Source organism: Stegostoma tigrinum, unplaced genomic scaffold, assembly GCF_030684315.1.
Source record: "Stegostoma tigrinum isolate sSteTig4 unplaced genomic scaffold, sSteTig4.hap1 scaffold_143, whole genome shotgun sequence".
NCBI classification, from domain to species: Eukaryota; Metazoa; Chordata; class Chondrichthyes; order Orectolobiformes; family Stegostomatidae; genus Stegostoma; species Stegostoma tigrinum.
In genome coordinates, this window is record NW_026728088.1 from 1 (window position 1) to 56731 (window position 56731).

At 40.4% G+C, this 56731-nt stretch overlaps 1 protein-coding gene across 2 annotated transcripts; it reads left to right on the plus strand.

The window, feature by feature from the left end:
* The first annotated feature begins 9429 nt into the window (after positions 1-9429).
* LOC132207741 (ral guanine nucleotide dissociation stimulator-like 1) lies at positions 9430-36698 on the plus strand. Of its 2 annotated transcripts, XM_059643624.1 has the most exons (14): positions 9430-10697; positions 12979-13056; positions 13889-13969; positions 15010-15102; positions 15760-15837; positions 20954-21147; positions 21774-21901; positions 24045-24260; positions 26258-26361; positions 27149-27227; positions 29682-29768; positions 30330-30362; positions 34090-34149; positions 36633-36698. In XM_059643624.1, the coding sequence occupies exons 1-13, from the start codon at positions 10600-10602 to the stop codon at positions 34096-34098; spliced, it is 1278 nt and encodes a 425-aa protein (XP_059499607.1). In that variant the 5' UTR covers positions 9430-10599; the 3' UTR covers positions 34099-34149; positions 36633-36698. The 2 variants fall into 2 exon arrangements, with proteins under 2 accessions (XP_059499607.1, XP_059499609.1); XM_059643626.1 differs by lacking the exon at positions 13889-13969.
* Positions 36699-56731: the final 20033 nt, after the last annotated feature.

Sequence of the window (56731 nt, forward strand, 5' to 3'; positions counted from 1 at the left end):
AGGGTTTTGGTTCAGTTTAGGATGGAGTTTAGAAGGATGGGAGGGAATTTTATTGGCACTTACAGAATACTGAGAGGCCTGGAAGGATTGTACATGGAACAGAGAAGATGTTTCCACTAGGAGGAGAGATTAGGACATGCGGGCACAGTCGCGGAGTGAAGAGGCCAACCTTTAGAACTAAGGTAAGAAAGAATTTCTTCAGACAGGGAGTGGTTAATCTGAGGAAAACATTGCAGGAAGCCGACGTCATTCGGACTATTTAAGATAGAGAGAGAGATGGGTTCTTGATTAATAAGGGGATCAAGGCTTTCAGAAGAAGGCTGGCGATTGGGCTTCAGAAACATCACAGCCAGAATTGAATGGCAAAGCAGACTGAGGAGGTTGAATGAGCTAATTCTGCCCCTATATCTTATGGTCTTATGGATTTGACACTAAATATTTCATTGGTCCTTTTGTGATGAAGCCACTTCTGGGTGCAAGTGTTTTTTTAAAATGTCTTTAGTTTTTGCCTTATATAGTCAGGAAGGCAAATGTAATGTTGGCATTTATTGTGAAAAGATATGAATCTAAAAACAGGGCTGTACCTCTGAGGCTTTATAAGGCTCTGGTCTGGCCGTACTTGGAGTACTGCGTGCAGACTTGGGCCCATATCTCAGGAAGGATGTACTGTCCCTGGAACGTGTTCAGAGGAGGTTCACGAGAATGGTCCAGGGAATGGAAACCTTAAAATATGAGGAACGGTTGATGACTCTGAGACTATACTCATTTGGAGTTTAGAAGGATGAGGGGTGATCTAATTGAAACTTTCAGAACACTGAATGGCCTCGACAGAATGGTTGTTGGGAAGATGCTTCCATTGGTAGGAGAGACGAGGCCCCGAGGGCACAGCCTTAGAATGAAGACAAGACCTTTTAAATTGGAGATTTGCAGAAACTTCTTCAGCCAGAGAGTTTTAAATCTGTGAAATTCACTGCCACAGAATGCTGTGGAGGCCAGGAAATTTAAAACTGAGACAGATAGGTGCCTGATTATCAAGGGGATCAAGGGCTATGGGGAGAAAGCAGGAGAATGGGGTTGAGGAACTTATCAGCCATGACTAAATGGCAGAACAGACTCAATGGGCCGAATGGCCTAATTTCTGCACCTATGTCTTACGGTTTTGTGGTCTTAAATAATTGCAGGTCTAAAACCTTTGACAGCCCAAACTCTGAGAAAGATGAAGAACCAAGTTCACCAAAAGAGACAGCAACAATTTCAAAGTAAGTTTCATCCTTCTGTGCTTCATTCATAATACATACCATGAAAAGAAATTGCAGTGAATATAGTAGCTCTTGAAAGATTATATCGCCGTTCGAGACAATAAAAATCACATTAAAGAAACAGCTTTAATCCCTCCGAGGCCATTGCCAGTAATTAAATCAGTGACACATTTCAGCCTTTGATCGATAGAAAACATTTAAAAATGTTCAGTGAAAATTTGATTGGCCCTCAACATCCAGACCTTGTGGTCTAACTTGCAACAATGCTAAACTGCGAAACCTCCCACCTCCCCTCAAATGCACAAGCCGATGTAACTGGAGTGTCCTACATATTTTCTCTGAAAATTTGGAAAGCAAACCATCTAGTGTAGTCATTCATCTGGACTTTGACCAAATGAGGACTTGAAATACAGAGCATTTTGGGATTCAAAATTTATTTTCAATGTTTACAAGTCATTTGTAGATGCAAATCCTTTCCTTAATTTGTGCTTCATGAGCACTTGCAGCTGCAGATATTTTGGCCGTATAGATTGTCGGGTGGGTGGGAATCAAAGTTTGCCAGGCATCTGTGTAACCATGAGGAAGCAAGTTTGATCAGAAGTACTTTTGATGTGTTTTAATTCTGCAATTTGGAATGCAGCAGTGTGAAAAGGGAATGATGGAGTATCATTGATTTCAAAACTTTTTGTGCAATGTCATGAATGCCACTCCAGACTATGGCAGTCACATTAAAGTGTCTGCTGGACTGCTTTCCTAGAAAATTCATGGTAGAGATATTTACCTTAAATGATAGCATCACCATTGAAGCATCCAAAACACTTAGATGGGAAATTGTTCTCAGATCAATATTGAGGTTATATTTCTGGACAATGTGGCTCTGGTAAAATTGCTAAAGAAATGAGTTAATCTCCTCTACCCCACCTCAGCACTTCTCTGTGTTCCTCCTTCCTGCTTCAGCTGCACCCTCCCCACAAACTTCCTCCAAGTTCATTGAAGTGTCCTTCAAACGTCTGTGACATTTGTAGAAATATGTTATCAATTAAGAATGTGACCTGCTCCCCGTGTCCGAGCCTTGGTATTTCTCCCATACAATATTGCCATTGAATAATTTGCATTTTGAATTATCTAAGTTGGCCATTTGCCATGTGTATCCATGGAGTCAGGCAGAGACCTGGAATTAATCCTGAGTTTATTCAGTCCAGGTCTTTAAGGAAACTCAGAACTGTTAAAAGAGCAGGAAAGAAAAATGATTTTTTTTCAGCAAAACAGCCACTGGTGACTAATCTGACCTTAAGCTTCAGTGAATTTGAGCAATGACAAATTCCTACATCAGTGCTCCGAATCAAACTATGAGTTACAAGCTGTGCTTGTGAGGGTTGAATTGTCAATAGTCTGTAAAGAGCTTGAGTTTCTTTGCCAGAGATGAGGAAGTTAAACTTAAATCCTCTCTTTTGGGATGTTTATTGTCTGTCCCAGTGTAGAGGTTCTTTATTTGACCTCTTTACTCCTCATCTACCCACTGGCTCCCCCTCACAGCCAAAATAAGATAAGAGTGCCAGAAATTAAAAATGTGATCATGTGCACAAGTAAAATGATTTATTTGGTGTTTTGTGACCAGTTGCAGCTGTGAAAATGTTGACATGTCACACTGTGTAGTGGGTGGAAACCTAAGTTTGTCAGAAACTGAAGGAGTAATTGACAAGTAAATTTGATGTGATGACAGATTAAACCTGTTGTTCAGTATTTGGGATCTAATACTGTGAAAGGGAACTGTTGGGATTTGCTGTAGGATTATGTCAGGGTTGCCTCAGGAAGATACCCCAACTGGCAGTGCAGTGAGCACCAATCCAGACAACAGCAATCACATGAAGCAACTGCTTCACTGCTTCTGCAATGTTTGGCTTATTTTAAGAGATGGAATAATGTTGAATTAGCATAAAGCATTCAAAGCTTTTCAATGGTAGACTGAAATTTGCTTGTCTTTCAGTATCAAGTTCTTGCACAGCGCAGGAACGGCTTTCAACAAGGGTGAAATACTGAAGAAATGGTTTTCTCTCCTTATTGCCCTGCTCTGTCTCTTCCAACCCACACCCCAGCACTGCCTCAGTATGAAGGCCTGTGGGCATCCTGTGGAAGTCAAAAGGACCCCTCTCTCAACACTGTGATTTTTTGTTGTTGAATTGGGTTGGATTTAATTCTGGACGTGTTTGCCTGTTCTAAATGACTTAATTTGTTCTCTTCGATCAATTGCAGTTCTGGAAATGTTGACAGTGCAAATGGTGAGGAAAATGGAAGTTGTGTTTCTTCAGGATCCAGCGAAATAATTGCTGAGTAAGTTTAATTGCATGCATGACAAAGTGAATCATTATTCAGAATATGACAAAGCGGTAGGAAATAGCTGGGGAGCTAGCAGTTTGTGCAATGTTATACAGCCATCAAATGGTAATAGCCCAGAGACAATGATTTGATGTTTGTACCAGCTCTCAAAGAGGGACTTGCCTACGTTCACTCCTAAGTCCTTTTACTGTGTAATACTGCGAAACCTCTCCTTTCGAAAATTGTAGTTCACTTTTGAAGACCGCAATTGAAGCTGCATCCACCACACTATTCGGCAGAGCTTTCCAGTTCCTGAATAGGCTATTGAAAAAAAAAATTCCTTGTCACCATTGGTTCTTTTTGCTGATCATCTTAAATCAGTGTCCTTTTCTCCTTAAGCCTTCTGTCACAAGGCACCGATTGTTCTTATCCATTCTAACCAAATCCCTTATGATTTTGAACACTTTTACAATCACTTCTTAGTTTTCTCCAAGAGCAGCCTGAGCTTCTTCAGGCTCTCCACAGGGCTGTCTAGTTTGTCATCTCTGGTAATATTTTTTGGGAATGTTTTGTGCACCCTGTCAAATCCCTTCCTGAAGTGTGGTTGGTAAATACCAGAGTTGAGGGCATATCAGGAGTTTTTTTTTATAATGATTAGTCAGAACATATTTGTTTTTCATACAATGCTCCAATTTTTAAAGTTCAGAATCCTGATGATATCTTCAACCTGCACTACCACTTCTATAATTATTGTGCACACACATACACACACACTATCGATCAAATATCAGGCATGGATCATTTCAGGAAGCACCATATCATAAGATATTTATTTTGGCTACAGAAGAGAAGAAGGAACAATCCAGAATAATTTTGATTTGGAGGAGGTCCAACTTCAAAAGGAGCAAGAAGGCGTTTGCAGCAAGTAAATTTCAACACAAGTTTAGGCAAAACTGCAATGAAACAGCAGTCTGTCTTACAGCAGGAGGTTGTTTAGTGACAATCTCAGAATGTTCCCACAAGCAGGAGAGAGTGGCAAATGGTACAAATGATGAGGATTATTGATGACCCCAATGTGTACAGAGTGAAATATAGGTACTTCAGAAGGGAAGTGTAGAAGGAAAGGAGACTGGCAAACATTTTCAGGTGCCTTGCAGCATTCAGTAATCTCTTGCTAAATGTGGATTTGCATGCATAAGAGATTTAAAGGACCCACAAAATATTGTGCCATATTAATGCAGTCAGAATGATTTCACGGGCAATACACACATGTTCTAATTTTCAAAATGAAAAGAAAAGAGATGTGGAAATCCAGTGTGTGATGTTCATTCTGCTTCCCCGACATTTACATTAGATTTTCTTTTCTCAAAGATGAACTTGTAACTATTTTGGGCTCTCCTATTTCCTGCAGGAATCCTTGACAACATCCTGTGATGAACTTGTTTGTTTACAACAAGGCAAAGCAGTCCTTCAGTTCTCCTGTTCTGTGCCCCTATCCCCTTCCAATATCCCTGATCCCAAATGGTGGCACAAATCATGATTAAGCACCCCGCTAGTGGTTTGGGACAAAAGTGAATAAAACATACTCACAAAACATAATACAGAGACAGGTGGCAAAGTATTTTTGATTAATTTTTCGCAATAATGAAGTGATTTTGACCCAGTACAACACAAAGTTTAATAAGTGCGGTGAATGTGTTAGGACAATGACTAGAACTTGAGATTAAGGATAAAATGTAACATTGACTTCCTTCAATGCTTTTTATGTAGTTTGGAGCTTCCTGAAACAATGTTTGGGATGTCTAAGTTTCTGCATGTAGTGAATGGAAGAGTGCTATTTTAATTGAACAAAATCTATCAATTTCTGTAAGTCTGTGTTGGGCATAACAATAAAAGTTTGGAAGCTGAATGCAGTATGAGGAGCCTTTTTGCAAAACTGAAATGTTGGTCAAATGGTGGTCTGTTTACCACTGAAATATGCAGGAGTACCGCAATTCTGTCATAATGGGTTGCATATTTTTCAAATGACATCAGTGATGGTTTCTCTTGTCACCTCAGTTTTTTTTAATACATTAGTTTTCTGAATGTCGGTGAGTATTTAACAGTTTATGCAATTCACAAATGGTTTTTTGGGGTAACTGATCAAAACTCAGTTCAGAGACAAAGCGATTCTCACCACTGCTGACCTTCAATTGATGTGCCTCTGACATTATAGGGACACCCCGGGGATGAAAAGTTTCACAAATGTGCTATGCTTATAAAATTTGAGAAGATCAGCAAATAACCAGAGGTGATTAGATTTTTCTTCAAAGCAGTAAGCTAATGAGCTGGCTTTCATGAACCCAATGGATTGCAGAAATGATCCAGCTGGTCCTTTCAAAAGGGAATTTGGGTTTCTCTTTTTTCCTGTGGCCAAAATATTCTCTTTCTTTGCCCAAGTAAATAAATGTTCCAGCAGAATAATTCCAGCAATAAGCTTTTGAGTTTTAAAGAAAAAGATGACCTATACTTGCCCTCAAATTTTAAACATGACAGCTCACTCATGTGTCTCACATTATCTCTCAGAGGTTCAATAGTGCATAAAGATTCTTCGCAGGTTATTACTTTCTTATTTGCTTTTGTATTGTGCCTGTAGTCATCTTAGATGATGGTATTCTTTTAAAGGTCAAGCGAAAAATTTGTAAAACGAAGGAATCTCAGCAAAATGTGGTTTGTTGAAATTTGAGGAGGTTGGTTCTCATTAAGCTCTGAGATCGTTCTGGTTAAGACAATCATCTGTTATATTTACTATCTCCTCCTTTCACAGTGTAACTGTTTATTACATTGGCTGCTTAGATCACTGACTTGTCTATTGTCTTTTGGTGAATGTTTCCATTTGCAGGGAGATGCTTGCGAGATTTTAAAAAGTCAACAACAAAATGGCTTCCATGCCATTCGAAAGTTCAAATCCATTTTACTAATTGGACAGATGTTGTGTTTAAGATTCGTGTTTGAGTCAACCATTTGAATTCAGCTAAAAGATCATCATAATTCAATGGATGCTAATAGTATCCATTCACCTTACACACATCCTACATTTCAAGATTTTCCTATATCCATAGTGAAAGGGAGAAACAGGCTGACTAGATGCTACAGTTATTTTGGTTTTCTGTAATTAGATCCAAGGAATTCATCCCTTTTTGCATGAGTGTTCTCATTTACTTAGGTGTTTATTTGAGACAGAGAATTAACTGGAGCTCAAAATTGTTCGGATCACATAATTCCAATATAATTTTAATAATCTGTTTCTGGCCAAGTTTTCGAAGTATTGACGAACAGTCGATGACTTACGAAGGAATGAATTTATGGCTGACAGATGTGCTGAAGAGACAAAAATGCATTAAAAATTAACCTCAGAGGACATTGGAATACTGCAGAGAAAGAGAGGTTGAGCAAGTCGTCAAAGATCTGACAAAGACAGTTGTACATGGGTAAATTTGAAGTCCATTTTGGCAGGAAGCATAGCAGTTTTTTTGTTGAAGGAGATTGCATAGCTCTGAGATACAGTGGATTCTGGGTATCCTCGTGCATGAATCACAAATTGCTTATGTACAGATACATTAAGTAATTAGGAAAGCAAATAAATGTTTTCATTTTATCATGAAGGAACTTAAACACAAAATTAGGGATCACTGGTGAGCCCATATCTTGAATGTTTTTCTTTGTGGTGGTCAGCCTTATTTAAAGATGGAAGTAAATATATGAGAGGCAGTTCAGAACAGGTTTACCAGAATAATACCGAGCCTAAGTGACTTGCCTCACAAGGAAAATTTGTACAGACAAGGCTTGCATCAGTCGGTGTTTAGGGCGGAAGGCGCAATGTGATTGAAAGAAAAAAACCTGAGCATTTGTACAGGGTAGATATGCAGACGGTGTTTCCTCTTACAGAAGAGACTAGAATGAAGGGCGAGTGTCTAAAATTCAGTGGTTGTCAACTTAAAACAGTGGTTTTTTAAATATCTCAAAATGTGGGTATTCTTTTAAGTTTTCTTCCTGAAAAGATGGTAAAAGCAGAGCGCTGGAATACTGTAAATGGAAAGATAAATAGATACTTGTTGAGAGCAAGGGAGTGAAAGGTCACTCAGATAGGCAGGAATGTAGATTTGAAGTTACGATCAGATGAGACAGAACCACATTGAATGTTTTACTCTTCTCTGTTGTATGGGATGTGGCAGGTATGCTGTAAAATGCCAAATTGGAGTTTCAGTGTAATGTTTTAACAAACTCGGTAATCAAGGCTTCAAATGCCGAAATCCCGAACCTTCAGATGTTTTTCAGTGGCTGAATGCAAATTGTAGATTCAAGCTTGTTTAAAATCACTTAGTTTGTGCTGTCTGACCAATTGCAGATATGGAAGCTTTGACACCTCAGAGGCAGAAGAGATTCCAGTAATCGATTCAGTGAACACAGAGTAAGCTTTAGTCTAATGTGTGACTTAATTTAGTTTCATCCAAAATACAACAATGTTAAAAAACCTGCTGGCACTTCCTGTAAGATCTGTGGAGGGCCTTCCTCCCACAGCAATGCAGCAAACACTAGACAGCAGCAGTCACATTAACAAAGTTGCTTGATTGTATCAAAAATCTACACAGATTTTGTTTGTTTAAAAAGAAAAGCTGTATTAACAGAAAAGATCCAAAAGTGTTCAGTGAAAAAAATTGCTCATCCATTCACTATTCAGATCTTCATTTGTCGCCAAACATTTAGATAGCTGAGCTCTGAATTAAGGATACCACATGTTGAAGAATTGAGGTTCCTACCTCATCCCCTCCCCTCAGTCTGCCTGTGGTGTCTTTCAAATCTCCTGTGAAGGTTTTGAAGAAAAACCTGCTGCTGTCCATGAACACACTAAATCTGGAGGGTGATCTTTTTTCATAAAAACAGTTGACAAAAGGATGAAATAGGGGCAGAGCTGCAATCTTTACAATTGTCATTGCCGAGCTTATAGAAAAGAGATTTGCAGGCCAATGTCCACTGCGGGAGTTGAGGAACTCTAATATTTACCAGAGAGACAGACAGACACAAGTGGCTGTCAGCTGGTGACGTGATTCATGCCCAGTGAGTCATTAAACCACCTACTTTGCCCACCTCTGACAATACAGTATAATGGTGCAGAAGAGAGTTCAGCTTTCCTCCTGAACTCCCCTCCACTTTGCCAAGAATTTCATGTCTCAGGCCGAGGCCAGTTGACTTGGGACATTCAGCCCTGAATGTAGAGACGCTATCTGAAGTTCTTCACTGGAAAGTTGGTTGCCTTTCTGTATTTGGGCCTGGAGCTCTTTGTTTGAGATATTTTTAGACTTTGCAACAAATATAAAATGTTGAAGAAATGGATTTGTTGCATCCTTCTCCCTCTCTCTCTCTCTCTCTTTACTTCCACACTCCAGTCTCATGGTCTTATCTTGCAAACTACCGTTGGGGGTTTCGGGGAGACCAATGACCATATTCTGTAGTTGCGTCTTGACCCGTTGGTAGAAAATAAGCTGTCAATGGCACAAAATGCCGACTCAATGTCTTTCAGGTGTATGGAGATAATTTTCTTGTGGATGTGGATGTTTCCTCAAATTTACTTGATAACACTTTTAGGACCATTTGCAGATCACCTGAAAGTGCAAACTACAAGGTAGATGGGAAACCTTGCACTCTAAAATCTGTCATGAAAGAGTAAGTTTGAATACAATAAGTGGTTAAGGTTTTGCTTTATTCAGAGTACAAGGAATACAAAGGAAACTGCCGATGAGCTAAGAATTACTGGGTGCAAGTATTTGTTTAAAATGACATTCTTCACAACTAATTTCAGCATCGGGAACAATGATAACATTCTGAGTTGTGAGGAGCTTGAAAATCCAATTCCTCCAAAGACAGTTGCTGAGATCAGAAAGTAAGTATTGATCCAATATGTGAGGAAATGATGCTTTAATCGGAATACAAAAATATGAAGGGCAGCTGCTGGAGGTCTGGCATTTTCAGGAGCATTACATAGAGGCTATCTCCCGAAACTTAGCAGCATCTGTGGAGAGAAAGCAGAGTGGGCGCTTTGAGTTAAGGTTCCCCTGTTTAGAACTTCACACCTCTGAAGAAATGTCACCTGGCTTCACTTGAACTCTGTTTTCTGTCTGTAGATGCTGCAAAACCTGTAGAGTTTCTCCAGAAACATCTGCCTTTCTTTCAGATTGCCGGTGTCCATAGTTTGTTTGTTTTTACATTAAAGAAACAGTTGGCTGTTGTTCTAATATTTGCTCTGTTCTTAGTGTTGTAAAAAGAAATTTTAGATGGAAGCTTGTGGTTCATGCTGCAGGCCTTCTGCTGGATCTGAAACCTGGAGGCCTTGGCCGATTCCAGCGGTGACCAATACAGAGATTGCTGCCGGCGTTACTCACCAGTTGACGGTTTGGATCAGTTTTGACAGCTGCTGGTCCAGTGAAAGGGATGGCAGATCAGCATCCTTCTCAGCCCAACTGTTAATGCTGATTGTCACTGAGGTTGTGTATGCACTGTCCCTGGAACGGGTTCAGAGGAGGTTCATGAGAATGGTCCAGGGAATGGAAAGCTTAAAATATGAGGAACGTTTGAGGACTCTGAGACTATACTCATTGGAGATTAGATGGATGAGGGGTGATCTAATTGAAACTTTTAGAATACTGAATGGCCTGGACAGAGTGGATGTTGGGAAGATGCTTTCATTGATAGGAGAGACTAGGACCCGAGGGCCCACTTTTAGAATAAAGAGGAGATCTTTTCAATTGGAGATTTGGAGAAACCTCTTCAGCCAGAGAGTGTTGAATCTGTGAAATTCACTGCCACAGAAGGCTGTAGGGGCCAGGTCATTGAGTACATTTAAAACTGAGACAGATTATCAAGGGGATTAAGGGTTATGGGGAGAAAGCAGGAGAATGGTGTTGAGGAACTTATCATCCTGACTGAATGGCAGAACTGACTCAATGGGCCGAATGGCCTAATTTCTGCTCCTCTGTCTTATGGTCTTATGGTCTTAATGAATTGCAGGTCTAAAACCTTTGACAGCCCAAACTCTGAGAAAGATGAAGAACCAAGTTCACCAAAAGCGACTGCAGACATTTCAAAGTAAGTTTCATCCTTCTGTGCTTCATTCATAATACATACCATGAAAAGAAATTGCTGTGAATATAGTAGCTCTTGAAAGATTATGTCACCATTCGAGACGATAAAAATCACATTAAAGAAACAGCTTTATTCCCTCCGAGGCCATTGCCAGTAATTAAATCAATGACACATTTCAGCCTTTGATCCATAGAAAACATTTTAAAATGTTCAGTGAAAATTTGATTGGCCCTCAACATCCAGACCTTGGTGGTCTAACTTGCAACAATGCTAAACTGCGAAACCTCCCACCTCCCCTCAAATGCACCAGCCGATGTAACTGGAGTGTCCTACATATTTTCTCTGAAAATTTGGAAAGCAAGCCATCTAGTGTAGTCATTCATGTGGACTTTGACCTAATGGGGACTTGAAATACAGAGCATTTTGGGATTCAGTATTTATTTTCAATGTTTACAAGTCAGTTGTAGATGCAAATCCTTTTCTTAATTTGTGCTTCATGTGCACTTAACAGCTGCAGATATTTTGGCTGTATAGATTGTCGGGTGGGTAGGAATCAAAGTTTGCCAGGCATCTGTGTAACCATGAGGAAGCAAGGTTGATCGGAAATAATTTTGATATGTTTTAATTCTGCTTCATTTGGAATGCAGCAGTGTGAAAAGGGAATGATGGGGAACCATTGATTTCTTCAAAATTTTTGTTGCAATGTAATGAGTGCCACTCCAGACTATAGCAGTCACATTAAAGTGTCTGCTGGGCTGCCTCCCTCAAAAATTTATAACAGAGACAGTTGTCTGAAATAATAGCATCACCATTGAAGCATCCAAAACACTTAGATGGGAAATTGTTCTCAGATCAATATTGAGGTTATATTTCTGGACAATGTGGCTCTGGTAAAATTGCTAAAGAAATGAGTTAATCTCCTCTACCCCACCTCAGCACTTCTCTGTGTTCCTCCTTCCTGCTCAGCTGCACCCTCCCTACAAACTTCCTCCAAGTTCATTGAAGTGTCCTCCAAATGTCCGTAACATTTGAAGAAATATGTTATCAATTAAGAATGTGACCTGCTCCCCATGTCCGAGCCTTGGTATTTCTCCTATACAATATTGCCATTGAATAATTTGCATTTTGAATTATCTAATTTGGTCATTTGCCATGTGTATTCATGGAGTCAGGCACTTTCACAAGTCAGAGACCTTGAATTAATCCTGAGCTTATTCTGTCCAGATCTTTAACGAAACTCAGAACTGTTAAAGGAGCAGGATAGAAAAATGATTTTTTTTTCAGCAAAACAGCCAATGGTGACTAATCTGACCTTAAGCTTCAGTGAATTTGAGCAAAGACAAATTCCTACATCAGTGCTCTGAATCAAACTTTGAGTTACAAGCTGTGCTTGTGAGGGTTGAATTGTCAATAGTCTGTAAAGAGCTTGAGTTTCTTTTTCAGATATGAGGAAGTTAAACTTAAATCCTCTCTTTTGGGATGTTTGTTGTCTGTCCCAGTGCAGAGGTTCTTTATTTGACATCTTTACACCTCATCTACCCACTGGCTCCCCCTCACAGCCACAAATCCCAATGTTGATAACAGTGCCAGAAATTAAAAATGTGATCATATGCACAAGTAAAATGATTTATTTGGTGTTTTGTGACCAGTTGCAGCTGTGAAAATATTGACATGTCACACTGTGTGGTGGGTGGAAACCTAAGTTTGTCAGAAACTGAAGGAGTAATTGACAAGTAAATTTGATGTGACGACAGATTAAACCTGTTGTATGGTATTTGGGATCTAATACTGTGAAAGGAAACTGTTGGGATTTGCTGTAGGATTATGTCAGGGTTGCCTCAGGAAGATACCCCAAATGGCAGTGCAGTGAGCACCAATCCAGACAATAGCAATCACATGAAGCAACTGCTTCACTGCTTCTGCAATGTTTGGCTTATTTTGAGAGATGGGATAATGTTGAATTAGCATAAAGCTTTCAAAGCTTTTCAGTGGTAGATTAAATTTTGCTTGTCTTTCAGTATCAAGTTATTGCATAGCCCAGAAACGGCTTTCAACAAGGGTGAAATACTGAAGAAATGGTTTTCTCTCCTTATTGCCCTGCTCTGTCTCTTCCAACCCACACCCCAGCACTGCCTCAATATGAAGGCCTGTGGGCATCCTGTGGAAGTCAAAACAATCCATCTCTCAAGGCTGTGATTTTTTGTTGTTGAATTGGGTTGGATTTAATTCTGGACGAGTTTGCCTGTTCTAAATGACTTAATTTGTCCTCTTTGATCAATTGCAGTTCTGGAAATGTTGACAGTGCAAATGGTGAGGAAAATGGAAGTTGTGTTTCTTCAGGATCCAGCGAAATAATTGCTGAGTAAGTTTAATTGCATGCATGACAAAATGAATCATTATTCAGAATATGACAAAGCGGTAGGATATAGCTGGGGAGCTAGCAGTTTGTGCAATGTTGTATAGCCATCGAATGGTAATAGCCCAGAGACAATGATTTAATAATGTTTGTACCAGCTCTCAAAGAGGGACTTGCCTACGTTCACTCCTAAGTCCTTTTACTGTGTAATACTGCGAAACCTCTCCTTTCGAAAATTGTAGTTCACTTTTGAAGACCGCAATTGAAGCTGCATCCACCACACTATTCGGCAGAGCTTTCCAGTTCCTGAATAGGCTATTGAAAAAAAAAATTCCTTGTCACCATTGGTTCTTTTTGCTGATCATCTTAAATCAGTGTCCTTTTCTCCTTAAGCCTTCTGTCACAAGGCACCGATTGTTCTTATCCATTCTAACCAAATCCCTTATGATTTTGAACACTTTTAAAATCACTTCTTAGTTTTCTCCAAGAACAGCCTGAGCTTCTTCAGGCTCTCCACAGGGCTGTCTAGTTTGTCATCTCTGGTAATATTTTTTGGGAATGTTTTGTGCACCCTGTCAAATCCCTTCCTGAAGTGTGATTGGTAAATACCAGAGTTGAGGGCATATCAGGAGTTTTTTTTTATAATGATTAGTCAGAACATATTTGTTTTTCATACAATGCTCCAATTTTTAAAGTTCAGAATCCTGATGATATCTTCAACCTGCACTACCACTTCTATAATTATTGTGCACACACATACACACACACTATATATCGAATATCAGACATGGATCATTTCAGGAAGCACCATATCATAAGATATTTATTTTGGCTCCAGAAGAGAAGAAGGAACAATCCAGAATAATTTTGATTTGGAGGAGGTCCAACTTCAAAAGGAGCAAGAAGGCGTTTGCAGCAAGTAAGTTTGAACACAAGTTTAGGCAAAACTGCAATTAGCCTGTCTTACAGCAGGAGGTTGTTTAGTGACAGTGTCAGAATGTTCCCACAAGCGGGAGAGTGTGGCAAATGGTACAAATGATGAGGATTATTGATGACCCCAGTGTGTACCGAGTTAATTATAAGTAGTTCAGAAGGGAAGTGTTGAACTAAATGATGCTGGCAGCTAATGTTAAAAGGGAATCCGAATGTCGTCCTCCATTGTGAGCAGTGAAAGGGTAGCGAAAGTGGGGCTAATGGTCATAAATCCACTGTTTAATCTTCACAGAGGTAAGGGCCTGGCTGCGATACTATTCAGAAGAAGTTGCTGTCCAATTCATGATGAAAAGTAAATAGTTGAGACAAGGATGAGCTGAGGTTGGACAGCATTTTAGAAATGTGAAAATAAAACAACTGCAGATGCTGGAAAACTGAAACGAAAATGGAAATTGCTGGAAAAGCTAAGCAGGTCTGGCAGCATCTGTGGCGAGAAAGCAGAGTTAATATTTTTGAGTAATTTGAGCCACTGAGCTTTTACAGCAATTTCTGCTTTGATTAGAACGGCTGGTTGTCCCTGGTGTTGGTAACTCAGAAGGAAGTGAATTGTAGACAACTGAGGATACTGAGATAGAGAAAAATAGCTTGAGGCTGCAGTGGCACTTTGCACAACAACCTAATGCTGTTTGAATGCAGGGGTGGTATCAGAGGAGTGGAGGATTACAACATGTACTATGTTTATATTCAAAAGTGTGTGGATAAATCCAGCAACTAGATTCATCTTATTGGTGGGACAGCATCACAGGAACTGTAATCCCAGTCTCAAGCAAGAATACTTGGGGAGCATATGGGCTAACATTTTATGCTGACTCAGAAATCTTCACCATCTGGTGTGTAACCTGTTTAATAAAACCATCTGATGGAGGCTTGTAATTCTGAATCTTCAATTTTCATGGGTATTTTAATGGATTTAACTGAAGATAAAAGGGTTTGCTTGAGGTGTTTTAAATTGTTCTTCATGTTCAGTTGCAGCTGTGAAAGCGTCGAGTCTGAACACGGTCCGAATTCTGATGAAATTCAGAATTTAAGTTCACCAGAAAAGGGAGCGACAGTCAAGAAGTGAGTTTGATCCAAAATGTGACCATGTTATGCTTCATTTGCAATACAGTAGTGTATAAAGGGAATGGCTGGAGAGCTGGTGGCCATAGGCTGGATAATCAGAAATCTCTTCATGAAGGCAGCGATGTTTCCATGCTGTATGACTCTGTAACACATACCACAGAAACAAATACACGGATATCATTCCAGATCATGGCACATTGATGAAGAAACAGCTTCTGAGTTTTTTTCCTATTCTCTCCCTAATTCTGAGGAACAAGCAATACAAAGCACAAGCAGCAGTTGCGTGTGAAGGTGTTGAGTTTATCTCAGACTGAAATTTCTGGACTAGTAGCAAATGTAAGCTATTGAAGAAGTGGCTTCACTCCTTGCACCTGCTCCTTTCCCCTGTTACCACCAGCCGCCACCACTGCTGGCGAGCTGCTTTGGCCCTCAAGGGCATTTCTGGTAAACTTCCTGAGGAAATTTAAAGAACGTATTCACTATTTTATGCAGTTTTACATTTAGAGTGTGACCTTGTTTCATAAAGTTAGCTGATCACAGCTTGGGATGCTGAATTTTGAGACTTCATTTTTTTATTTTACGGCTGGCAACCAATTGTAGACCTAAACACCATTTCAATTTGCTTTTTCTTTTGTGGTTTATGATAAATCGCAGAAGCATAGACTTCAACAGATCAAGCTTTCTAGAAGAATATAATTTCAGTCCTGCAGAAAAGGAAACACTAATGAAAATGTAAGTTTGATTTGACATGCAGTGAAATTGTATTTTCAATGTGAAATTTAAGAATGTGAGAAGAATTGCTGGAGAGCCAGAAAGACCTGTAAAATAATGTAGAGCCTTTGTCATGAATATATAAGGCACCCAAAACAGGATGGCAAACGGCACTCCAACCCATAACAATCACATTCAAGAAGCTAAATAATAACTGAAAGAATCACGGACACTGCAACTCAGGGACAAAAACAAAGTTGTTGGAAAAGCTCAGCATTTCTGGCAACATCTGTGACGGTAAGAACAGAGTTAATGTTTCAGGTCTGGGTGACCCTTCCAGTTCTGAGGGAGGGTCGCTGGACCCAAAATGTTAACTCTGTTTTTGCATTAAAGAAGCTGCTTGCCTTGCATGTCCAATGATTGCATTATTCCTAGAGATTGGCTTGTTAATATTTTTCAGTGTAAATCATCCAAAATTCTTTGTCTTTTGGAATTGTTTGTCCTACATGATCACGCTTTTGGGGTTGTTTATCTCAGATTGTCATTAATCTAGTTTGTGATAATGATGCATTATTGCAGGAATGGTTTTCCTCTTCACACCACTTTATTAGAAGTTATCCTGCAAACTTCCTGTGAATAGTTGAAACCGAATTATACCGCTATCTAGAGCAGTCAGATACTTGGCAAGTGGTTTGTTTGTGGTGTCCTGACTTTGGTAGCCCTCCGACTCCATGCTGCTGTTGTACGTTTTGCACATAATCGATCTTGAATTAATACTTCCTGAATCTATGAAATCCAAATAATCTCATGAAATCATTTTTCATGTTTGAAGTTTGCCAACGAAGTGCTTTCAAAGATATTTGACTGTAGAAAGCATCGCACAAATGCATCTCCAGCTGGAATTCTAGTTATTTTTGAGCTATACCAGATAGCTGAGGTTGTTTTACTGCTCTGAATAAGATTAGATTACCTACAGTGTGTAAACAGGCCCTTCGGCCCAACAGGTCCACACTGTTCCTTGAAGCATCCCACTCAGACCCATTCCCCGAACACGAAGGGCAATTTAGCACACGGCTGATCCACCCAGCCTGCACATCTTTGGACTGTGGGAGGAAACTGGATCACTTGGAGGAAACTCACTCAGACATGGGGAGAATGTGCAAACTCCTCACAGACAGTCGCCCAAGGCTGGAATCAAACCCGGGACCCTGGAGCTGTGAGGTGGCAGTGCTAACCACTGAGCCACCATGCTGCCCTGCATGTCACTTTGGCAGCATGGGGTTAAAGATGGGATTATTCTGGTTTGTCTGGCCGTTCGATTAAACTCTGTGTTTTTTGATTAAGACAAAAGAACACTTATCCAATAGATTTGAGTGCTGGACTGGACTTGGGGACTTTAAAGTTTGAAATTCTTATCTTTATATATACAGTGATTTATTTTCTTTTGTACATGGTTTGTTTATTCATTTATTTTGTTTTCTTGAGTTGATATTGTTTGTCATTTTTATAATCAAGAAAGCCAATGCCTGAAGGGCCCAGCACAGATAAATTACTTGTGAGCAAATACAAAGGCAAATTTTTGCAGTATTGCATTGAGAAAAATGGTCAATTTGAGGGAGTGAGGATTTTCAGGGAATATTTTTACTTCAGATGCAATAGCAAGCGTTCACAACTGGGCTGCACTGAAGTTTGAAAGAAAGCTCAAACAATTTATGAAAAATGCAGCAAAGGAAAAATCCCTCTTGTTAATCAAACAAATAGGACACAGTTGGCCAGGCAGCATCAGAGGAGCAGGAAAACTGATGTTTCGGGTCTGGGCCCTCCACCAGAAATTTTCTGAAGAATGGTCCAGACCTGAAATGCCAGCTTTCCTGAGCCCCTAGCCTGCTGTGTTCATCCAGTTCCACACCTTGTTATCTCAGACTCCAGCATCAGCAGTACCTACTAACTCAGAACACAGTTGGGATGCCTTGTGCATTGCTATTCACTCTAACCCACCCAGTTGGCTTTTTGGGTAAATGAAACAAAGTTTTAGAAATCTAAGCCACAGGGCTTGGTGGTTATCTGGACATTTTTCTCCAACACCTAGCTATTCATGTCTGGATGAACACAGCTAATTGTGGATACCAAATTGGTCCTGATTAATTTCACAATATTCCTGTACTAATGTCTCAAGAGACATATAGGGATGAAGTGTATGAAGGAACCTAAATTATCCTGATCCCCGATTGAGGACAGTGTAATCCTCATGAAAGTAATGTGCTGGTTTGGCATGTTATTTGGTATGTTAATCTCCTTTTGAATTCAAGTTTTTTGGGTTGAGTAATGTAGAAAAATATCATTTTTGTTTTCTACAGAATAGTAGCTTACAACCTGTCAGTTTGACATTGAAGAAAACACAGATATTTTGGGGGTTGAGTAAAAGCATGGTCAAAACATGGTTTTAAAGGAACATCTTGAGTGAGAGCAGAAGTGGCAGGAACATATCCAGTGAAGTTGTCATCGATGAAACAATTAATCTCAGATGCGCAAGTGGCCAGAATTGAAAAGAAAGACAAAAGTGCACCTGTACATAATTATTTCAATTCTGGAAGACTCTAATACTTTAAGAATACACTTCTCTCCAGTGCCATTGCAATCTAAGTTTATGTTGTGCTCGCTTTAGGAAATGATCCTTTTAGATGGTGGAAGGATGATAATGAGTAATTAAATGAAATGATGTTGTACACTGCAGCTGATTAGAGGCTTCAGATTACTCGGTAGGGATGTAGTAACTTGTTAATGAATCTATTGGAAACAGAGACTTTAATTCTAGTGGGACGACAGAAAAGTGTTTTGGGTCAAATTTTGGACTCTGCACAGTACTAATTAAGTTCTACCATATTGTCAGCAGGGTAGAGGCTCTTTAGCTCAGCAACCTATTTCCCAGCCACGAAGGCTTTCAGTAGGATATGGAATTTTTTGGTTTTGTGATCTTTTGAATTGATTTTTCTTTCTATATATTTTTGGAGGGTTACTGTTCGAGTGTTTGTAATGTGATCGAAGCATTTCTGAAAGATTCAGGACCAAATGAGCCCAGGCAACTTCCTTAAGTCACATTTCCAGTGTGTTTCAGTTAGTCACTGTTTCCGAGAGGTAACATAACAAATAACATTTCCACAGCCTTGTCCCTCCATCTCTGCAATTTCCTTGTGTCCACTTCAGACGTTTCTCTTTTTTCCTGTCCAGTTTCACTTTTTTGCCTCTCCCAGATTATGTTTGTCCTGTTGTTACCAGCCATGGCTTCAGCTGTTTAGACTCTAAAATCTGAAATGCACAGTATGCTTTTCTCCATTTTTTAAAAAGCTGATTAAAAACTTCACCTTTTATCAAGCTTTTCATAATTCTTCTGACCTCACTGAAAAACAATCTCTTGACATTTCCAAAAATGAGTCACTTCATTTCATAATTTGCCATGTTCACTAGTTAATATCATTCAGCATCTTAGCAGTGTGGGCCAGCTGTGTTTTTGAATCATTGCAAAAGAGTACGACCTATGCCAACTGACCTGAAAGCAGATGAAGTCAAAATAGTCCCTCCAGTGTAAACTATTTCTAAGTCGTATATCTTTCTCAAACAACAAGAGGCTATTGCTGCATATGGCACTATGGCTGCCTAGCACTTCCTACACCAACCACTGTTTAACAGGAATGGAGCTGTTAAAGTCTGAGTGAAGCCCCAATGTCTGTGTGTAATGTCTCACATCATATAATTTCTGTGCTGTAATGATCTATTATGAACGGACTCAAATAAGTGATCATCTGTTTCAGTGTAGGGCTGCAGATAAGGAAATTCCAAATTAAAAACTAGAACAGCACTTTCAGTGTAAAATATTCCATGTAAATTGGGGATGCCAATCAAACAAATGTTTACTTTTTGGAGTCTTTGGAACATCAAAGGTTTCTTCTGCCTATTGCATCATAGACCATAGCTGCAACTCAGTCCATGCTGGCCCACGTTGTCTCTCGGTTGACCAATGTCTGAACTTTAGATTTTTTTTCGAAAAAAACTTTCAATTCTTGTGTTCACATCCTTTCACGTTCTTATTTTGCTTTTGTCTGGAATTATTTTAAGTCCCAAACTTTGCTTGGTACATTTCTGTTCTGCCACGTCCAGTGTGCTGTGTACTTCTTATTTTTTTCATCAGCCCACCACCGTTAGTGCTTCTTCCTGCAGATGTATAGTTTCTTCCTCTAGACATCACCATCTCTCGCCTTTAAGAAACTCATGAAGAGTCACTATGACCAAATGTTTGGACACCTGTTTGAATATCTCCTCCTTTGTCAGTTTTTGAATGGTTAATCTGCTGTGAAGTGCCCTGGGGAGTTTTTCTGTGCAAAGGGTTCGATTTCAGTGGTGTGATGACTTCTCTGTGCCGCTGACGTCTTGTTGCAAAAAAGTAACCATTGATTTACCTGTGAAATAATGCTACGCGGCCTCTCAGTATTAGCCAGGCAGGCAGTTAAAATAAGTGAATTGAAAGCTGACTATGTTGGAGTATTTCATTATTCATCCTCAGCTGGACCCAATTTATCCATGTTACCGAGGTATCCAACTGCTGGCAATGCAACTCCCAGAACAAAGCCAAACAAATCATCATTATCCTTGTGTTTTTCTTTGTTCATCTGATTTGTCCCATTTGACTTTTATAAAGAAGATTTTTTGTTAAAGCTCACTTTCTCTTTACTAGCAAACTCTAAACACCAAGAGGTCCTGCTGGTGTAATAAGTAACCTCAGACACATGTGAAATCACTTTATACGTGAGCCTTAAGCTTACTTGTGCAATCTACCTAGAAGAAAACTTGGAAACATGGCCAACTTGCAGTTTCCATCCATGGCCAGCGTAATTCGAACTTGGACAGTCATTTCTTCATCATTGGGTCAAAGTGCCACACAGCCCCCCTCTGATGGCACAGCAGGATCACCATTGCCATGTGCACTGCAGCAGCCCAAGATGGCAGCTCATCTCCTGTGTGAGCACGATGACCCCATATTCCAACTTTAATCTATTGCATTTACATTTGTAGAATTAGAAGCTTTTTTCCCACACGTTTTGCTTCCCCGATAAACAGATATAAACTCTGACTTTATTTCCAGTGCTATACCTGAAATTCTTGAAATCTGGCTGGAGGAGTCTGCCGAAGACTTTCGTCAAGTTCCAACTTACTCTTGTCTCCGGAAGGTACTTTGCTACTTGAACCAGACAGTGCCGGGGTCAGATGCTGAACATCGGGCCCAGAAACTCCTGAGTCGGTTTTTGGCGGAGGAAACAGCGGAGAAAGAGATGTTCAGTAAGATTTATAATTATGTTGCAAAAATGTGGTTTTAATTCAGGGTGCCTCCCTACAAGTTTGTGTGCGGCTTGCCCCTCTGTCTCAGGATTTAGTTCATTTTGGTTTCCTTTGACAAGCTTCAAAATTACTTCCAAATTTTTGGGTAAACGAAGTTAATTAAAATTATTGCTGAATGATTACCCCTGTACTACATGATGTACGAGACCAAATTCTGCATAGATTTGATACTCTAATATGGTCCGCTAAGACCCAGCAGCATGTAATACGACTTTCTGGACAATTTCCTTTTGAACTGTTGCCGTCAATGACATTTTATTTTATAATCTGATGTAATAAGTTTGCAAGTTATTGTGAAACAATAGATTGTGATTCGGAAGATTTCCTAAAGCTAGAAATTGGGATGGGAATCTGTCATTAAATACAATTTCTTTTGCAATTGAGATGCTCCCAACAAGAGGATTTCAGTGCAATATCATATTAATTTCACCAAATCTAGATTTCGAAGTATGAATATTAGATAACTATTGTAAACCAATGCATGACTTCTATTCACAAGTTTGTGAGATATTTTAGAGCAATGTGAACTTTGGGCACAAAATAAATGTCTATCTTCACTTGCACAGAAGGCTACCGTAGAAGAGTTAGATTCTATATTGGAGAAGAACACGACCAAACCATCGAACAAGTTGACGAAAAGCTCCTGTCCTACCCATCACGCTTCATTGCAGAGCAGCTGACTTTTATGGATGCTGTGAGTAAACAGGAATCTGGGGCCCAGTCATTCTGAATAAGATATTTCAGTCAGCAGTAGGCATCTGAATCTCTCTGTGTTGTTTAATGCTATTACTGCTCCACCAGTCGTTATAACTGAATTCCCTTCAAAATGCAGTCTTCCAAGATGTTAAAATGTGTTGTTTGACGTGTAACTTCAGTATCTCGCTTGAAATACCTGCCAACTAATACTTCAGCACTTGTCATTTGTTTTGAATGAACGTCATGTGAAATAAGTGACCTGAGAGAGCACTGAAAATCCTTTGTAACTTAGTGTTGAACCTTTACAAAATGAATAGTATTTCAGGGTAAAAGTTTAATTGTTTCATCATAACAGTCACTGTTTCTTCAAGAGTCCAGTGATTTTGTTTGAAGTATCCAGGATGGCAATTTTGTTGTTTTCCCAGAATCTTCTGGAGTGGAATCAGCCACAGGGTATTCCAGTCTCGTCTGCAAGGTGGCTTGATGTCTACCTCTAAAAAATGAGACTCGTAGTTGCTGAATCAAAATTTGAGTTATGTCAAAGTCTGGTCATAGGCTTAGGCTTGAAGTGGAAGTTCAGTGGTCTGTATGTCAGCATTGGGTGTGACTCTAGAATGTAAGTAGTCCTCTAGGTCTCAAAAATCCCAAGCATATGTTAGTGTTCAGAACAGGGGTGCAGCGATCTCATCTGGAAGTGACCACTTTGTCAAAAGTTGGTTTTGGTTATGGGATAAGAGATAATGGGAACTGCAGATGCTGAAGAACCCGAGATAACAAAGTGCAGAGCTGGGTGAGCACAGTTGCTCCTAAGATGCTGCTTGGCCTGCTGTGTTCCTCCAACTCCACACTTTGTTATCTCAGTTTGTTAAGGGGCAGCTGCTTTTCTGCACAGAGTTCCAAAGGTAACTGTCTGTTTTCACTGCAGTTTCTGTTGCATATGTGTATGTATATACCGACTGGCATTTAGAGTCTAATCATGTGACATAATGATGACAGCAGCCATTTTTGGTGGGCAACAACCTCGTTGGGTGTCTGTCGAGGAATGTAGCTGCTTTTCTTTTGTTGAATCATAGAGATCTGCAGTGAGGGCTGAGAGTCTTTTTTCAAATCAGTGGTTTGACCTGATGAATCTCAAAGCGGTTTTTTTTGATCCTCATTGCCAGTTCTTTTTTTTTTCCTTTACTGCACAGGTGCAGGGGGCTGAAGCATTAAACAGCAGGAGTTTTATTATGTAGTTTGCTGTCGAGACAGCAGGGTTACCCTAAGCTATTCCTTGCCAGAAATGATCGATGACATCATTGTGACGTGATCAGACTGTTAAAAGTGAGAGCCCACCATGCTTGCATAAACATGCAACAGTTTCCCACTCGATGGTTTCTGAGCATTCCATTCTATTCCAACCTGTCACAGCCAACTCTGGCTTTGAAAGTGACGAGACTGACAAATTTCTCCATTCTGAATGAGTTTACGGGGATCTGAAGGAACTATTTGCCAGCTGTGTTAACTTTCACTGTTGGGGCATAATTGTTGATGGGAGTTGCTCATCTTGAAGACGGAGACAGAAGGACACAATGTAATCTGAATGGCCAGTTGACAAGCTTGGACGTTTGGCAATATTCGTGTTCAGCATGAAACCAACAGTGGGGAAGTGTTGACATTGAGATCTGTTGAACCAACAGAGGGCCAGGCTGCCATTGTGTTCTGTCAACCTGCCTTGGTGCGAGAAGTAGACATGATGCAGGGCTGCTATACTGATGCCCAGCCTGTCTAGCCTGTGGGCCACCAGGGCTGAGCATCTGTAGCAGTGACTATTGCCAGCAGAGCCATGCATGATGGTGTGCGTGGAGCCCAGTCGGAGTTGGGTGGAGATAACCAGTGATTTTAAATCTAACCTACAAATAGGAAGCAGATGACTGAAAATTCGAGGGTTTTGATCTGTCTGAATAGCCAATGTGCGCTTGTGCATCAATGTGAGTATTATGTAGCCAGTCGTTGACAATATAGCACGCAGTTTTAATGTACAATTGCAAACTAGCAGGACGAATGTACCCATGGACGGACAAATCTTGTTTGTTGTTCATTGCTAAAAACATGGCACGACTGATACCTTTACCCTTTGTTTCCTTTTTATTTTTGATCAGGATCTTTTTCGGAAACTTGTGCCCAGCCAATGTTTAGGGTCCATCTGGTCTCAACGAGGGAAGGAAGAAAAACAGCATCTGGTATCAACCGTCCAGGCCACCATTACACAGTTCAATAATGTTACAAAATGTGTCACCAGCACCATATTAAGACCTCAACAGCTGAAACCACGGCAGAGGGCTAAAATCATTGAGAAATGGATTGATGTTGCCCAGGTACACTATTCTTTATTGGTTTTTAGCCTTTGTGACATGTTAAAGTCCACAGTGCATGAAACAACCATGGTGGAAGAGAGCAAGCCATTAACACTATGTGTTGATATGTCCAAGGTTTGAAAGCCTCTTGAACTGGCAAGCAGAATACTTTTCTGAATAAGAGTTGAATGCTTCATGGAAAATCCTAGCATTCATAATTTCTGTCGTGCTGGCTGCTCATAGTTCTTGCCTCAGTTTACAGTTGCATTGAAGTATTAATGTATTTTTTTCTCATCAAAAATATTTATGTGGATAAAAAAGGCAAACTGATTTCAGATTTTTACTGGCCCTTCAAAAATGAAGTTAGTTATTGGGCATTACATAGTGTTATTTGCCTCCCTTCCAAGCTGTAATCAGTCTACGAAATAGTGTACATTTTATTCCCAATGTTCTGCATTCTGTATGCCTACATGACGGCACTTCAGTAACTTGCCTGGTTGTCTGTTTCTTATGTGTTTGCCAAAGGAATTTGTCTCAGCATGTTAGTCAGCAATCGGTAAAAGAGTGAGGAAGGGCTGTCAGATCTGATACCAGGTTTGTACTTGTCGCCAACATGTGGCATTCCCACTCGTACATTTGGAAAGGATCAGGATAGGAACCGAGTAATTAACTAATTAAGTAAAGGAAGTAATTGATTCTTACTGATTTTGTAATCCTAAATTGCACTGGATTTTGCAACAAAACTGTACTTTCAATGTATTTTCCCGTATACACGTGACAACAAAATATTCATTGATTACTAAGGTTTGGAATGAAAGTTCACAATAATTCTGTTGCCAGCTAATTTAGAGAAGTCTGGTTTGGGTCTTGGCAACACTGCCTGCATCAGTTTTGACTCGTTAACAGTCTTGAGGCATTAATGGGACCTTGATGGGGATTTGAAAGTCTGTCTCCAGTTTTACAATATGGAGCAGTTCAACCGAATGTAGGCTGACACCCAGTTGTAGACATGGATGAAAGGCTATTCTGAAGAGGAATCACCACCTTACTTTGATCACTTGGCTGACTTTTCTAGTTCTGATTTTGAGTTTTTACAACAGTTGACAAGGAGTGGCTTCCATGTTGAAGTGCCCTCCATTACTTCCATTTTACTGCAGCAGCTTTATTTCCCTGAAGCCAGAAGACTCTGGGCTTGAGAACCTACCTGCTGGCCTTAATCAGATAAGGCTCTTATGATTATGCCAATTGACGCACCTTCAAAGAAATCCCAAATGGTGTGATTACCCTGCACCTCCCTGGCCTTCCTCCCCAAGCAGAAGTGGCTTTGAGACCTGATAACAAACACTCGCAGGCTTCCTCCTCATCTCCACCACACCCCAAAGTACACATTTGGGAGGTTTGATTTGATCCAGTTTTGTCCCTACCTCCAACAGGTTGGGGGGGGGGGGGTTGGTGGTGGAAACAGATGAAGGACATTCAGCTGCTAATCTAGGTAAGATTAGTTAACTCAGTATCAATAACGTAGTGACTCATAAAAGTAGACCCAATTTCCTGATTCGTCTGTTTTCCCTCGAATGAGTATCTCACGTGACTGGTCCTGCCCTCCTATTCTGTCAGATAATACAACCTATCATTCATTTATGAGCTAAATGTGATGGATATAACAAAGATGATTACCCCGCCTCCACCCCCCTACCTTTGCCACTTCTACCACTCAGATGTCCCTGTCTCAATCCTACTCATTTTAAGCTCTCCTTTGGTGTCAGTAATCATATCTAATCAGTCACAGGCTGGCAGCAAGTGAACTGAAAAGGTTGTCTCAGAGGGATACAAAACTAATATCAAGGTTTGAGTTGCCAAGAATCATGGAATTCTTTCCCTCAAAAAGTTTGTTTGTTAATGCTGTTATTTTCTCAGCTAACATTTTTCTGATAGAACCTTTTTAAAAAGTCTGAGGTGTTGGGTAATGGGGAGTCACTGATTTTTCCACAGAACTCACGGCTTTTTTTCTCTGACAGGAATGTATGATTTTGCAGAATTTCTCGTCAGTGCATGCAATTTCTACGGCATTGCAATTGAATAGTGTGTTCAATTTGAAGAAGACTTGGGCAGCCGTGTCAAAGTAAGTCATTGTTCAGAAAGAGCCATGTAATTTTTATTTAATAAATATGAGGTAGGAAATTGCAGGTTTGACCTCCAGGTTTACTTGCCCAAGTGATCTTCACACGCTCGGTGCATTCACAGGATTACCAGAGGCGCTACAGTGCAATCGTAACAATTGGCTAATTGGCAGAATCTTTCATTCTTTCACGAAGGAGCGAAGAGTTAATTTGTTTAAGTGGAAAAAGAAAACTGTTTGGCAACTCGAAATATTTAACTATCGTGTTCAAAAACTGATCTGCTGTTGGATGGAACGTAACACAGTTTCCTGTGGATATGCTGTGATGGGGTGATATAAGCCAGAGGTTTGTGTGGGATACGAAAATACAAAGACAACAATTATTTTAATCTCCCAAGAAAGCACTCTATAACACTTTGAAGTGCACACCTGTAGTTTATGTTCGTGTGCCTCAGACCATTTGATCATGGTTGTTTTTTGTAGGCAGCTTGGGAATGAAATCTCTCTTGCTACAATGAGATTCACCAAAACGACTGCACTCAAGAGCTTTTGCGGCACAATGGCAGTATCCCCATCCCTGGGTTTCAACAATCAGGGTTCAAGTTCTACCTGCCCCAGAGATTGCCAAAACATTTCTGAACAATTTGGCTAAAATAACTGTACTTATTGTAAAAATGCTTCACTGCCATTCACTGTCTGTATTACTTGCTTATTTGTCAGGTTCCTTATCAGCTGTTTGTTATCTTGACTCTATTCTGTCAAGAGTAATGTGTCTCATTCTCTTGACTAGGAGCAGTAAGACAACATTTGAAGACCTTTCAAATAATGAAGAAGATAACTTTATAGCAAGTAGAGAGCTGCTAATGGAGGTAAGGTGTTGCACTTGGCGCAGTGTGACTATATTCAGGGCATGATCAATAGTTTCCAGTAAAATATCTGCAATGAACTCAGTTGGTGACTGAATGCTTACAGATTCTGTCAATCAGTACTGCAACAGGAATATATGTATTGCGGTCCAGGTGGTCTGGCTTGGCTCAAGTCATCCAAGATTGTTTTGCCATGATTCTTACAATTGCTGATGATATTGCAGTTAACGTTTTAATCAACATCTAATGTGGTTATGCTGCAGTGATGCAGCCTTCATAGATTATCTTTCTCTGTGTTCATTATCTTGGAAATTTGAACTGAAGCAATGTCTAAAGTGCGATATCTGCCAATTTCTTTTTCATTTGCTTTGTACACTTCAAGGGCCTTGTAATTAATAAAAGCCAAGGCAAAACATTAAGAGATTTAACTGGTTCTCATAAGTGTTTTTACTCAATTACCATGTCTTCCTTTTATTGTTCTCCGCAGTAAGAACTATTTGCTGCGTAGGAATGGAGAGATATTCATATCTCTTTGTTCGTTCAGTATTTCAGACATCAACTATCTAGTTTTACTAGCGTGGACGAAAACTGACAAGTTTCTAGCCATTCCTCCTCACTCCTTTTATCATGCTCTTTGTCCACTCATTTTGCTCCTGAATTTGATAAAAGAACAAAATAATTGGTCAGATATAAATATTTTGGTGCCACCATACCAAACTAGTTGTCCAGTTCAGAAAATATTCAAAGTTTTCTTATTCTCTAAATCATTCTTAGATGGAATTGAAGCATTTTTAAGCTGGTATTTGAAGAGGGAGAAATGCAGTAATCATGCTCGCATGTTGTCAGTTTGACAGACACTCCATGTTTCAAACTGCTCAATGTTCCAGTTGCAGTGAACTATCTTTTTACATTGCTTTCCAGATTTTTGCCCCAGAATTTCTACTGCCCTGCTGTCACACTTTGTTTATTGTGTGTTGTGATTGGTGCACTGTGCAGAATTTCAACATATTTTTCTGATCTAGATTGAATCTAAAAGTAGGTTTGCTTTTGTAATCAAAAATGTGTGCTCTGTATGATGATTGTTTTTGTGGTGCAAAATTCTGTAGGTATACAGGGGAAAATGTGAGTTCATGATTGGACAGTTGTATAACTTCCATAAAGCTTTCTCCCAGATTATGCAGTGAATGACAGTGCATGGTTTGCTAATCTTGCAGCATCTTACACAAATGTGCTTTGGCAATGGTGCAGGGCACCGCAATAGTTCTTGCTGTGAGTACATTAATGTTCAAGACACAAAAGCTCCAAGTATGAACAGCAGGTTCACAGATGACACAAGAATTGGAGCGGTAGTCAGTAGCAAAATGCCTTAGTTTCTCTGCACACATTGTTCCAGCTGTGGCTCAACTAATGTTATTTACAGTTCCGTCATTACTTCTTTGCTCTTATATTCAGGCAAGTATCCAATGTTTTCTCAACTTATCCACAGGTCCTCCTGCCTTCAAGAATATGTTTATGCACACACCAAGGTCCTTCTGATCCTCTGTCATCCAGACCCAAAACATCAACTTTCCTGCTCCTCTGATGCTGCCTGGCCTGCTGTGTTCATCCAGCTCCACATCTTATTATCTCATTGAACATATATTGTCCTGACTTATTAGACTCCCAAAATGCTTCACCTCACACTTTTCTGGATTGAATTCTATTTGCCTCTGTACAAGCCTACTAACCAGCCCATATGTGTAACCCGAGAGACTAAGGCTTTTTGCTGTTTACAACCGTCCAATTCTTGTGTCATCTGTGAACCGGCTGTTCATACTTGGAGCTTTCGTGTTTTCAACATTAATGTACGCACAGTAAGAAATATTACTGTACCCTCTGGTATGCTGCTGGATGAAAGCATCAAGTTGCCGAAAAGCCCCTCAAAAATCGCATTTACTTCCTGCCACAAACCCAATATTGGTTCCAATTTGCCAATTCCGATAGATCTCCTAGGCTGTTAGGTTCTTAACCAACCCACCGTCTGAGACCATTAAATTATTTCTTTGGGTAAGAGAGGTGTCTATGAAAAGACATTGAGAAGAATTATATTCTTGAGTTTAGAAAAAAATGACGTTTAAACTTGTTGAGACAAAGTTTTGGAGATCTGGTGAGGTAAATTGTTTTTATCTTCAAGCGAAATTGCACATTACATAGAAAATTTCCAATCTCCAAATGATGAGGTTACACAAGTTTGGTTTCCAGTTCACAGATCAGGGATCAAACGTTGAACTTGCCTGGCCTTTATAGATCTAACTATGCATTCCACTGTATAACTGTCTAAAATTTTGAGTCCTAAATTTTGATTCTAAATAGAGTTAGTTGTATGATCAAGGGAATAAATAAGACATGGAGTAGTAATTTTGAGAAATAGGACAATGAGTTCACAATGGATTAAACAAATTCACTCTCTTTTTCTAGGATATCGTTCAGGGAATTGTGCCGTACCTGGGAACTTTCTTAACAGAATTTTCAGCGCTGGATTCGGCTTTCCCGAATTGCCATTCAGTAAGTCTCTCTTACAAGATTTGGATTCCTTATTTGCTGATGAGTGCTATTATTATGGTTTCATTGCAAGCTGCTTGTAGATGAGAACCAAAGCAATAAAAAAACAAATGAGTTTGATTAATAATCCCAACCAGAATAATTTGATCCTTTGTACTGTGAATCAAACAATTTGTAAACAATGGAACATGCAAATCACTTTGCAGTTAATTGAATATGGGTTTAGTTTTCCAAAAGGTTGGATAAATTGCACATCATTTTTATTCTGTACAGGTAAATTGGTTACCTGGATGTCACTGCCTATTGAGCAGTTGAACAGCTGAGAATGTCTTCAGCTTGGTACTGATCTACTTGACTGGAGCAAAGGGCTCTATGTAGTGTCCAAGATATGACCTGGTGGTATGATAGATCATTTGTGATTGGCCTTTGACGATATACTAAAATGGAACCAAGTTTACAGAGCTTGTATTTCACTTCTGATCTTTTAAATTTCATGATCTTGTAGTACTGTTTGACCTTTGTACATTTGAACTAATTTTCTTTGTCCTTGTCTATCTCTTACAGAATGGCTTGATCAACTTTGACAAGAGACAAAAAGTTAGTACTGAACATTGCACTGTGCAAAATGTTTGGAATTATATGAAAGGGGAGAAGCATGCCTTTCAATCTTGTGCTGCTTTATTTGCTTGATGGGGGTGTAGCGGGGGTCTACAACTGCATCCTAAATGTATATGGTCACTAATAAATCCAATAAAGAATTCAGGAGATGCTTTGTGGCTCAGAGCAGCCAGATTGCAGAAGCTGCTGCTACCAGGACTCGTTGAGAGGATGAGCACAGATGTATTTGAGAGAAAGTTAGATGTCAGAAAGGACACAACGGCATATTTAGAGTTTGAAGCAAGGTGGGAGAGGTGTAAAGATCAGCATGGAGCAGTTCAGCCAAATGGCCTGTTTTTGCGCTGCTAATGTGCTGCAATTTGCCTTTGAGCAGTCACAGCCACGTACAGGATATGCCAGGTGTTATGTGAATGAGGATGTTGTTCAATTAATCTCAGTGCCATGGAAGCTATTTCATTATTGAAGACACTGGGTAAACAATCTCTCCATATTAGTCAGTATTTTCCTTTAGATGAGAGGCATCATTTCGTCATGGGATGTCAGAAATTGAGGGAGTACAACTGTTTGGATTCTCACTGACTGGGCACTATTTTTTACTCCATATTTCTGAATTTGGTAATACCAAATTCTCAAACATCCCTGTTGTCACGGCTACTGTTGAGGGTGTCATCAAATCCCTGTAGCGTGGAAACAGGCCATGCGGCCCAACAAGTTCATAGGGCCACTCTGAAGAGGGTCCCACCCAGACCCATTCCCCATGTCTAACTCACTGAACCCCAAAATATCCCTGGGCACTACGGGCAATTTAGCATGGGCAATCCACCTATCTTGCACATCTTTGGACCTTGGGAGGAAACCAGAGCACCCAGAGGAAACCCACTCAGATTGTATTTTCATCTTGTACTGCAACATTCAGCAGGCAACCTGAGAATATTAATTTGAGTGGAATTTGACCTTATGGCAAACAATGAAATTTTGCTTACAGAGCTGTAACTTGAGGTCCCTATGAATAGAATAAGTTCCGATCAGAAGCAGCTGATGCTGAATTTGCCAAACTGGGCCATGTGATGTAAAATCAGCTGGGTGTTAAAATAGGCATCCAACGCTGTGTGACTCCAATTCACCAGCTCGGAATGTAATCTGTCAAATGGCCCGCCATTTGTAGTAGCTGATGTGGATGTAGTGAAGTGTTTCTTTTCACTGACCTGTTGACAACTGGCACGCACTTTACAAGTTGGCAGTAACATGTTGTCAGAGTTTGACTTAGAAAAGTCTGCCCCTTTTTACATGTGAAATTGTGACAAGATTCAACCAAGAAGCCACTGTGGTTGAAAGAAAATAGTCCAGTAACTTCGAGCTGCTCATGGTCCATTCAATTTCATGGTGGTGCAAATTTGAAAAATTAACTCAACATTTTCACCGTCTGTCTTGGTATCAGTTACTATAGATCAGCCACTTATTTTGTACTTGGCAGACTTCCTTTTGCTTGGATGAACGATCTTTCATAACATTTCTTGTCTTCACCCTAAATCAGCTTATGGTTCTTAAGTGAATCATTTTTTAAAAATAATCCATCTTTGAAGCGCTGTTTTGGAATTAGTGTCCTGAAACCATCCTGGATAATCTGTACAGAAATTTATCCTTGAAAAGTCACATTTGTGTCATTTATTTCCAAAGCAGAAATATTTTTGTGACATGATGTACTGTGCACTTTGAATAAAGTTATCGATGCTGTTCAAAATACCACGGACTCGGACTTAGCAGGAGCAATTATAGCAGTTTAAACTTGCCTTAACAGCTCATTATTTATTTGTGTTCTTTCAGGAATATGAAATAATTTTGAGTATCAAATCCCTGCAGTTTGCTTGCTCATCTTACACCCTTCGTCCAAACGAGAATTTTCTAGACTTGTTCTTTATGCAACAATACTTAAGTGAGGATAGCGAGTACGTAACTGGTATTGTAGGAGTGTGCAGGTAAAACAGTTAAGGGTTGTGTGTGAAATCTTCTCTAGTTATAATTGCTGTTTAATGCTAGTGAGCTGCCAGTTTACTTACTGTCTTCCTTTTCCTTGGTTTCAAAGTTTTGACAATGAATTCTGACCTATGAGGATAAAGCCAGTTGCTCAATGAATCAATTCTGTTGTAGTGCATCAAAATGCGTTTCAAAGGTATATAATAGTGCAGAATATACTACCACTAAGCCAATGATTGCAGGAAAATGCAAAAAACTTGATGAGTGACCAATTTTAGCAACATGTCCAAGAGCTCCTATTGTGGGTGCACCTACAAATCCAGATGTAAATTGTACCAGTTTTGAGAAATGTTTCTTTTCCTTCCAATTTCTTTTCAAATACATAATCCTATTACTAACATAAAATAAACAATAACCCTACACAATTGGTCAGCATTTTAAAGTATCTTTCAATGGCTGCCTAAAAACGTCATTCCCTCATCTCGAAATAGCCACAGTATATTTTTAATAATGCAACCAAAAATAATCTCCAACTGAAAAACAAAACACTTTGCCATTCCTGGACCAGAGTTGATTAAGGAACCAGATTATATATCACTGAAACTATTTTTTAGTTTTGACAGAGCAGGCTTTGTAATAATTACATTGTTTGAAAACAGTTTGCTTCTTCATAAATTGGTGGGCAGAAGTTATTATTTAAAATGTACCTGATGTAGCAATTTACATTCCTGCTTTGAAAATCAAAGCTCACTATTAAGCCCATCCTCAGGCTATGGATGACCATGTGCAGCAAGCACCTGGCATTATCGTCAATTCCATCAGTGGCACAGTCAGTATTGGGCCAACTTCAAACCTGGTATTTATTTATAACAGTAATTACAAAATGTTACCGAAATTCACTTTGCATGGATCATAAGTTATATTTAAAGTTCTTTTGGATCTCTCGGATAGTTTGGTTGATTTTCGGACAGTTTGTCTGAAAATATCAGCAACAGAAAGCCTGGTCAAGAGATATACTCGTAATTTTACTACCTCCGAGATGTGGCATGTGGTGTTTTAGTCACCGGAAGTGACTGATTCATGACTACCTTTCATTGCTTGACATTGTCTGTACATTCACATGACAGTGTGGATGAGGCCCAGAGAAACTCCTGTATAACTTTACAACCTATTGTATCACCTTCGGCACTGGAAGTTTGATTCTCATGTTTTCCAGTTAACTTTTTTCAAGCCCAGTCCTCGTTAATTTTTTCTGTACCTGCTGTAGAAGTTCAAGTATTTTGTTCAATTCCACGTGTTCTGCAAAAAGACTGAGGGGGTTATCGTCTTGGTAAAAAATTACGCAAAGGAACTGCAGATGCTGGGAATCAAAAACACAAAGAGAAATTGCTGTAAACAATCAGCAGGTCTGGCAGCATCTGTGGAAAGAAAGCAGAGTTATCTTGCGGGTCTGATGACATTTCTTCAGAACTCTTATTGTCTTGATCTGCTGTTCATAAAGCAGAAAAGATCGATGTGCCTACAGTGAAAACTTTTGTCGCTCATTACTCTAAGTAATGTTCAGTGTTCTCCTGCCTGAAAACACGTGCCTTTTGCAAACAAAATTATCATTCTGCAATTTCAAATCTATGTAAATGATTGATTTTGCCATAAATAATAAGAATATTGAACAAAAGCATCTGATTCTTTTTGAATGAATCTTGTCTGAAAATGTTTATTTGCCACCCTGCAGCTCCTCTGAACTCGAGAAACCGCCAAAGCCCAAAAAGAGTGTGTTTAAACACCTCAGCTGGTAAGTATCCCATGTTAAGCACCGCAAATATCTCATTATTTCCTTTATTATTGGGATGAATGGACAGAAAGGTAATTACATCTGTTCCTTGACACATAGAGACATTTGATGTGTGGTAATTATTGCTTCATTGGAGTGAGATTTTTTAATAACTGTTCGAGTAATTTGAGATGATGCAAGGAGTGGTGCTGTTATTATCACCTCGTGCATGTGTCTAGTGTAGACTGATTGATAGAGATTCTTTGCTATGACCATGAGTGTAGAATGTGGACCTGTGATGAGCTTGGTATTGCCTAGCGATTCTCATTTATTCAGAGAAGTTTCTGCACCATGGCTAAATTTCACCGGAATAAATTTGTTTATGAGAGACAAGTAAGCAAAAAAGGTCTTACAGTGAATTAAATTGGCATATTTGTGGGCCTGTATAATGAAAACTAGCAATGTTTAACAATTTTGAGTGAAAAATCAGATTTGTATTCTACTTTGTGGGTCAGCAGGCAGCAGAAATATCTTCTGTTGAAAAATTATCAGCCATGCTTCTCACATTTGAAGCTCCACCTCAAAATTACTATCTCAATGGAGTCAAGTTAGGTAAAGGAAAAGCACATGAGATCTAGGCGTTCTTGTACATCAGTCAATGAAAGCAAGCATGCAGGTACAGCAGGTAGTGAAGAAAGCTAATAGCATGCTGGCCTTCATAACAAGAGGAATTGAGTGTAGGAGCAAAGAGGTCCTTCTGCAGCTGTAGAGGGTCCTGGTGAGACCGCACCTGGAGTATTGTGTGCAGTTTTGGTCTCCCAATTTGAGGAAGGACATTCTTGCTATTGAGGGAGTGCAGCGTAGGTTCACAAGGTCAATTCCCAGAATGGCGGGACCATCATATGTTAAAAGATTGGAGCGACTGGACTTGGAGACTTGAGTTTAGAAGGATGAGAGGGGATCTGATTGAGATGTAAAAGATTATTAAGGGATTGGACACTCTGGAGGCAGGGAGCATGTTTCCGCTGATGGGTGAGTCCAGGACCAGAGGACACAGTTTAAAAATGAGGGGAAGGCCCTTTAGAACAGAGTTGAGGAAAAACTTCTTCACCCAGAGAGTGGTGGATATATGGAATGCTCTGCCCCAGAAGGCAGTGGAGGCCAACTCTCTGGATGCTTTCAAGAAAGAGATAAACAGAGCTCTTAAAGATAGTGGAATCAAGGGTTATGGGGATAAGGCAGGAACAGGATACTGATTGTGGATGATCAGCCATGATCATAATGAATGGTGGTGCTGGCTCGAAGGGCTGAATGGCCTACTCTAGCACCTATTGTCTATTGTCTATAAAACTCAAATCTCTTTCCATGTAGGTGACATGAAAGTATGTGTTTGTGTTGTTGTGCATACATGTGTAAAGACTTCAAAGTTATTGTTTTTGATAATTTTCCTGAGTTGGGGATATTATCTTATATTTCTGTTCGATAGGTAAGGACTGACCAGAACTCAGCAAAGTCAGATTTTCCACCACCTACCCGTGTAGAGTTTCAGAGCAGCAAAACCATGCCTTGTTGCTGTGTTGTGCCTTGCAGTGATCTGGACTGTGACATGTGACTATTGTTATATAGAAACCAAGAAAGAGAAGGGAAACACTTATTCACTTCCTAGGATATCTTCTCTTTACATGAGTGTGGATGTTACATGGATGTGATTTAGGCTTCCGTGGCTTAATTGTGATTCTCGAAGTGCAGGCAATCAACATTGCGGCATTATTGTGCAATCTCACATTTCAGCAGCCATCTGCTCTTGCTCCCTGTACTATTTAATGCCTAATATACCAACAATCGGGATTTTCTGTGTGGGAATTTTTTTATCATGCCATCTGCTGTACTTCTTTTGGGAGTTTTGGAAAATTTTCGATGTTAATCATGCAATATAAATGCAAATTGCTGAATAGAAATCCTAACGTTTGCAGTACCAATATACTGAAGGCCAAATTCAGAGTACACTGTCCTACCTTACTAAGTGTTGTGTACAGTTTTCTATCAATTATCAATGGTGTTACTTTGTTTTACGTTTTATTTTTAATAAACTGCAGCTTTCAGGATGAAATTACATACACATTAGCATGTGGCCAGGTTGGGGGAAATTTTCCACCCTGTGGGTATTCAAATCCACATTTTGCCTTTCATGAGATTGAGGTTGGTAGTAGGTTGAACAAACACTGCAAAAAGCCCAGATTCTTGTGCCATTGGAATATGCAAACATTGTAACCTATTCATATACTCCCTAACTATTAGACAATGTAACGGTGTTCAATACTAGTAATGCGAGCTCTTGGTATGAGTGTGCCACTATTAACTTCTCACAGGTCAAATGTGGCGCACATCAAACTCCTGGTACTCACATCATCAATATACCTTCATTCTAGTTTAATTTTTTTTAACAGTTTGTCTAGAATGCAATGACATTTTCATGTTTGTTGTGTCCCATTTCCCTTGTGCAGCCTGTTTTCAAAGAGAGGTGTTAAAATACACAACACTCAAACTAAAAGCTCTGAGCAGCGAGCATCCCTTCAGAATGAGGATTCAGACGACAGCATTACCGCAGCCAACATTTTATCCGATTCCAGCCACTTGGAAATGGAAGAGCCGAACACTTCGCAAAAAGCGCCGGAAAAGGTGAGACAGTGAGGCACTCATCACGTAAAATATGTTGTTCTTGGAGACTCTGGTTTGTCTAATAATGTCGAGACCCTTTTTTTCTTCTTTCTTTCCTTCCTTTCTTCTGCCTTCCTGCCGTCTATTATCCTGACTACACTTTGGCAGTCAAGAGGATACAAGGGTACTCAGTGATACCGTCCCAGCCACTGGAGCTAGATGGCTGCCTAGCCAATCTCCTTCGCCTTTCTTTTAAGAGCTATTAGCCGAATAGCCATTTTGATGTTTCAGCCAGACTGAAATCCTTAATGTGAATGCCGTTCCACCAAGCATCTTCATAACTGGCTGCTGCCAGCAATTTTCCATCCCAGGTCCCACTTGCCAAAGTTGGGTTACTTGCTTTCAGAACGAAGTCAAGACAGCTGTGCAATTCCCAGCAAAATTCAACCTTTGTGCTGGTTACTGAAGCATTTGATTCCAGAAAAGGTATTATTCGCTCACGAAGTGAGAGCTGATTTTATTTGTTATTTTTTGAGTTGTGCTGTTGGCTTTGTTTTGCTTAGATATTTTATACGATTTTATACTAATAGCCAAAATATTTCGTCTTTAATTATTCACAGCATGTTTAATTTCTACACAGTATATTTTAGTGCATGGGGTACATCTGTCGCAGCTTGAAGCGCACTGCCCACAAAAACAGTATTTGGAGTATGTTGGATAGGTCTTGATCCAGCAATTGCAACAAAGTAATGTAGCTCTCTGCATGGAGTCCTCGTGACTGCACGTTTTGTTTTTCTTCAATATTTGGGCTTTGAGCTGTTGATTAGTGCATTCTCTGCTGAAGACCATTGTATCTTGGGAGATTATCAAAGTTGTGTTATGGTTATTGTTTACAGAATGTGTCTAGGACTTGTCCCAGGGATATTTTCATAATGTATTCCCCTAAGAATTGGGCTAAGTATTATTAGGTCCCATTTAGGTGTTTTGGAGTGGTATTTCTTTGTTTCAAAATACCCTCTTCCTTTTTATGGATTCTCCTGTTTAGTGTTGTGACTTCCTGTATATTAATCATAAACTGAGAGCTGCAGTGACTTGGATGATTTTACTTCTGGTTTCTTTAGTTCTCTGCTGTATGTGGTTTGCTGTTGCTATCTCTCTCTTTCTTTCTGCCAGTGGTGCTGTGCCGCACACATTCTGACCTGCACAATGCACTGGTTGGCCCATTCGCAGTCACCCGCACTTCATAAATGTGTGTTTTAACTTCAAACAGTGTAGTTGTATTCAAGATTTCTGTGCGTAGCAGGGTGAAGTGGGCAAATAAATATTTATGTAAGCATGTTCACATACTGAGTGCAAACTGAAACCCCAAAGGGTTTATCTGACAAACTTAGAATTGAAGCAGCAGTTTACATGGTCAAGTGAAATGACCACAATGTTATTGTGCTGAAGGAAACTAATTAGTAATTTATGGGCATGCTAAGTACTGAATTGTTGATGTTGACTGAACAGCTAGTAAACACAAGCGGGAGTATAATTCCTCAGAAGTGATCTTTACTGGTAGAGGAAAGAACTGCAAGTTAAATATTTCACAAGACAGCAACAACCAAGAATTCATGTGCAACTTCATGTTCTTACAATTAAGCTGTCCTGCACAGAATGCCTTCACCTTTATGGGCAGCAGGAGAGCATATTTTGTGTCATAATAAATATAACTGGAAAGGGGGAAGTATCTAATATGCAACAATTGACAAACGTTTTCTTAAACAAAATAATTATTCCACAGTCATTAAAATCCGTGGATACTGCCTCCTGTGGAGGTTTATCCAACAGTGGTGCACCAGCAAAATCAAATTATGACAAAGCCAAGTCTGGAAGGCGTGCGGGTTTGGGCAGCTGCTGGTGTGCAACACGTCGGAGGGACAACCACCAGAATGAGAAAAGCTGCCTCATCCGAGTCCGATTAGAGGAGGACAGAGCACAACAATTCAAAATGATTTTGGTAAGTCCCTGGACTGGTTGCTGTCGTCATGCTCGGTCCAAATAATTGCCATTGCTCTCTGCCAGTATCGCAAGAGGAATTTTTATCCCAATTATTTGTTGCCATGCAGTCATATTCAGTGTGTATTTTCCACATTGCTGAAGCCTTTTTTGGTCAATAGGAGTGCTTTGACCATCATTTTGATCCTGTTTTGTAATGCAGTTGCAATGTTTAGGTTTTAGGCCTGAACACATTTTCCTTGCATTTCTCCTTTAAGTGTACATGGCAAGGTGCAGCACTCTGTTGCCGCATTTTGGGGACTGGCTGATAACTATTGAAGAGGAAATATCACAAATTAACACGCACCATTAACTGTACAATAAATCAGCAAGGAGGTACCAGATCTTCAGTTAGCTGACCACAGGCACTTTGGTCCATCTGTAAACTAATCGAGTAATATTAACAGAGATATTGAATATTTCTTTCCTGGCTTTGGCTCATGTGAAATTTAAAAGGCTGGTGCATGGAAGAAAACACATCAAAAATGGGTTGGAGAAGAACATAGAACATTACAGCACAGTACAGGCCCTTCGGCCTTCAATGTTGTGCCGACCTGTCATACCAATCTGAAGCCCATCTAACCTACACTATTCCATGTACGTCCATATGCTTGTCCAATGACGACTTAAATGTACCTAAAGTTGGTGAATCTACTACCGTTGCAGGCAAAGCGTTCCAATAGCAAGAGTGCAATCCAAAACAGAATAATTGCCTACTGGCTAGTTCAGGGAAGCCGAAGGAATATTGGCCAAATTAGAAGGCACATAGATTGTTTTGTTTGATCATGCATTTTCCTTGACAGGATCAGTCGTACTCTGATTGTGCCTCCACAGAGGTCAGTGTGATGTGTGGAAATTGCTTCTCGTGTTTAAATATTGTTAACAAACAGCGCCTCTTTACTCTGGTGAAGAGAACATTTGTTAGCTTGTCAGTGAGTTGGAGATGGGGCAGAACCAGCCTAAGATCTGAGGCAGAATTTGGATAAGCAAATGGCAAACAGCTTGTTTAAATTGAACATCTATGAAACACAGAAAACAAAATTCCCAACCAAAATGACGAAAATGTCTCCTGATGAATGTGCAACAAATTGTTGCCAACTAATACAGCCATGAGAGGCCAACTCGAGAATCGTGGAATGTTATCACAAAGCATAAAGAAAGCTTGACTTATTGTGTCTGTGTTAAATCTCAGTGAGAAGTAGCCTAATTCGCCACCCATCTCCCCCACCACAACCACCATTGCCCTTTTTAGCCCTGCCCTGCAAATTTAGCTCCATGTAATTATTCAGTTGTCTTTAGAAAGTAATTTAATGTGCTTTAACCACCTATTCGGATATTGCGGTTTGGAAAAAGCAGGATTCGTTTTTGTTTTTGCTTTTTCTCCCCACCAATGACCTTAGATTTTGACCTTGGTACATAGTGCCAGAAGGACCAGTAAACAGTTTCCCTCATTTACTTTAGTTAGCCTGAGCAAATGACTGTTCTTCATGATTCTATGTTCTAATCCTTACCCAATTTTGTGTCTATACTGCCACTGCCCATTTCATTCCACAGGCTTCAATTTTGCTTGCACACTTGTGTGGCACTTCTTCGAACATAATTTAGAAAATCCAATTTATCACCAATGAATCACTAAAATTAGTGATTAATCATTTAAAGTCTGAGCATACAGAGTGGAAAAGGTATTGGTTATTCAAAAAAGATCACTTTTGGGGATGTTAGTTAATGTAAAATAACAAGGTGTCGAGCTGGATGAACAGTGCAGGCCAAGCAGCATCAGAGGAGCAGGAAGGCTGACGTTTCGGGCCTAGACCCTTCTTTAGAAAGATAATGTAGTTCATCTAATCTCTAGTTGTGTAATATTTGACTCTACCACTTATAGAATTGTCGAGACGTACCGAACAAAATATCCCCCCAAACCTTTCCTATTTATGTACTTATTCAAATGTCTTTTAAACATTGTAATTGTGTCTACATCTGCCACTTCCTCAGGAATTTAATTTCACTACATTTTTTGGATTTTTCAGATTTGCTATCCATTAATATATTTAATATGATCTTTGCTTTTGACTGGGTGGCAAAAGTAATTTTTTTAGCCATGAACTATAGCAAAATTAAAGTAGAATTAAGTGTGAGTTTACTCAACCAGAAAACATTGCACTTCTCCAGAAGAAACAGAAAATTTGCTGGTGCATTTCATCTTCCAGGTCATTGCTCAAACTTGAGCTGAGATAAGCATTCTCCAAATATAACACAGAATTAAACAAAAGCAGACAATTGCCCAAAAAACTGGTCTTCTCAATATCCTGCCTATCAAATATTATTCCTGTACAGCCACATTATGATTGAATATTAAATATTTGCACTGTCTTCAAATCACAAATTGCTAAATGTTTCAAACTGTTAAAGCAATTTTATGAATAATTTATATGAATGAGCATAACATTAGGAAATGTCAGACTTCACAAACAACATTGAGCCATTTGCTGTAATGACAATAAATGTTAAAAGCAGGCAAATGGTATGGGGGTAACAAAGTGGGAAGCTGGATGAACACAGCAGGCCAAGCAGCAGAGCATCTCAGGAGCACACAGCCTGGCCTTTCAGGCCTAGACCCTTTTCTGATGAAGGGTCTAGGCCTGAAACATCAGCTTTTGTGCTCCAAAGATGCTTCTTGACCTGCTGTGTTCATCCAGCTCCACACTTTGTTATCTTGGATTCTCCAGCATCTGCAGTTCCCATTATCTCTGATACAATTTTAACCTCATTGTGAAGCCTCCTCCAGGGATACCTAACCTGAAGAAGTTACCCTCCTCTCTCCGGAAAAACCTCAGTGGATCTCTCTCCCACTGCAACTCTCTTGTAATCTCTTCAGCCTTGAAACAAAGCTTTTCTGTTGAAGGGTCTGTGCCCGAAACATCAGCTTTTGTGCTCCTGAGATGCTGCTTGGCCTGCTGTGTTCATCCAGCTCCACATTTTGTTATCTCGGACTCTCCAGCATCTGCAGTTCCCATTATGTCAAATGGTATGGGGGTTTTGGGTGGGAGGGGATGGAAGTGGATTATTTAAATTATGAATTTTGTCATTAGTTACTTGTTTCAAACTGTGTGTATAAGTAAACCTGATCACTGGGCTCTGTTTCCATTCAAATTCCAACCTTTACTGTTCACAGTAACTGTGTTATGGAGCATCGAATGCAGATTTTACAATAACAGTCCTACCAGATGTTATTTCATTAATGTAACTTTTACAACTTTCAGTGTAATGTCCCAATTAGTTTTCTGGGTGAAAGCAGCTATATTTATAAGCCCTTTGGAAATTGAGGCATTATATATTTCATTTGGTGTGTGTGTCTAATGCATTAATGGAAAGTGAATGTTGTTTTAATTAGGTGACTAATCAAGATCGTGTATCTGAAGTTCTCAACAAAGCTATGACCGCGCTCAAATTTGAACCCGAGCATCCTCAGGAATTTGATCTAGTACAGATCATTGAATCAAATAAAGGTGAGCAGTGGAAATTGCTTCAATTTAAGTTAAATCTATTTCTGAACAGCATAACCACTGCAAGGGAATTGATATTTTCTTTTGATTTCACCAAAAAGCTGCAGATATCTAAATTTATATCATTGAACATATCCAAGCATGTTCAGCAGGATTCAACTCTGAGGAATGTAAAGCCAATAAACAACTAATACCTGCACCTAATAAAAGCACATTATTTCATCAGATTGCCCTAAAGCCAAATCAGAACAAAGAACCACAAATGCTGGAAATCAGAAAGCACAGCAGCAGTAGCAGCACTTGTAGAGAGAAGTCAGGGTTAGTGTTTGGAGTCCAGTAGCCCTTTTGTAAAACTACCTAAAGCCATATTGAATGAAGGATGTACATCAGGATTTGGGTGTGGCATTAAATCCTGAATTATTCGCATTGTCAGCACATTGTTCTGCTTTGTTCATTCTTATTTTAACTGGTTATTCCAAAATAAATGTTTCCTTTTGCTGAAATTAATCTGTTCTTCCCCTCTTTTTGGCCCGTGGCTGAGAGACCAGAAATATGGGTGGGATCACTGCTGTCAAGTTGCTAATCTGTAGCAACCCTCCCCCAACCATTTCCTGGTGAAAAGTAGAAACGAGGACTCATGGGTTTCATTCTGCTGTGGTTTAAAACGTGCCATCCAGGCTGTGTTAAGCAGAATGCATTCTGAAAATGAAGGGTCCCAATGCCTTTGCAGCATGCTATCCCTGTCAGATTTCACAGAAAAGAAAAATCAGTTCCCTGGATGTAAGTCTCACTAACAAAGCTGGCATTTATTCTGCATCCATCATCGCCCTCAGAAAATGGCCATTCACTGGATCACTAACTCGTGTTTGATTTAGGTGCCCTCAGTGGTGTTATTTTCTAGATTCTAATCCAATGCTGAAGGAGAGGATAGCTTTTCTCAGTGTTTTCGCATTGATCACACTGCACCTTTTTGTGTTTGATGCTGGTATCAGCAGAAGTGACCATGTAGCTGCTGGGTCATTCGTGAATCAATTGGGGTTTTGCATTGTTCTGTAGTAAGGAAAATCTGACATCTTTACCTGGGCTACTGTATGCTGACTCTTCACAGCCTCATATCTGGCCTAATAAAGCCACTCAATTGTACAAACTGTCATGAAGAAGGCATGTGCCATCGGACAGTGAGAGGTTTGAAATGGATTTTAGTCTTGACCAACAATGCTCGTCCTGAGAATGGGTCTCAGATACAATGGTTCTTAATTGTTGAGTTTACCTAATTTAGTATAACTCCAAGATTTTCTCTTGTGTTTTGTAATACGTTCTGAATCCTTGCAGTACATTCGTTCTGTTCCTCCCAGCCATTGATATTTCCGTACCCAGGAAGCAGTTGGACCTGTGCACAATTAATGTGATGAAAACACGTGTGAATAATAATGTGCTTTCCCTCTGCTTTTTCAGTGCTCATACTTCCGGCCAATGCCATCCTGTATTATGCAATGGACAAGAAAGTGAATCATGACTTCATCCTGAGATTCACCGAAAGAAGATCTTCATGTCTATGCAAGTTTTAGCTGTAAGGAACATAATGTTTCATGGGACTCTGTTGGATCTAAAATCTCTGCTCAGTATCAAAAACCCTGCAATATATGAATAAATTACTTTGGCAGTTTTCTACTTTAAATTATTGGACAATTTGGAGAGAGTGACTTGACTTCAGACAATTGCTTAACATTAACTTTTGAGTCCAGTGCTTGTTTGTCCTTTTCAAACATCTTGCACATCAGCTATTTTTCCTGGAACGCTGGAGAATTGAACCTTGCCACCTGTCTTCTATGAACATCACAGTCATGTATCAATTGGTTGGATGAGAAAAAGAATCTTTTACGTATCAATCTTGTTGACCAATTGTGATTGAATTTGCCTGGGTTCCTCAATGGTTGTTTGGTTAAAAAGCAAACCAGCCATTTGTTCAGCCAATGGCAGGATGATGAATACTTCAACTGAAGTGTTTGGTTTGGCCTTTAAACTCTTCAGCACTCCATTCCTGCCTTCAATATTTTTATTTCTCCAGTGGCTTAAACTAATTTGGAGAGAATGCCATTGACATGCCTTCAACAAAGGGCAACTACAAGAAATAATAGAGTTAGAACATAGAACATAGAACAGCACAGAACAGGCCCTTCAGCCCACAATGTTGTGCCGACCATTGATCCTCATGTATGCACCCTCAAATTTCTGTGACCATATACATGCCCAGCAGTCTCTTAAATGACCCCAATGACCTTGCTTCCACAACTGCTGCTGGCAACGCATTCCATGCTCCCACAACTCTCTGCGTAAAGAACCTGCCTCTGACATCCCCTCTATACTTTCCTCCAAACAGCTTAAAACTATGACCCCTCGTGCTAGCCATTTCTGCCCTGGGAAATAGTCTCTGGCTATCAACTCTATCTATGCCTCTCATTATCTTGTATACCTCAATTAGGTCCCCTCTCCTCCTCCTTTTCTCCAATGAAAAGAGACCGAGCTCAGTCAACCTCTCTTCATAAGATAAGCCCTCCAGTCCAGGCAGCATCCTGGTAAACCTCCTCTGAACCCTCTCCAAAGCATCCACATCTTTCCTATAATAGGGTGCCCAGAACTGGATGCAGTATTCCAAGTGCGGTCTAACCAAAGTTTTATAGAGCTGCAACAAGATCTCACGACTCTTAAACTCAATCCCCCTGTTAATGAAAGCCAAAACACCATATGCTTTCTTAACAACCCTGTCCACTTGGGTGGCCATTTTAAGGGATCTATGTATCTGCACACCAAGATCCCTCTGTTCCTCCACGCTGCCAAGAATCCTATCCTTAATCCTGTACTCAGCTTTCAAATTCGACCTTCCAAAATGCATCACCTCGCATTTATCCAGGTTGAACTCCATCTGCCACCTCTCAGCCCATCTCTGCATCCTGTCAATGTCCCGCTGCAGCCTACAACAGCCCTCTACACTGTCAACGACACCTCCGACCTTTGTGTCGTCTGCAAACTTGTTGGCCCATCCTTCAATCCCCTCGTCCAAGTCATTAATAAAAATTACAAACAGTAGAGGCCCAAGGACAGAGCCCTGTGGAACTCCACTCACCACTGACTTCCAGGCAGAATATTTTCCTTCTACTACCACTCGCTGTCTTCTGTTGGCCAGCCAATTCTGTATCCAAGCAGCTAAGTTCCCCTGTATCCCATTCCTCCTGACCTTCTGAATGAGCCTACCATGGGGAACCTTATCAAATGCCTTACTGAAGTCCATATACACCACATCCACAGCTCGACCCTCATCAACTTTTCTAGTCACATCCTCAAAAAACTCAATAAGGTTTGTAAGGCATGACCTACCCCTCACAAAGCCGTGTTGACTGTATTTGATCAAGCCATGCTCTTCCAGATGGTCATAAATCTTATCCCTCAGAATCCTTTCTAACACCTTGCAGATGACAGACGTGAGACTTACCGGTCTATAATTGCCGGGGATTTCCCTATTTCCTTTCTTGAAGAGAGGAATTACATTTGCCTCTCTCCAGTCCTCAGGTACGACTCCAGTGGAGAGCGAGGATGCAAAGATCTTCGCAAGTGGCGAAGCAATTGCATTTCTCGCTTCCCAAAGCAGCCGAGGACAAATCTGATCCGGGCCTGGCGACTTGTCAATCTTAATGTTTGACAAAATTTTCGACAGTTGTTTATTACTGCCAGTCATATTGCACTTGTTTGAGACCTTAACTGTTTTTACTTAATGTTCAATTTTACAACAATTTAACATAAAATTATTGTGCCATAGTGGGACATATGAATGAGACTGTGTGAGTGAGAGTCAGAGTAAGCGACGTGTGAGTGAGACTGTGAGTGTGTGTAAGAGTGAGACTGTGAAGTTAGAGTAAGACTGTATGTGTGAGTGAGACTGAATGACAGTCAGTGTGAGATTATGTGAGTGATACTGAGAGTTTCTGTGAGTGGGTGTGAGAGAGTGGGACTGTATGAAGTCAGAGTGAGACTGTGAGTGAGAGCATGTGTGTGAGTGAGACCATATGTGTGAGTGAGACTGTGAGAGAGAGAGTCAGAGTTAGATTGAGAGAGCGAGACTAGGGATTTGTATGTGAATGAAACCATGCATTTGTGAGAGTGAGACCATATGTGTGACTAAGAACATGTGTGAGTGAGAGAGTCTGAGTGGGACTGTGTGTGAGTGGGTCTGTGGGTGAGTGAGTGAGTCTGTGTGTCAGTGAGTCAGAGTGAGACTGAGAGAGAGAGAGTAGGAATTTGTATGTGAATGAGACCATGCATTTGTGAGAGTGAAAACATGTGTGTGACTAAGAACATGTGTGTGAGTGAGAGAGTCTGAGTGGGACTGTGTGTGAGAGGGTCCGTGTGTGAGAGGGTCCGTGTGTGAGAGGGTCCGTGTGTGAGAGGGTCCGTGTGTGAGTGGGTCCGTGTGTGAGTGGGTCCGTGTGTGAGTGGGTCCGTGTGTGAGTGGGTCCGTGTGTGAGTGAGCCCGTCTGTGAGTGGGCCCATGTGTGAGTGAGTCAGAGTGAGACCGAGAGAGAAAGAGTAGGAATTTGTATGTGAATGAGACCGTGCATTTGTGAGAGTGAGGCCATGTGTGTGAATAAGAATGTGTGTGTGAGAGAGGCTGTGTGTGAGTGAGACTGTGTTCGTGAGACTGCGAGTGATCCGATGTGAGTGTGACTGTGAGTGAGAGTTTGAGTGACACAGTGAGATTAATTGAGAATGTATGATTGAGTGTGAGACTGAATATTAGTCAGACTGAATAAGATTGTGTGAGAATGTATGAGTGAGAGAGCATGTGTAATTGAGTGAGTTTGAACAAGACCATGTGTGATTGAGACTGTGAACTCAGAGTGAGATTGTGTATGAGTGAGACTATGTGAGTGTGAGAGGCAAGGTGTGTGAGAGTGAAATCGTGGGAAGTCAGAGTGATACTGTGTGTTTGAACCTCCAAGTAAGACCGTGTGAGGGTGAGACTGTGTGCGAGTGAGGCTATGTACGGGTGAGACTGCATGCGAGTGAGACTGTGTTTAGGTGAGACTCTGTGCGAGTGAGGCTGTGTGCAGGTGAGACTGTGTGTGAGTGAGACTATGTACGGGTGAGACTGCGTGCGAGTGAGACTATGTACGGGGTGGGACTGCATGCGAGTGAGACAGCGTTATGAGTGAGACTGTGTGCGAGTGAGATTATGTACAGGTGAGACTGCGTGCGAGTGAGACTGTGCGCAGGTGAGACTCTGTGTGGGTGAGACTGTGCAGTCAAATGAGACTGGCTAAGAGTGTCAGAGACAGCCTGTGTGTGAGACTGAGTTGGTGCGTGAGAGTCAAAATTGGGCATGTGTGTTATTGAGCCTGAGTTTGTGCGTGTGACACAATGTGAGTGTCTGTGTGGGAGGGAGTCAAACTACGTGTGTGAGACTGTGTGAAGTGAGAATGAGACTGTATGTGTGGGACTGAGACCATGTGTGTGAGTGAAAAAGTCAGAGTGAGACTGTGTATGCGTGTGACTGAAGCTGCAAAGTCAGTGTGATACTGTATGAGTGAGAGTGTGTGAGATTAGATTGGATTCCCTACAGTGTGGAAACAGGACCTTTGACCCCACAAGTCCACACTGCCCCTTGAAGCATCCCACCCAGACCCATCCCCCTACAACCCACACACCCCCAAACACTACGGGCAATTTAGCGCGGCCGATCCACCTCGCCTGTACATCTCTGGACTGTGGGAGGAAACCGGAGCACCCAGAGGAAACCCACGCAGACACAGAGAGAATGTACAAACTCCACACAGACACTCACCAGAGGCTGGAATCGAACCCGGGTCCCTGGCGCTGTGAGGCTGCAGTGCTAACCACTGAGCCACCGTGCCACCCTTGAGATTGTGCTTGTGATACTGTGTGAGACTGAATGTAAATGAGACTGTTTGAGAGTGTGAGGGAAGGGAGTCAGTCCATGTGTGTGAATGAGTCCATATTTGTGAGTGAAACTGAGTGTGAGTGAGGCTGCGTGAAGTGTGAGTCAGACTGACTGAGTGTGTGTGAGCGACTATAACAGGCTGTGAGAAATTGAGAGTGAGACTGTGTGTGTAAGTGTGAGACTGAATGAAACTGTCAGAGTATAACAGTGAGGGAGTGTGTGTATGACAGGATATATCTGTAAAGTGCAAGCCATCTCAGGGAAAAAAAACTAACAAACTAACCATTTATCCAGACCATTAGGTGGGATGATGAGTACTTCAGCTGGCCTGTTTGGCTCGGCCTTTAAAGTCTCCAGCCAACCTTTTGTTTCCAGAGGCTTTAACTAATTCTGGATTAAAAACCCATTGATGTTTTTAACTCACTGCAACTGCAAGAAATAAAGCATTGTTTATTATTGCCAGTGGTATTGCACTTGTTTGAGACTTTAATTAATGCTCAGCTTTATAATGAATTTATTTTGAATGGTTATATTGTGAGATGCGCGCGCGTGTAAGAGAATATATATTTGTAAAGTGCAAACCATTTTGGGGATAAAAGGTATTTAAAAGATGCACAGGGGACCAGATCACCTCAGACATGAATACTGAAATACACTTGTTGTTCCTAGTTTATCTGCTTATGTTCCATTACTCAGACCTGTCATTGTTTCAAGTGGGTCTCATTGGTTAACAGCCAATTTGAAACTCATTCATTGAACTTTTCATCTTCATGCAATCACATCTCACGTGCAGGACAGTGTTGGTTATGTATATTCACTTTTCAAATGGATCCAAAACAAAAATCCATTCAAAGTAGCAAAATATCAGGAATTTTTAACAGTATTTGAGTCTCTGTCAAATTCACATTTGCACTATGTATAAATTAACACCAGGAACAACAAGCACTTTAACATTTCTGGCATTCCTTTCTTCCACAGGCAATGTTCGAGCCTCCTTCGCAATATGAATCAATGAGCTCTGGTGAGGGAGGGAATTAGAGAGCTCACCGCCCTGATTTTTGAGAGGTCGTATGTATATTATTTCCTTCTCCTCCTGTAAATCACTTGGTGCTCGACATAGGATTCACTAATTAGACATTTACACATAACCACTTTAAAATTAAAATGGTTCAACATCGAGGCTATGCCAACAATACCAGCCACAGGTAGAAGAGAAAATCATCTGAGTTCTTTGTCTAAGTTTTGTTTCTAAAAATAGTGTTCAGTAAATGTTTTTGATGTTCTTACATTTGTTTTAAATTAAAAAGCTTAAATTGCAATCTTTTGTTTCATTCTTTTGAAGTAGAAGACAAATTCTGGGCTGAGGGAGTATACTTCATCTCTAATTAGTGCTGCTTCACTAAATATAACCTCCTATCAGCAACTTGTGTTGACAGCTCACCTCCACGAACCATGTATCTGGGGTTATTGACAGCCATAGTCCTAGAGAGCAAGGCAGGTACCTTGGCACCACACAGGAAATCTCTACTGGGGGGGCAGCTGATGGACAAACGGGTTGAACAAATAATGGCTCTGCCAGGATTGGAACAGTTTGTTTACAATATGTGGGAAAGGTGCCTCCATTAAAAATGGCCTCTGACATCCGTCTACTCACTTGCATCACTGACCCCATGCCATTTGTAAAATGCAAGCTTCAGTGCAAAGGCCACATTGGCCTTGATGCCCTTTCAAAGAGTTTCTGTGCAAGACTGTTGAATAATGGTTTTTGCAGTGACTGTCACATCAGCGCTGTGGGGCAACTCGTGCTGGCACAAGCATTGGTGGTACAGATAAAAGAGATAGTTCCAGGAATAGTGGCTGTACTGTTGTAGTTTTCCTCATCTTTGGATTCTGGGGAAGTATCTGGAAAACTGCCTTTGTGACACCCCTATTCAAAAAGAGAGGAAGGCAAAAGGCAGGTAACTTTAGGCCAAACATTTAATGTTGAAAAGGTGTTGGGATCAATCATTAAGGAAATAATAACAGTGCATTTGGAAAGCAATAATCTAATTAAACAGAGTCATCATGACTCCATGAAAGAGAAATCATGTCTGACTATTAGTTTTTTGAAGAATGCTGAACCAGAGCAGTTAGGGGGGAACCAGGACATGTGTTATATTTGGAATTCGAGCAGGCGTTCATCAAGGTACCTCACAAAAGGTTAAGCCTTACAGTAAAAACCATTGTGTTGGAGGTGATAAGGTGACATGGATGGAGAATTGGCCAACAGCCAGGAAGCAGTGAGCAGGAATTAGAGGTTCTTTTCCAACTTGGTGACCTGCGACCAATGGAGTTTCACAGGGATCAGTACTGGGACGGCAACTGTTTACAACAAATATAAATAACTTGGGGCAATGAAGTGTAAGTACCTGGGCCGAATTTGCAGAAAACAGAAAAATAAGTAGAAAAGTGGGTTGTGAGAGATGTACACACAGTTCACAATGAAATATTGCTCTCTGAATAGACAAAAAACAAATGCAGTATAATGTGGGAAAATGCAAATTTGTTAGTTTTGGAAGGAAGAACAAAAGAGTTGTTTTATTCAAATGGAGAAAAAAAACAGCAGAAATCTGCAATAAAGGCAGTTGAGGTCCTTGTGCACAAAACACAGGAAGTTAGCACACAGATGCAGCAGGTAAACACGAAGATTAATCAAATATTGGCCCTTATTTTGGGAAGACAAGGGAGGTGTGCTGGTGAGACACATTTGGACTCTGCCAGCAGTTTTTCCTCCCTTATTTAAAAGATATCATTTTACTGGAGGCAGCACAAAGAAGGTTCACGAGATGATCTCCACTGTGTTGGGATCACCTTATGAGCAAAGGCTAAACAGATTGGGACTCTACTGTCTGGAATTTTAAAAAATGAGGATGTGATTTCAGTGAATCGGACAGGATTCTTAAGAGGTTTGACTGGGTAAATGTGGAAAGGATGTTTCCTTCATGGGAGACTATAGGACCAGAGGGCATAGTCTCCAAATATAAGGTCCCATGTTAGAACTGAATCTGAGAAGTAGCTTCATTGTCACATATACTCAAATGCCACATATTGGGCCATTTTCGGTACAGAGGTACCCAGGTTAAGATTCTTAAGTACAAATTCATGGTCAGAATGACAATTAGAAAAATAAAGAAAGAAAAGTTCCAGGATTATAGATCAGAGGAATAAGTGCGAACAAAAGCAAGAAATTCACCATGATGGATCACAGGAATAAATTTTAAAATATCAGTAAAAAGTTCAGAATGTCAGTCCTTTTAACCCAGTTCGCGCTGGCACCGAGCCTCCAGTCTGAGCCTTGACTCCTAACCATGCCGGGCTTCGCTTTGAGACTCTCAAGGCCGGGAGACTGCTCTGGAATCACCTCAAGGCCAGAAGTCCATGCTGAGGGCATGTCAGCCGACAGATCACCTTGCCAGGCCTACACTGAGGCTGGACATTCAGGACATCACCGAGAAGAAAGAAGCCAAAATAGGGGAGACAAAAAGCAGAAAAGAAATGGACAGAGTTGACAGGTCCTACACCTCAGCCTAAGACTGAGGCGAGGAGGAATTTGTTCTGAGGTTACAGAGTCTCTGGTATTCATGGAGTCATTGAGCTCTACAGCACTGAAACAGAACATTTGGTCCAATTGTCCATGCCAACCAAATATCCAAAACTGATCTAGTCCACTTTGTCAGCATTTGGCCCATATTCCTCTAAACCTTCCTATTTATATACCCATCCAGATTCCTTTTAACTGTCATTGTACCCATTTCCACAACTTCTTCTGGCAGCTTGTTCAATATATGCAACATGCTCTGCGTGAAAACATGACCCCTTAGGTCCTTTTCAAATCTTTCTCCTCTCACCTTAAACCTGTGCGCTGTAGTTTCCAACTGCCCTCCTCTGGGAAAAAAGACCTTGGCTATTCACCCTCCCCATGTCTATCATGGCTTTTAAAAAATCTCTCCCCTCAGTCTTTGACATTCCATGGAAAATAGCCCCAGCCCCTCCTGATAGCTCAAACCCTCCAAACCTGGCAACATCCTTTTAATGAATCCTCGTAATGACAGGAATATGAATCGTGTCAAGTTTCACATCTTTCCTCTAGCAGAGAGACCAGAATTGGATGCAGTATTCCAAAAGTGGCCTAACCAATGTCCTATACAGCTGCAACGTGACCTTCCAACTCCTCTGCTCAATGCACTGAGCAATAAAGGCAAGCACACCAAACACGCTCTTCACTATCCTATCTACCTGCGACTGCACTTTCAAAGAATAATGCACCTACACCCCAATGTCTCTTTGTTCTGCAACGCTCCCCAGGACTTTACTGTTAAGTGTATAAGTCCTGCCCGAATTTGACTTTCCAAAATGCGGTACCTCACCTTTAGCCAAATTAAACTCCATTTGCCACTCCTTGGCCCACTGGCCCAAATGATCAACGTTGTACTCTAAGTTAACATTCTTCGCTGTCCACTGCACCTCCAATTTCGGTGTCATCTACATATCTACTAACCATACTTCCTCTGTTCACATCCAAACCATTTACATAAATGACAGAAAGCAGTGGAGCCAGCATTAATCCTTGTAGCACACCAATGGTCACAGGCCTTCAGTCCGAAAAGGAACCTTCTATCACCCTCTTTCTCCTACTTTTGAGCCAATTTTGTGCCCAAATGGCGAGCTGTCCCCGTCTTCCACAGATTTAACCTTGACGAGCAGTCTACCCATGCAGTACCTTGTTGAATGCCTAACTGAAGTTCATATAAACAACATCCACTGCTCCGCCTTCAACAATCTTCTTCATTACTTCTTAAATAAAATACTCAAACAAGTTAGTGAGAGACAATTCCGCATGCACAAAGCCATGTTCACCATCTGTAGTCATGCTTGCCTTTCCAAATACATGTAAATCCTGTCCCTCAGGATCCCCTCCAACAACTTATCCACCACTGGAGTCAGGCTCACCAGCTTATAGTTCCCTGACTTTTTCTTACCACCTTTCTGAAATAATGGCACCGCGTTAGCCAACCTCCAGTCTGCTGGCAACTCGCACATGTTTTTTGATGATTCAAATACCTCAGCAAAGGGCCCAGTAATTTACCCGAGTTTCCCACAATGTTCTGGGTTACACTTGATCAGGTCCCAGGGACTTATCCACCTTTATGTATTTTAAAACCTACAGCACTTCTTCCGTGATATGGACTGTTTTCAGGACATCACTATTTATTTCCCCAGGTTCCCGAGCTTCCATGTCTTTCTCCAGGGGAAATACTGATGTGAAATATTCATTTAGTATCTCTCCCATCTCCTGCGGTTTCACACACAGACGGCCTTGTTGACCTTTAAAGGATTCTGCTATCTCCCTCATTACTGTTTTGCCCTTATTATTGTTATAGAATCTCTTTGGATGTTCTTTAACCGCACTTGCCAAAGCCATTCCATGTCCTTTTTTGCACTCGTGGTTTCCCTCCTAAATATATACTTATTGCCCTTATGTTCGTCCAGGGATTCACTCAATCCCAGCTGTCTAAACCAATATATGCCTATTTTTTCTTAACCGGACCATCAATTTCTCTATTCTTCCAGCATTCCTGGCACCTCCCAGCCCTACCCTTCACATTACCGTCAACAAACTGTCTCTGGACTCTCCTTATCTATTTTTTAAAGGAGTCCTGATTCCCAATCTTTACCTGCAAATAATCTCTCCCAGTCAAATTTTGAAAGTAAAAACCCTGAAGAAACTGCGGATGCTTAAATTGGAAACAAAACCTGAAATTGCTGGAAAAGTCTGACAGAATCTCTGGAGAGAAATCAGTGTTTGGGTTTCGGATCAAGTGACACTCCCTCAGAGCTCGGGAAGGGTCACTCGACCTGAAACGTTAACTCTGATTTCTCCCAACAGATGCTGCAACACCTGCTGAAATTTACCAGCGATTTCTGTTTTCGTAACTTTTGAAAGTTCCTGCCTAATTCCATCAAGATTGGGCTTTTCCAATTTATTTTTTGATCAATCTGTCCTTTTCCATAACTATTTTAAAACTGATGGAATTATGATCACTTTCCCAAAGTACTCCTCTCCTGTCACCTCAATCATTTCGCCAGCCTTATTCCCAACAGGTCAAGTTTTGCTCCTTCTCTTGTACGTACATCCATGTACTGAATAGTAAAGTTTTCTTTCACACATTTAACAAATTCCTTCCTATCCCACTTCTTAGCACTATGCCAGGCCCAGTCTATGTTTGGAAAGTTAAAATCCCCTACCATTACAACCCTATTATTCTCACAGATATCTGAGATCTTCTTACATATTTTCTTCTCTATTTCCCATTGACTACTGGGGGTGACTATGGTACAATCCCAACAAGATAGTCACCCCTTTCTTATTTCATAGTTCAACGCAAATAATTTCCTTGGGGAAACTCCCAGGAATCCTCCCTAAGTACTCGCTAAGTACAGCCATAATGTTATCCCAAACCAAAATCACCATGCCCCCTCCTCTCTTTCCTCCCCTTAAGTCCCTCGTATTGTTCACAAACAAAACTGTTTAATCCTGGTGTCAAATTTAAGCCCTTTAATAAATTCCCAATATGTGCCAATATTTAACCCCAATCCTGAGGTCTAATTTTGAGTATTTACCTATTTAATCCTTTTTATAAAACCTTCCTGATGCTTTCTGAAAGCCCAAACATGTTACTTGCATGAGGGAAGCAGCAGGGACCTGAGGGGCAATATTTTCACACAGAGGGTGGATTGCATGTGGAAGGAACTGCCAGAGGAAGTGGTACAGACAACTACAGCTGAACTCTGCTTCGTACGTTTATAAGACATTTGGACAGTTACCCAAAGAGGAAAGCTTCAGAGGGGGATAAAGGCAAATGGGATTAGTACAGTTTGGGAAACTTGGTCGGCACGGACAAGTTGGACTGAAGGGTCTATTTCTGTGCTGTATAACTCTGTGACTCTAATAAATGCTCTAAATTGAGTGTTTATATTATTACGTTTCATTATTGGAACTAGTAGATTTTCGTGCAATCCTGAAGTGAAAATATTAAATGCAAACTTGCTTTTAGTAATGCATGTTTCCCATGGCCTGATTTAGATGTTTGCAAAAATCTGAGCTCAGACATCCCACACTAAAGATTTAACTTGGCTGCAGTGGCAAATGTGATGTGTCCTGTTCTGCAGGGAAGCCAGCTAATTGCTTAAGTCGTGAAGGTGACCCATGGCAGCTGATATGGGGGATTTTCTCAATAATTCCAACATGGGTGATTTGATATAATCTCAGCTGCATCACGCTTGGCAGTCATCAGCATAGTCTCAGAACACAAATGGCAGGTTCATGAACGTAAATTATGGTATTTATCAAATCAGATGATCACAATATGTTTGATAATGCTACTCAACCAGTTCCTGCTCATTATTGAATTACTCAGCAACGCTTCCTGCCCGCACCACTTTAATATTTTTATATAAAGTAGAAATTATTCTTCAAGGTTAGTGGTGGAATTCCGCATCTTATAACTTCTGCATACTGACCTTTGTTTAGAGCATTAGGTAAATCCCTGGTCATGATGATTTGCTCACAAGATTTTTTATCAAAATGTTGTTTGATGCTCATTGCTTGTTCCCTTTTCTAAAAAGGAAAGCTGCATGTTTATTTTTGCAGTGACTGAGCTCTGAGCTGGTGAGGCTGTTTTATCGGAAAATGCATCTAGGACCAAAGCAGGGCGAAGGAAATGTTAGCTGAAATGTTTGCTGAAATGTTAGCTTTGTCGCTTCACAGATGTTGCCTGAATATTTCCAGCACTTTCCGTTTTCCCCAATTTTCCCACATTCTGATTTCCTGCTTCTGTCGTATTTTGCTTTAATTTCATTTAGTTTGAGTTAGCCTGTGATAGACATGATTATTTTTTACATATTAAAAAAATACTGTCCCAGTAGGATCAAACAGCTTGGAAAACATTAGTCTTTCAACAGCAGACCCTTAATTATTGAAAGAGCCATTCTTCATCCCTGTTAAATTTCTGTTGGAATATGCAATTCGCAACAAGCAGAATATTCAGTTCTTCGCACAGGGTTGGTTTGGCCCCTATAGAGATTATGTGTAGTGAATGAAGAAATGAAAACCAAAAGTAATTTGGAAGAGGATTGCATTGTAGCAGCACATATTGTACATTTCCGCAGAGGTAGCGAAAACAGTTGGAGCAGCAAACAACATATTTTCTGATGAAGGCTTGAAACGTAAATAGGATTCGATGCAGCTAAGTCAGGCTCCACATGGTTTGTCGCTGTTCTGTCCACAGGTAGTTGCTGTTGAAATATACTGCATGGGAAAAAAAAACTAATAGTCCAGGAGTCTGCAGTATGTTCTAAACAGTTTAGTTTCCTGGATGACCTCCTTTATAATTATATATAATTTATTTTATTA

What these genes read in the sequence shown, in the direction of transcription:
- LOC132207741 (XM_059643624.1), top strand. Translation starts at nt 10,600, where the DNA reads ATGGTCTTAATGAATTGCAGGTCTAAAACCTTTGACAGCCCAAACTCT. An exon ending in AAGGGAGCGACAGTCAAGAA is followed by an intron (nt 15,103 to 15,759) that starts GTGAGTTTGATC and finishes GATAAATCGCAG; the next exon opens with AAGCATAGACTTCAACAGAT. An exon ending in ACTTGGGCAGCCGTGTCAAA is followed by an intron (nt 26,362 to 27,148) that starts GTAAGTCATTGT and finishes TCTCTTGACTAG; the next exon opens with GAGCAGTAAGACAACATTTG.